The sequence below is a fragment of the Rhineura floridana genome, chromosome 8, assembly GCF_030035675.1.
Source record: "Rhineura floridana isolate rRhiFlo1 chromosome 8, rRhiFlo1.hap2, whole genome shotgun sequence".
NCBI lineage: Eukaryota > Metazoa > Chordata > Lepidosauria > Squamata > Rhineuridae > Rhineura > Rhineura floridana.
Window position 1 is genome coordinate 86,798,534 of NC_084487.1, and position 72,089 is coordinate 86,870,622.

Consider the following 72,089-nt stretch of genomic DNA (forward strand, 5'->3'; position numbering starts at 1 on the left):
TTTAAAGCCGTCCAAGCTGGTGGCCATTACTGCATCTTGTGGGAGCAAATTCCATAGTTTAACTATGCGCTGAGTAAAGAAGTACTTCCTTTTGTCTGTCCTGAATCTTCCAACATTCAGCTTCTTTGAATGTCCACGAGTTCTAGTATTATGAGAGAGGGAGAAGAACTTTTCTCTATCCACTTTCTCAATGCCATGCATAATTTTATACACTTCTATCATGCCTCCTCTGACCCGCCTTTTCTCTAAACTAAAAATCCCCAAATGCTGCAACCTAATTTTTATAATGTGCTATTTGCAAAATTATAAACTGATTAATTGGAAACAATGCCCATTTTATAGTCCCAAACTATACAATCAAAATATTTGGTTACTGTTTATTTAGAATGCTTATATATTGCTTTATAATTCCAAGAGGTTCTCAAAGCAGTTTATAAAATATTTTCAGAATAAAAATCCATCACAAAATTTGATTGAGAAGAAGAAGCAAGTCTGAAATTCCTGGCCTTTGAGACATCAGCATCTGCACATCTACTATAAGAATTCCAATTTCACCTATGTTCATTTTTGTGATAGTAGGTGCATATTCTGAAGGTAACTATTTTATAGAAGTCAGTCACCGATATATCCAGGCAATCTTAATAGAATAACTTTTAAACATATTCTTCATATAAGAAATAAAACATTGCTTTACTATCCTATAGCTGAATTCCTGCTTGAGTATTTGGTTGATTTAGGCCTAGGGATTGGGGAGAATTCAATTTTGTTTGCATTTTAACAAGAAACTATCAAATCGACACTTCTCAAATCAATATGTAAACCAAAACACAATTATCCTTTGAAACTGAAATTCTTCCAAATTTTGCAATGCAGTTCTCCCAAAGAGCAAAAATACATACAGGGCACAGGGTACAAAAATACATACAGTGCCTTGCAAAAGTAATCAGACCCCTGAGCAATGCTCTCATATTACTGAATTACAAATAGTACATTGCAATTTCATTCTGTATGATATTTTATTTTGAAACACTGAAACTCAAAATCAATTATTGTAAGGTGACATTGGTTTTAAGGTTTGTAAGAAACATAAAAAACTGAAACATGTTGCTTGTATAAGTATTCAACCTCCACACATTAATATTTGGTAGAGCCACCTTTTACTGCAATAACAGCTTTAAGCCTTTTGGGGTAGATATGTTTCAGCTCTTCACACAGTGTCGGAGGGATTTTGTCCCATTTTTCTTGGCAGATTTGGTCTAGGTCATTCAGGGTGGTTGGACGTTGCTTGTGGACTGCAATTTCAAAAAGAGCCACAGATTCTCAATGGGATTGAGATCAGGATTTTGACTGGGCCACTGTAGGACTTTCACCTTTTTGTTCTTGAGCCATTCCAATGTTGCTTTGGCCTTGTGCTTGGGATCACTGTCCTGTTGAAAAGTGAATTTCCTCCCAAGCTTCAGTTTTTGAGTGGACTGAAGCAGGTTCTCTTGCAGTATTTCCCTGTATTTTGTGCAATCCATTCTTCCTTCAATTTTAAAAAGATGCCCAGTCCCTGCTAATGAGAAGCATCCCCACAGCATGATGCTGCCATCACCATATTTCACTGTAGGGATGGTGTGTCTTGAGGCATGGGCAGTGTTAGTGTTGCGCCACACATAGCACTTTGAGTTTTGGCCAAAAATCTCTATTTTGGTCTCATATGACCACAAAATCCCACATCACAGCTGGGGCACTCTTATGCCTTCTGGCAAACTCCAGATGTGTTTTCAGATGGTACTTTTTGAGTAACAGCTTCTTTCTTGCCACCCTCCCATACAGGCCAGTGTTATGCACAGCTCTTGATATGGTTGACTGGTGCACCATTACTCCACTGCCAGCCACTAAACTCTGTAGCTCCTTCAAAGTGATTGTTGGCCTCTCTGTGGCTTCTCTTGCAAATCTCCTTGTTTGAGCACTGAGTTTTGAGGGACAACCTTTTCTTGGCAGTGCCTGGGTGGTGTGATGCAGCTTCCACTTTCTGATTATTGATCGAACTGTGCTCATTGGGATATCCAAACACTTGGTTATTATTTTGTGTCCCTCTCCTAATCTATGCATTTTTATTACATTAGCTCTCACTTTTGTAGAATGCTCTGTGGTCTTCATTTTCCTTCAGATCTACAGCCTGACCAATGATCCTTCAAGAGTGGAGTTTTTATCCTGACAACTATTATTGTTATTATTATTATTATTATTAAAATTTCTATACCGCCCCATAGCCGAAGCTCTCTAGGCAGTTTACAACATAAAAAACAAATATAATATATAATATACAATTCATATTCAGTACAATTAAAAGGAAAAATACATCACATTTTAAATAAACATAACTAAACAATAAATCTCAACAATGTACATAACATAACAAAATAAATAAACCGAACATAACAGTTATAAAACTATCTAAAACTATTCTCCAATGTCCCATTCTGCTTCTCCCCCCCAACCCCATCTTCTGTTACCAATAACACTATAAACATTTCTTCCATTGTCTTCTTTCTCCAAGACAACCCCAAGACAACTCCAAGTGCGATGTGCGGCGCACTTAGTGCGATGCTGAGGCACGCACCAAGGTGCTGCCTCAGGCAGCTCTTCCCCTTCATATACCTGGAGCAGAAGACAAAAAATGGTGATAGCAATGTGATAGTAACGTTCATGGTTCACAGGTAGAGGTAAGGTAATTGTGTCCTCGATGGTAAGGTAATTGTGTCCTCGATAGGGCAGTTTCTTTCATCTGTGTAAACTGGGAGCTTTCACACCACGGCCAGCAACATGTTTCAGTTTTTTATGTTTCTTACAAACATTCCCCAACATAAAACCAATGTCACCTTTCAATAATTGATTTTGAGTTTCAGTGTTTCAAAATAAAATATCATACAGAACAAAATTGCAATGTACCATTTGTGATTCAGTAATATGAGAGCATTGGTCAGGGGTCTGATTAATTTCGCAAGGCACTGTATATTTGGGGGAAGTGTGCGTAAAACTACAAATATTTGTGAAAATAACATACAAAAATGTATTCTATTAGAGGAAGTGCTTGCAAAAATGTTATTAATCAAACCTGCATACAAAATGTGTGCATTAGGAGAAACTGGCACTAAAATGCTGATGAATTTTCATGATGAACTTTTTATTTATTTAAAAATGTGCAAATTGTTGTAGAAATATAGTTCCTCATTTAAGTTTGCAAAGAGGAGAAACGGAAATTAACAAAGTTGTCCATACCTACTTACAGGGCCGGCTCCAGCATCAGCTTGCCCTGGCCCCCCAGTGGGTGGGTGGGTGTGCGTGCGTGTGCCCCCTGCACCCCCATGGCCCCCTACCTGTCTAGTCTTTACCATTGCCCTTAATGAAGATGGCGACCGCGGTTTCCCTAAGGGGAATGAAGCCTCCGCCTCCATCTTTGTTGATGGCATACGTGCGTGCTACGTGCGCACATCTCTGCCATGAACTAAGATGGCGGCAGCGGCTTCAGTACCTTAGGGAAGCTGCGGCCACCATCTTCATTAAGGGCAATGCTAAAAAGCCGGCTGACAGGTAAGTGGGAGGTGTAGGGTGTGTGCATCACGGAAGGGGAGCGGAGGGCCCCTCAGGGGCTCCTGTAGCTCCGGGGCCCTTAGGCCAGTGCCCAACCTGGCCGCCATTTAGAACCGGCCCTGCCTACTTAAGCCTCTTTCCCTCTTTTTTTCTTAGTTAGATATGCTCAAATTCTCCCAATGCATAACCACAAGACAAATATGGGTGCAAGCATGATCTTTACAAATGGTGATATGGGGGGGGTAAGCCCAGGATTTTCATATAGCTGTGGGTGAGTGCGAAATGTAAGAAGAGGCGCTGCCTATCTAAGAATTATAATATTGATACTATTGATGTGGAACGAAATCAAACTCATTATTATTTATTAAATTTGTATCCCACCCTTCCTGCCAAATGAACCCTCATATGCAAGTACTACAGTTTTTTCTACAGTTTGTGGATCAGGCAGTAAGGCAAGGCTCTGTAACTTTAATTCATTTCAGGCCTTTGGGGGTTTATGACCTGAAACATTTTTGCATTCATTAAGATTGATTATTGCAGTGTTTCAACACCACATGCTAAATGTAATCTTTGAATGCATGAACATTAGCATGAAGTACATGAGGATAAAGTTAACAAGCTAGCCATTAGCACTGCTGGAATCAAAATTCCCCACCACACCCCCAATCTTTAACCAGGTTATTTTGATTCATATACAGAAACGACACTACTTTGGTTGTTAATAAGAACAGCAATTTATATATGCTTAAAACAGTTTCACTGCTATCTGCTTCCTGTGGGCGAAATCTAGTTGGTGCCAGTCCGCTGGCCAAAGGCATCCATCAGCAGAACAGGGAGGGAGACAATTTTCAGCCATTCCTCCTCCTTCCTGGCGCCCCCTACATCCCCATAAAATCTGCTCTGGAGGGTTTCCTAACCTTCTCGAGCAGCTTTGTTTGGGGGGCATCATGGGGGGCTATGGGGGGGGAGGAATCACTGAAAATTGCCTCCTCTTTAACTATGAAGCAACACAAATATTAGATTCCATCATTTGAAATTTTGGATGAGGGACTGCTGTAGAACTACAGTGAAATACAGAGCCCAGCAATATTAACTGGGAGCAAGTCATTCTCTTAGAAGTGAAGCTTCTTTTTTTTGTCAGACTCAGGATGATGTTCTTTAGCTACACACTGTGTTAAAAATTGTCCTGTGACGTGGATCTCAAATATCATGATCCCCAAATTAACAGTACCTCTAAGGAGATCTGACATATTCAAGTAGATATCGGGGTAATTATGATAAACTACACAACAGTGCTATTGTCGAGAATATCATTTATCAATCCTGTGGTCCCCATCATTCATGCATTTTACAGTTTGGGAATACAGTGACTTCAAAGAATCATAATCCATAACGGCTACATTCTCAAAAAGTCATGCTCACTAAACAAAATAATTAGTAATAATAATCATAATAAAAGGTTTGCTGTATAACTGGAAAAATGTAAAAATTTATTCCAAGAAAATTAACAGGCTACACAGGTAAATTTTGGCAAATGCAACTTTATATTGAAATCCACACATCTGTATCTAAAAGAAGGAAAGACTCACAGACTCTAATGTATTTTTTAAAATACCAGAAATCATATTATATGCTTTCACAAGTTAAAATTATAATAATTTGAAACAACCAATACACCAAAATGTGCAGAAAGTATAAACAAGACTGTGCCTTCAGTAGAATAAATGCTTCACAAATTGTGCAAGATATCTTACTAAGGCTGCGGTCTCCCCATGACAGCTGTCTTAAAATATAAACATACATTGACTGCCTGTGTTTCTCAGAACAAACTAGAATGGGCAATATACCTAGAGGGGAAAAATCATCCCAGTGACGAGCATACTGATTTGGGGAATCATGAGAATAAAAAGAAAAGAAGAGATTAAGTGATCTTTCATGCACTCCCATATGATAGACTGGAGTTGACCGATTCACTTTTCTTTGCTTATTTGTCAGAATGCTAAACAAAATGGAAGATACTAGATAACCCTTTAAGGCAACATGTGGTTTATTCTGTGTAATGATGACTCCTTTGTTACGATTTGGATAATCTCATTGATGTTGCCCAACAGACTGATATCTAGCTTTCAAAAATATAAAACGCATCCAATAAAAATTATAGCAAATCATGATAAGAAACAACAAAAATTAAACTAGACACAGAACACAATTATATGCCAGTAATACTTCACACTGGAAAACAAACAATCCAGTCTTTAGTTTCTTTTAAAAAAGGCGGGAGGGGAGAAAGAAGAAGAACGTATCCAGAAAAAAATAAAATCTAAGTTGAAAAACAAGAAGAAGAAAACCCCCAACAACAACTCCAAAACACAAAACTGCTTTGGAATGCTCCCCAGAACTCACAAGGCAAACGTGGGATGATAAACCAGTACTACATGGCACATTTCCCATCAGTTACAGGACTTAACACAGTCCCCAAATTTTTGTATTTGAAAAACATTAATTGTATGAAATGGTCTAAAGGTCATCCAGTGTCTTAAAATCGTTTCATCAACACATTAACCTCATGTCAAACTTAACTGATTCAGATGTCCAATGCTAATCTTTTTGTGATGGTCTTAACTTTATGTAGTGATGCATACAGCATTTAGCGCTGATATATTTAGCACCTGCTACTCTCTGAATCATGATCTAGATTTCCACCACATCAAAGCATTTTAGGGCAGTGGTTCAGTCCTTTACTCTTAATTTACAAACCTTCATGAGTGGTCAGCAGGAACGAGTTTAGGTTTTAAAATAGGATTAGAGATGAGCTATTGCAGAGATTGCAGAATGTTGTTGCCCAAATCCTTACAACTGCTGACATCCCATATTTGATTTTTCTTCCTCTTTCCTTTTCTTCCCAAGACATGGCAACAGGCCACAATTGCTTAGCAGAGAAGTGTAGTGTTTTCACAAGGCTAAAGATTTTACAGATGCTCCCTCATATAACACAGTAAGGTTCCCTTGGTAACCTGGATTTTCTGCAGTAAAGAAGGGTTGTGCTGAAACAGCGCCTCAGCTCCCGGTTGGAGAAAATGCAGACAAAAGGATTGATTCCAGCTTGGGCAAAACTCATCCAAACGGCAGCCGTTAGAAATCCACCTGGAACCACAGGCCCTCGTGCAAAAACTCTCCAGTAACAGGCGACCAAATATGGACCCCACAAGGTTAGAAAGAGGAATGTCATGATATAGAACATTCTGCTGATTCGTTTTTCCATTTTAAACTCGTCCAAGACGAGTAGCCTTCTCCGGCCTGTGGTGTTGGCATTTTGCCTGATCCCCAGCAAGGTTGGTGGCGTGGGACCCCTTCCAAATCCAGCCAGCCAATTTGCAGCTGCTTGACCACTGGCTCCAGGACCATGAAACGTCCAGTTCTGGCTCACCGCTGCAACAAACTGAACTGGCTTCATTTTCCTGCGATCGTGAACAAAAAAGATCAGCTTGAGGTAGACAAGCTGTGTGGCTAGAAGGATAAGAGCAAGAAGCAGCATAAATCCCAGAGAATCATTGGCTCTGAAGGAACGATGCTGAAAAGTGCATTGGTCTTCCTCCCTAATGAATGAATAGGTGCCCACATCCAACACCGGAGGGAAAGCCATAGCTACGGAGAGGGTCCACACCATGCAAATCACTGCCAAGCAAGTCCAGAAGGTCAGCCTTTTTGTATAAAAGCGGTGGTGGGCAATAGCTAAGTATCTAGTGACACTTATGCAGAACAGCATGAAAGCGGTGTGGAAACAAGACAGAACCCCCAAGAAGGCAATCACTTTGCAAGTGAGAGTCCCGTATGTCCAAGAAGAACCGTTTTTCACAGAAGTGAAGACAAATGGGAAGCAAATTGCAGATCTGAGGATGTCTGAGCAGCAAAGATCCAACAGGAAGTAATAGGGGGCTCTGTGCAAGGTCTTGTCTTTGACTAGCAAAATGGAGATCAGAAGGTTACCCACCACACTGACTCCTATGATGAAACCCAGTGAAGTCAATTTCAAAAATGCTGTTAAAGGGGAGAGATTTTGTAAAATGTTGTCAGCTGCATGGCTGTAGTTCGCCATAGATGGACGAATGATATGAATATTGCCTCAGTCAAGTCTCATGATCTAGATATATGAATAAGGAAAAATAGATCCATACATTTTATTGAGAATATATTCCAAAAGCAGATCTGGTCTGGTGTCTGTCTAGTCACACAGTACATCCTCTTTTCCACCTCTTGATTTATCATGCCATCAAAATATCTGAAAAAAAATATATCAAGCTTCAGTCCTTAAGTTAACATACAAATGGTGTCAGGAAGTGCTAACCAACATGTTAATTTATGGAGAGCCAAAGGAAGTTGCAAGTTGGAGTACTATTATTTGTTTGAAGGAATTCAGTGAGAACTGCACACTTACTATGCAATGCTTTATTTTATCCCTCAGATTGGTCATGTTTACAATCAAATTCCTTGGCAGAGTATAGAATTAAACAGTTCCTGCCTCTCAAGCTTCAGGGACAACCTTTTTCCTACCCCATCATTCCGGTACTGGCAAGAAAATCCGATGCCAGAGAAGATGGTAGAATACCGCCATAAATGCCCACCTTTCCTGTTTATATTATGTGTGTTTCAGAGGCAGATGCTGTGTTGATATGGACCACATCCAAAAGAAACCCTGCAGAATGTATGTTTTTAACCAACTCACCAAAGCATATTAAGCACACCCTGCTAGTTCATGCACACTGAAACGAGACAACAGGAATCCTGATTTTCCAATGAACCAGACTCCTCCCCCTCCCCCTTGCACTAGACTTTTAAATAAATACCTAAAGAGTTGACAACCTCCGGTTTATGTGCTTTTATGGGTTTTTAAATTGCAGTGGGAATGTGTGTATCTCTATCTAGCTATGTATATATATATATATATATATATATATAAAAGATGCACCGGGAAGAACGTCCACTCAGACGTTATTTGGACGGTTTTTTGACTAGCAGAGAATGCAAAGATCTGCGTCTGGATACTCCGAATTCCAGGATTCCTCCTCAACCTGCCTGTCAAAACGTAATTAGCAAAGGACAGAAGGACCACTCTGCCGCTTGCAGGGCTCTAGCGACGAGAGAGAGCCCCTCCGAGGCGCTGCTCGCCTACTCCCATGGAGGGTTTCTCCGGTGCTGTAAGCCCTTCCACCATTCTTAGCTTTTAGGAACTGCCTGCCTCCTCCTTGCTGGGTAAACAAGAGCCTGGTCAGGTCATGATGGCATTGTTTCACACACACACGTACCCCCCTCATGAAATCAGCTTCTCCCACACCCCATTACATGCACATACATACATCAGAGCTGCGAGGCAGGCTTCGGTGTTCTAAGCCACCTTTACAGCCCCGTTCCGTAGACTGGCCAGAGGCGCCCGATCGCAGAGCCAGCCCCGCCGGGCAGGCATTGTCTACCCTACGCTGCCGTTATGCAGCTTGTGATAAAATTTAAATCAAGAGCACGCAAACCAACCGAGAGGACGGGAGACCTCCCTCCCCCAGTCCCGCACCTACAACAGCCTACTCTCTCCCCACATCAAAGACATCCCCCTCCCCAGGAGATATATGCATACACCCCCGATACCTGTTGGTGCTGGGGAGAGAGGCAGACACACAGAGAGAGCGAGAGACACCTCCCCCCCCCTCACCAGATCTTCTTGCTGTTTGCTGGTATTTTCATCGCTTTATTTATTTCTTTATTTTCTGAGTACCTTGGCTGATGCTCTGTAGTCAGTGGGCTCAGCCGGCGCATGCTCAGTGAGCTTCCTTAAGCTCCTAGCCTCGTCTTCCCCTGTCGCAACGGCACAATCTCTTCCACTAACGCAGCAGCAGCAGCCGCCGGCGGCTCAATGAGGACAAGGGAGCCTCAATAGCAATAGTAGCAGCTATAACGGTGGCACGCCGCTGCCGCTTAGCTCACAGTCTCGTGTTGGCCCTTTTAGCCTGCTCTGGAGAGCGGGGCGCGGGTCTGGAATTAAGCGATACAGTCGCTGCCTTTGAACTCGCCTGTTTTCGACTGGGGGGGGGAGAGCGTCTCTCCCGACACCCCCCCATGTCTCTCTCACTCTCTCTCCTGATGATGACTGCATTGTTATTGCACTTGGCAGAATATGGGTGGGAGGAGGGACAAGTACTGGAGGCTCCCTCTTGCTTTTGAACTCTATTCAGCTGATTCTCCCTTTGGCAAACATTATTTAATTGCAACAAAATGGTACTTTATTATTTTTATTATTTTTTAAAAAATACACATTGCAGGAGACTGCAGGAACGGTTAAGACGACAGAACGATTATGCCACACTGCCAGTTGTGGCTAATTAATTAATTGGTCCAGACTGGATCTAATCGTTTTCTCATTTTGTGTAGTTATCGTGACATAAACTGAAACAAGTCTTACAAACTCATATAATTAATTGGTAGAATTCCAACTTCCAGTGGCAGCATCTCTATGTGTGTGTGTGTGTGTGTGTGTGTGTGTGTTTCTGAGTGTGTGTGTGTGTGTGTGTGTGAGAGAGAGAGAGAGAGAGAGAGAGCATACACATATATACTGTATGGGTTACAGAAGGCTCAAAGTGCATTTCTTGGAAAGGGGGGAGCTTTGTCCGCTGTTAGATTTCTGAAAGAGAAATAATAGCATAGTTCACTTCAACTCTTCCACCCTAAATATATTTTCTCAGAAGTACCTTCTATTGATTTTAATGACATGAACTTTCAGGTAAGCATGTGTAGGATGTAGTTTATGATTTAGATATAATTTGGATGTGAAAAGCAATGGTGGTAGTGGGAAATATGCTTTTTAGGAGGGCACCTCCCTCCCTTTCTCTCCTCTGGTGCCACCTATGCCGTAATTCTTGCTTTAAACAGCAGTTCTCTCCACTTTACTAGCAGATATTGAATTTAGGAATCCTAAACATTATCATTTGGGGAGGTAAAAGGGCATGGCCAGTTCCTGTCAGTGTAAAAATGAGTGGGGATTTTGAAGCATAGGGGAGATGTGCATTTTAAAGCTCAGATTTCCAAGATTCTTTAATCTTGTGGAAGCTGCTTGGCCTTATGCTTCCTCTCTAGCTTTGATGTTACACTATCAGTTGATTATAGTCTATTTAAGACCATAAAGCAACCATACACCTCTTTCTTATCTTGCAAGCAGCATGTATGTGTTCAATGTGATCTCCAGTCGGGTTGAGCAGACTTTAGGCTTAGATCTACTTCACTTCATTTTAACTAGAACTCCAGGATCTACCAACCAGAGCCAGGTGTAAAAGACTCACAGAGAGAATTCAAGAACAGGGTGTCTTGGAGCACATTCTGAATGCAGGAATTCATTTTCAGTGCCAGAACTGCTGAGGTCACAGTCCTTTTTCACTAAACTCCACTCCTTGTTAGTTTTCATCATTTCAGCAGCCTGATTAAAGTGAGAAAAGTTGTGTTCTTGCTTTTGTTAAAAAACTGGGTGTCAGAAACCCTTGCCAATCTACTGGAAATAACCCAGGGATCTGCCAGTAGAGGTCAATCTACCTTCTACACCCAGTAGTCTAATAGCAAATTCAGAAGGGTCCCTTTATGATAGTCACACCCCCTTCAAAGATTATACAGCCTTCTAAAATTATAGAATAATCTGGCCAAGTTTAAATACTGCTTTCTGCTTCTCTATCACTGTCACCATTTGACTGTCCTTTCTCACTGTCAAGAGATACTGCTTGAATGACTGAATTCATTGTCTACATGTTTATCTCCTGATGCTACCAACTGCTTGATGATGTAGATGGGATGCTAGTATCAGGATTTACGGTCTTTTCTGCACCTGCAGAATTATTGCTCTCCACAACTTTTCTTGGCTTTTTTAACTAATAAAGGCTTGCTTGCTGTTGACACTCACTGGGACTCTTCTCAGTGGCTAACACATTCCCCTTTCATGCATATTGGCTCATAGGACACTGGAGACATAGGGACCCTGTTGGGAACTGGCTCCCAAAAAAGTAAGGGGTCTAAGACCACCTGGAACCCTGGATGACTACACCTCTGTGCACACCTCTGATCTAGAATAACAGGGTGAGGGATTCCAAAGTTGCTAATACATTCCCAAAAAGTATTGGGTGATGAATACATTTATCAAGTTATTAACTTATCATGATGAGCCTTTAACCATTTGACAAGCTGGTCCTCAGTAATGCAGCAAGTGGTGAGGAGAGTTTTATCACTTCCCTATCACTCTAAACTGGTGGAAAAGTGACAAAATTCTTCTCTGCACTTGGCAGGATGAGGTAGATGACCAGCTTGCCAGCTGGTTACATTTGTGCTGCAGCAAGTTCTCATGGTAAATACAGCGTCTTAATTATTTTTCTGACAAACAGGATTTTGTTTATGGGCTTGCAATATTCCCATGCTCTTTCTCCTCCAGCTATTTTAGAAGAAAATAAGATGAGATGAAGAAGAAAAATTCTAATGGGACATATCAAAACAAAACATGATATAAAAATGTGGTGTAGTTATTAGACTGTTGGATTAAAACCTGGTATTCAGGCAGTATTCAAATACAACCCATAGTGTTCAAATCCTTGCTCAGCTATAAAGCTCATTGGCCAGTAACTGCCCCTAAGCCTAACCTACCTCACAGGGTTGCTGTGGGAATAAAATGTGGAAGGGCGAACAAGGTGTACCACCTTGAGCTCCTTGGAGGAAAGGTCAGATATAAATGTAATAATTTTATCAGCTTCAGCTGGTAAGACAGCTGCGGCCGTTTCTGGACTGGGATAGCCTGACCACTGTTGTCCATGCACTGGTATTCCAGGCTGGATTACTGTAATGCGCTCTATGTGGGGCTGCCCTTGAGGTTGGTTTGGAAGCTGCAGCTGGTGCAAAATGCGGTGGTGAGACTGCTCACTGGAGCAGGGTATCGCCAACATGTCACCCTGCTACTGAAAGAATTGCACTGGCTGCCCATTTGCTACCGTGCCAAGTTCAAGGTTCTAGTCTTGGTGTACAAAGCCCTATACAGCTCAGGACCAGGATACCTGAAAGTCCGTCTTATCCCTTACATACCCAGTCGATCACTGCGCTCTGCAGGCGAGGGCCTCCTGCAGAAACCATCTTATCAGGAGGTTCGTTCTGTACAATATAGGAAATGGACCTTTAGTGTGGCAGCACCTACCCCGTGGAATTCCCTCCCTTTGAATATTAGGTAGGCGCCATCTCTGCTATCTTTTCGGCGCCTTTTGAAGACTTCTTTTTCAACAAGCCTTTTAAGTTGAGAGCTATCCCAGTCTGTGTCTGTGTCAGAATTGCTTAATATGTTTTTTAATAATGTTTTTAACCCTTTAAAAAGTGTTTTAAATGTTTTTAACGCTGTTTTGTATTAATGTATTTTAAGATTTGTTTTTGTGATGTTTTAAAGTGTTTTTAGTGCCTTGTTTCCTGCCCTGGGCTCCTGCAGGGAGGAAGGGCGGGATACAAATTAATTAATTAATTAAATAAATAATAAATAATAATAATTCAAATAATTAATACACTCAAGTGACATTAACCGTAAGTCTACAAAGCAAACTAGGCATTTATGTCTTCACTATTAATTTAATTAATTTTGTCCTTTTAGATTCAAGATGGACAGCAAGTATTCATATAAAAATAGTCTAGCTAACCCCTTACTGCTAGATGTCTGATTAGGAAGTTTCCCATTACCTTTGGAAGATGCTCAGGTTTGGACTTTTGTGGAACTGTAAAGAAAAGGATTTCTGAAGCACAGAAGATATTTTCCCTTGTGCTTTCATAGTTCATATTTGATGGATGGAAGGCATTATCAAAAGGTCATCACTGGTTAAGTTGAGAGTTCACCAGATAAGACCTTTCCTGGGATCTGGAGGACTCAAGCTGTTTTAAGACTATATAGGTCAAAAGGTGCGTTTTGACTTGTATTTGAAAGGGAGTAAGAGGCCAGTGCAGATCCTAAGGTACTGGTGCAGTATACTCCCATATTGCCTTGATGGTAGAAAGCCTGGTTCTCACGTGCATATTATATATGTCATTTGGTTGCAATAAGCTGTGTGTGTGAACTGATTGCACTGAATAGAATTGCATTTAAGGTGATGTGAGGAGATGTGAAAGTTCTATCTGTGTTACCTGAGACTCTCCATTCACATATGCAAGCCACTTGTAAATATGGCAGCCATCCTGTGATTATTACACATGTGTGAACCAGGCTAAGTGTGTTCTGTAGATGTTTTGATCTCTCAAGGCAAGCAGTTGTACAACTTGTTACAGCAGGCCCTTCTTCAGGCTATGCAGGTCTAAATGATTGCATGGTCCCAGTTTGATATAGTTCTAGTTAATTTTCAATTCATCGGTTAACTGCTACGAAGCAGTTCCACATAGCCTATATAACGGTAATTCAGTGTGTTTATTTGCTTCCTTATCCAAGTCTGTTAAGGCAGAGTGTGTGCATTTAATATAACTTATTCCCATAGAAGTATATGGACTGGCTTTTGTATATAGGTGCTTAGCATTCCAGTCTAATCCAGCAAAGCACTTAAACACATGAGCCACGCACTCACAGTCTCACAATACTTGGTAAATCATTATCTTCCTCCTCAAAGTAGAATACTCAATAGTAGTACATTGCTGATACAAGCCTAGAATGATTAAGTGTCTTCAGTTAGTTAAAAGTACATTGCAAACGGTATCAAATTTACAGTGCATATTACAATGGAGTCTTGTGCTATTAGGGAACATTTTACTGGATGATTGCTCTAAGCTGGGGCTCTGTTGGGAGGAATGAAAATGTTCAGTCACCGAGAAGTGAGGTTTGGTCTGGCACATGTCATATTACTTCTGAAATGTATCTTTAGGAACAGGCTAGATCACTGATATATGCTGTGTAGATCTGTGTTTCCTTTAAAACAATTTCCATTATTACTGAATTTTTTTCTGAATGATTGATGTGAGTCATAGGAATAGGGAAGTCTAATAAAGGGTGGTCTTGGGTACAGCTGTGCCTAACAATTTGAGTGGAACAAATATTTGAGAAGGGAATAGGGTCCTCAAAAGACTCAAGTTTAGCTCTTCACTTGTTTCAGAAACGAATTCTGAGGCATTCAGCCTTCCTACCTGGACCAGCAACAGCTGGTATAGCACAGTGGGGAGGAGAGCCTGGCTGGGAGTCCAGAGTCTGTGAGTTCAAATCCCCACTAGTGTCTCCTGGGTGTCAAGGGCCAGCTAAAGATCACCCCCACAGGGAGTGGCTCAGGGGTTAGGTGCCCTGCCACCTGTGCAGCCATGGGCAAGCTCCATAGTCCCAAGGAGCCCAGTTGCCCCCCTGCTGGCAGTTGCGGACAAGGAAGGGGCTGGCTTGTGCAGCTGTGGCAAGCTGAGCAGGCCCTAGCCAGCTGGGGAGGACTAGCTTCAGAGGGAGGCAATGGTAAACCCCCTCTGAATACCGCTAACCATGAACACCCTATTCATAGGGTAGCCATAAGTTGGGATTGACTTGAAGGCAGTCAATTTCCATTTTCCATCTGGACCAGCAAGCATTAGCCAGGCTTGGAATGAGGATTGGTTCCAAAATGTGGGGTACAAGAGCACCTGCTAGGGAGAAATCTAGGAAGGGAGTTGGATGTTTTTTCAGACCAGCAAGGAAACCCATTAAAGCCTTTCCTGCCCTTTCTACTCCCCACTGAACCTGAGAATCTGTTCTGGCCCTCCCATAAGGCAGAGTGAGGCAGATGCCTCCGACAGCAGGTGCTGTGGGGTGGGGAATAGTGGTGAGGTGGAGAGCTGTGTGCGACATCTGACATTTGCTCTGCACCTCCCAAACTAGCCTACTGCCCTCTGGCGCAGTGGAGGACACTGTCCCATCGCCAGTGCTGAAGTAAGATTCCACTGCCAGCCTGGTAGGCTTCTGTGTGTGAAATGAGGGGAGGGGGATACACACCATCTTGCCCTTTGCCCCAGACAGCAAAATGTCTTAGGTCAGCCTGGCTGAAAATCGACATGCCAATTCAGTGCTGTACTCCTTTTGCACAACCACATGGGAACTGAGCAGCGCAATCTTGTGCAAAAGTAAATTCCACTATGCTCAGCAGGGATTACTCCCAGGTAAGGATGTATAGGATTTCAGTCTAAATCTCAAGATTACCTTGAAAAGAATGCCTTCACATCAAGACGAAAACAATACATTAGAAGACTGAATTTTATATTCTATTCCTCTAGCCCAACCACCCTGTTCAAGGCAAGAAATCCAGAGCATGCTCAACACATGGGAGCCCAGCATCTGCTTGGAGACAATTATGATTGACTGAACTGTAGATTATGTGGCAACATTTTTTTAAAAAAATCTAATTTTACTTTCAATAAATGATAAAATATCCAGATTTACTGAAGAACACCAAGTTGCAAATGGAAAATGGGCACTTATGTTGTTATGATATTTATACACCACAGCTATCTTGCATGGTGCTTTATAGAGAACAAGAGGATGGGTCCTGCTCCAAGGAGTTTATAACCTAAAATGTATGACACAGGGGAAATGAATACAGGGGAATTCTTGGCAGGTGTAAATATGAAAAGAATCTCTGATGGTCTTAGTTAAATGTGTTTAGCTTGGTTACTGGCTTAGTTGCAGTCAGCCATAGGATCTATGGGGTTGAGCAACAGGCCGTGCAGAAAGGTGACTCTAGATGAGAGATTAGAAAGAAGTAAAAGAGGTGGCATCACTGTTATGGAAATATGTATGCAGAGATACTCAGTGGTCTGAGCTGCGTGTGTGCCAGTGTGTATTTACCTACGTAGCAGGCTTTTACCCTGCATTTAGATCACTAAGACTTAAGACTCAGTAAAATAAGAAATGCTACTTTATTTATAGAAATACATAGTACAGTAGGGCCCCACTTTACAGTGATTCACTTTACAGCGATTCGCTAATACAGTGGTCTCAATTAGATGCAATTAGACTAAAGCCCCACTCATACGGCACTTGTTCCGCTTTTACAGTGGTTTTCGGGCATTGCGTGCCATTCTATTCAATGGGTTCCACTTTACAGTGGTTTTCGCTTTACAGTGGGGGTCCGGAACATAACCCACCACCATAAGAGTGGGTCCCTACTGTAGATAGGAAAGGCATACCTAATTCTAAGTTGGAGGCGCAATGCCCAGATGTGGGTATTGCCCTCATGGCTCAAGAGAGAGAGAGACCAAAGACAAAGATGTCTCCTCTCACCTTGGACAGTTGAAGAAGAAGAAGGAGGGGCAGGTCAGCTTCATTGAGCATATCAGTTTACAACGGAAGGAAGTTAGGTAGAGAACAGCACAGGTAAAGGTAGGCAAGCCAAGCCAGCTGGAGGACCCTAATTCTATCTTCCTTCTGGAATACAAACAAAAGAACCCAAATGGCCACCCTGGGCTCCTGCTGGGAGGACGGATGGAATATAAATAAATAAATAGGAGTTGCTCTTGCCCTGCTTCCAACAATCACCAAGGTATTTCATATGTTCCCCAGCAAAAGAAAGTAGGGTGATACGCTACCGATATGGCCCAAACATCCCCATTCTTACTTTTCTGGACTATAGGCAAGAACAAGGAGTTTGCTACTGTTTTTCCTAGCTTGATACTATAGAAACTTCCACATTTTGCAAGGCTGTTCATAGTGGGTTACCTTATTCCTGTGCTAGAATCATAACCAACAAATGATCAAGTCTGACAAAACACTTTGTTTTTGCCTTGACCTGTCTGACCCCTTGCTGTAAAATGTTGTTGTTGTTATTTGCCTTTAAGTCGATCACAACTTATGGCGACCCTATGAATCAGCGACTTCCAAGAGCATCTGTCATGAACCACCCTGCTCAGATCTTGTAACTTCAGGTCTGTGGCTTCCTTTATGGAATCAATCCATCTTTTGTTTGGCCTTCCTCTTTTTCTACTCCCTTCTGTTTTTCCCAGCATTATTGTCTTTTCTAGTGAATCATGTCCATGAATCCATGGTATGCGCAAAGCTCTCCTCCAGCACCACATTTCAAATGAGTTGTTTTTTTCTCTTATCCGCCTTTTTCACTGTCCAACTTTCACATCCATACATAGAGATCGGGAATACCATGGTCTGAATGATCCTGACTTTGGTGTTCAGTGATACATCTTTGCATTTGAGGATCTTTTCTAGTTCTCTCACAGCTGCCCTCCCCAGTCCTAGCCTTCTTCTGATTTCTTGACTACTGTCTCCATTTTGGTTAATGACTGTGCCGAGGTATTGATAATCCTTGACAAGTTCAATGTCCTCATTGTCAACTGTAAAGTTACATAAATCTTCTGTTATTACTTTAGTCTTCTTGACGTTCAGCTGTAGTCCTACTTTTGTGCTTTCCTCTTTAACTTTCATCAGCATTCGTTTCAAATCATTACTGGTTTCTGCTAAGAGTATGGTATCGTCTGCATATCTTAAATTATTGATGTTTCTCCCTCCAATTTTCACACCTCCTTCATCTTGGTCCAATCCTGCTTTCCGTATGATATGTTCTGCATACAGATTAAACAAATAGGGTGATAAAATACACCCCTGTCTCACACCCTTTCCGATGGGGAACCAATCGGTTTCTCCATATTCTGTCCTTACAGTAGCCTCTTGTCCAGAGTATAGGTAGCGCATCAGGACAATCAGATGCTGTGACACCCCCATTTCTTTTAAAGCATTCCATAGTTTTTCATGATCTACACAGTCAAAGACTTTGCTGTAGTCTATAAAGCACAGGGTGATTTTCTTCTGAAATTCCTTGCTCCGTTCCATTATCCAATGTGTGTTTGCAATATGATCTCTGGTGCCTCTTCCCTTTCTAAATCCAGCTTGGACGTCTGGCATTTCTCGATCCATATATGGTAAGAGCCTTTGTTGTAGAATCTTGAGCATTACTTTACTTGCATGGGATATTAAGGCAATAGTTCGGTAATTACTGCATTCTCTGGGATCCCCTTTCTTTGGAAGTGGGATATATATTGAACGCTTCCAGTCTGTGGGCCATTGTTTAGTTTTCCATATTTCTTGACAAATTCTTGTCAAAATTTGGACAGATTCAGTCTCAGTAGCTTGTAACAACTCTATTGGTATGCCGTCTATTCCTGGTGATTTGTTTCTTCCAAGAATTTTAAGAGCAGTTTTCACCTCACATTCTAAAATTTCTGGTTCTTCATCATATGGTTCCTCCATGAATAGTGCCAATCAATTAAAAATTAGACAATGTTTGTGTAGTGATCCTACTCTGGCAAAATGTGATTTGGAGGAATTCATATTCCATGGGTTTCATTGGGATGGGCAATTTGAATGCATAGAGCCACAGTGAGCCATGGAGACATCCTCCTAGTCTTGGCCAAGATAGCCAAGCTGTTTCAGCTTCACCTTCATGTGCTGGAAACATTCCCCTCACCCCTTCTTTTTCATCTGAGACCAGCACAGTTGTGCTGGCTTCATCTTGATTTAAGATGAAGCAGGTGAGGCTACCAGTGAGCACACATACACAGTCTGACACTGGTGTTTGGTTTACTGAAGTGGGGGCCTCCAGGCCTTTCTATTTGGCATGCAGGACTCTCATCAGGTCACACTGCTCACTGGCTCTGCTTTGCAGCCCAAGTGTTTTTTACCTAGCTGTAGTGTGTTCTTGAATAACGAATGCCTCTTGGTTGCCTGGCTGGAGGATAGCAAAGGGTGTGTGTAGTAACTCACCTACTGTACAAAGGAAAGATTTACCTCCGATGCTCTGCCCACTTTTGCCTCTGCCCTTCCACCCCCCACTGCCCAGAAAGGAATGCAGCCCTCAAGTTACCCCTAGTTTGATGGGAGCAACATGCAATGAATATTTCAATTACAGCTGCTGAATTATCCCAAAGTTTTTTCTTTTTAAAAAAATATTTCTATCCCGCCCTTCTATCCTACAACAGGGCACTCAGGGCTTCTTGGGGCAGGGAATTCCAAAGTCTGGGAGCCATAATTGAGAAGGCTCTCTCCCGTATGCCTGACAATCTAACTTCTTTCATTCCAGGCACGCAGAGGAGACAAGAGGTAGATGATCTTAAATCCAGGCTAGGAACATATGGGCGTATGCGGTCCCTTAAGTACACTGGTCCAAGGCCATTTAGGGCTTTAAAGGTCAAAACCAGCACTTTGAATTGGGCTTGGAAACAAATTGGGAGCCAGTGGAGTCGATAAAGTACAGGGGTGATATGCTCCTTGCGCCGTGCTCCAGTTAACATTCTGGCTGCTGCATTTTGGACCAACTGTAGTTTCCGAATCGTTTTCAAAGGCAGCCCCATGTAGAGTGTGTTACAATAATTGAGCCTCGATGTCACCAATGCATGTGTCACCATGGACAAGTCAGCTGCTTCCAGGAATGGACGCAGCTAGTAGACCATTTTGAGATGACCAAAAGCACCCCTGGCTACCGCAGCCACCTGATATTCCAGCAGCAGGGCAGGACCCAGAAGAACTCCCAGACTGCGGACCTGCTCTTTCAAGGGGAGTGCAACCCCATCCACAACAGGTTGCAACCCCATCCCTGGGGCAGTTCTTCCCTTGGCCAGCAACACTTCCATCTTGTCTGGATTAAGTTTCAGTTTGTTAGCCCACATCCAGCCCTTCACAGCCTCCAGGCACCGGTTTAGGATGAGCAGTCCCACCTTGCCAGAAGATGGAAGGGAGAGATAGAGTTGAGTGTCATCAGCATATTGATGACATTGCACTCCAAATCTCTGGATGACTTCTCCCAGTGGCTTCATATAAATGTTAAAGAGCATGGGAGACAGAATGGAACCCTGAGGTACCCCGTAGGCCAACGGCCAGGGGGTCAAGCAGAAGTCTCCTAGCACCACTTTCTGGGTCCTGTCCATTAGGTAGGACCAGAGCCACTGTAGAACAGTGCCTCCAAGGCCCATCCCAGCGAGACAGCTCAGAAGGATACCATGATCGATGGTATCAAAGGCCGCTGAGAGCTCCAGCAGCACCAACAGGGATGCGCTCCCCCTTTCCGATGCCAGGTGTAGGTCATCAAGCAGGGCAACCAGGGCAATCTCTGTCCCATGACCAGGCCAGAAGCCTGATTGAAAAGGGTCTAGATAATCCTATTCATCCAGGAAAACTTGGAGTTGAGCTGCCACCACCCTCTCAATCACCTTGCCAAAAAAGGGGAGATTAGAGACTGGCCGGAAGTTATTAAAATCCGCAGGATCTAGTGAAGGCTTTTTTTAACAAAGGTCTAATCACAGCCTCCTTCAACAATGTTGGCATACAGCCTTCCCTTAGGGAGGTGTTAATCAGATATTCTAACCAGCCAGCTACTCCCAATCTGGCGGATTTAATTAGCCAGGATGGGCAAGGATCAAGCGAGCAGGTAGTGGCCCTCATTTCTCCCATAATCCTGTCCACATCTTCAGGCTTTACAAGCTGAAAAGTATCCATGGAAAAATGACCAGGGAGCAACAGGGACATCTGGCACAACTGTAATTAACGAGGAGTCCAGGTCAATCTGAATGCAAGCAATTTTATCTGCGAAGTGCCTCGCAAACATTTCACAGCAAGCAACTGATGGTTCAGGGTCTGCTGTCGGGCCAGATCCCCAAAGAACCCGGACCACCTGAAAGAGCATTGCCGGACGGCACTGGGCAGACTCAATGCTGGCAGAGAAGTAAGCTTTTTTCGCCGCCAGCACCACCGCATGGTAGGCTCGAGAATGAGCTCTAACCAGTGTTAGGTAAAGACAGAGTTTTTCTCCATAGTCATTCTAGCCATCGTCCCTGCTGTTTCATCAGGCCCAAGGTTTGAGTAAACCAAGGTGTATTATGGGCCTTTCCTGGTGGGAGAGGGCGCTTAGGAGCTATAGTGTCCACTGCCCAGGTCACCTCTGTATTCCAGAGGTTGACCAGGGCTTCGGCAGTAGCACCAGCCATGCTGGGAACATCCCCTAGAGTGCTCAGGAAACCATCAGGATCCATAAGTCTCCGGGGGCGGACCATCTTAATCAGCCCATCACTCCTGCGGGGGTTATCCAGGGCACAAATTCTAATCCTAAACCTAATCAGGTGGTGGCAAAACCTGGGAAGCCCCTCTGGACTATTGCTGTAGCTCTGATCAGAAATGCAGAGTTACTACAGTTCTTCTAATATTTATCCCCTGTGGTTATGTCAATGAGCGGAGTACCACCTAGGCTCATTCAACAATCTAGCCCAGCAATCAGCCAAACCAGAAGAAAGGTTTCACCACCACCTTCAGATGTTCTAAGTGGACACTATTATGCCCCCTTATGGGTGTCCTGTGTTTTTTTTCTTTCTCTGAATTCCCTGTTCTTGGCACAAAATACATTCCTTATATCAAACAATTGAAGTAGGGTCATGTGTGTTGCTCTTGCTTACATGTGATGGCTGCTAAAGAACAAGATGGGATTATATACTGTATCATAGCTAACAGAAGCCCAGGACAGTAGGGTAGACTAGGGGTGCTGTCAGACTGTCACTATTGGGAGCATGGGGTAATTGCCACTACAGAGGCATCAGTGACTTCTGCTTCGTTGGCATTAATCCTGAAGGAGAGACCTTTTGCATTGGAGCCTGTGCAGTGCACCCATCCTGGCACAGTGACTCATAGCTGTAGAGTGAAAATCATCTTCAACCATAGTACCATGTTTAATTGGTTTCTTCCTCACATTATAAATGACATTACCATCAAATACACAAGACCTAATAAAAAGTATAGTAAAATATATCATTTGACCTTCCTTATCTCACTCTAGTAAACAGTGATCAACTCATAACAGAATACTATGGCAGACAGTCTTGGAAGATATGAAAATATCTTGTTTACACAGGAGATGTCTGTGGCCAGAACAAAAAGAACTGAGAAAGATTCCACAGGACTAAAAAAATGATAAAAGTGTAATGCTGATAAGAAACTTACTTGGAAAAAAATCGCCCAAATTTTTATTTATGTCCTGTTGGGTTCTTAATTAGCTGCTTCCATGCAAGGAAGGGTTATGGAATGATGGTGGCTAGCTCACCAAAATAAATAAATAAAAACAAATAAGGGAAGATTGTTAGAGAACATATTTTCTAACAAACATTTTAGTTTTTGTTTATTGCTGTTTTTATTTCTGCTGTATTGTCTTCTGTTATTTCCGTTTTTATTGTGCCAGTTGCTTTGAGACACCTTAGTGCAAAAATGTGATACAATGACAATAATAAATGAGAGAAAGAACACAGACATAGGAGATTACATAATACTCCTGCCTGATCAATGATACATCCACACCATCATAGATCTGTCACAAATGAAAGCATGTTTAAGCCTACCTTTTGCATTCTGGATCATAAGAATAGGCTAAGAAGAGTGCTCCACATGCAGCCTCATCCAAATCTAGTACCGTAGTTTAGATAGGCTGCCTCGAAGAGTAATTGCTCTAATCGATGATTATGTGGAGCTAGTTCCCTCTCTGTGACCTGGACAAGTTCTTCTTTAATCTATTCCTTCTCCAGGAATCCTGTATTCCAACATTCATCATGGCTAACATTCCTGTGTGAAGCCAGGACGGGCTCCAGGGGGTGGCAAGGATGGGTATTTGCAGGGACTCAGACTACCAATGCCCCAGGAGCAGCAGTGGCAGCAGGAGCACTGCTCGTGAGCACCAAAGGCGGCCAGAGGCAGCATGAGCAAATTCATGGTTAGCATCCCCTCCCGCATTCTGTTTAAGGGAGCCTGCCGAGGTTTCCCCCAGTGCCTCTCAAACCGTGGAATGCTGCACTCAATGGCAGTTAAAGGTGCTCAAATTCAGCTGGACTCAGTCTGTGTCCTTCATTTTCTATGACCTGCAGGGAAGTCATTGACCGGTTACCCTGTACAGACAATCATGCGGATTTCCTCTGCCTCCACAGCCCAAACCGCTATGAATTAGGCATAGCTATTTTATTTGTGGCCCTAGAAAGCCATTTTGTAATGAAGCTCCTACTAAAATATGCATGATTAATTGGATTCATTAAACTTCACGATAAAACAAATGAAACAAATGAGTCACTCTGCTATAAAGCCATCCTTTGATGTCCTTGTGAGCATGTTTCATAATGCTCTGTGTGTGTGTGTGTGTGTGCGTGCGTGCGCGTGCGCATTTACCCCCCCCCCATTATTATGAAGAGGCTGAAGGAATGAGCTAAGTCAACTAACAGGAATTGGGCTTGTTATACACTTTTTGTATTGTAATTGCCAACATCTTGAAAGACGCTCTACATAAAAGTGTTTGATTCACCCATCTATCAAGCCTTAATCCAAGGATGATGTAATGAATGAGGACATCTTTCTCTCCAAAGAGAACAATAATTACCCCCCTAAAAAGTATTGTTTTAATATAACCCAAGAACTCTTTTAAAATCTTTCACTATAAGGAACAAATCACATTCCAAAATAACATATAACATTTCCAGCATAAACATATCTAAAAAGTATAGCCATATGCATGATAACATCAAATCCCAGGTACAGGTGAGAAGGATTTCTATTACTGTTTGGATTTTTGTGTTTTTCTGACAGATGACTCCAGTGGATGGATAGAATTTTCCCCCATGCATTCATTGCAGTATAGGCACAGATCTGTTCAGGTGATAATATAGGTGTAGCACTGACAGGGTACAAGAGTAAAGGCACAGCAAGTGTCCTGATGTTGTAGCTTGCTGATCAAGAGGATATCATACATTGTGTTTAAAATCTGCCCTTCCTCTGAGGAACTGAAGGAGTTGCACATGGGGGTTATACCACTGTGTCCTCCCTGCCACCCTATAAAATAGTGTAAGATCACCAGGTCTAGCACCAGTATAGGTATGAGGCCTGGGAAGGGGGCATTGCTGTGGTCTATAGGAGTACCATCTTGCTCTCCAGGCTCTCTGTATGTCCAAGTACCAACCTGGAGTGTTTGTACCTTGCATTAGGCCAACAGGACAGATTGTAGATTCTGTTGGTGTACGGCCCACCCTGCTGGCCCAACAGTCTCCCTCCCTAAGCTGACAGATGTGGTCTCAGACATGCCATTGCGGCCCTAAGACTGTTAGTCTTGGAAGACTTCAGTGTTCATGCTGAGGCTGTCTTGTCCAGGGCGGCTCAGGATTTTGTGGTCGCCATGACAACTATGGGGCTGTCCCAACGTCATTGGGTCAACAAAGGTAGCTTGGCATTTGGTTTTCTCAATTGTGCAGGGAGAGTGTGATCTGAAGGAGGGCTCATTAAAACAGTCCCTGTGTCATGGTCAGATCACTTCCTGGTGAGTTTTACAGTGGCCTTTTCCCTCTGCAGCGGTGTGTGTGTGGGGGAGCTGTTAAGATGGTCTACCCCACCCCCAGAGACTAATGGATCAAACTGGTTTTCAGAAGGGTCTGGGGAATTTTCTGGATGGCATGGCGGCCTCTTCTGATGAAGCCCTGGTTGATCTATGGAATGTAGAGATGACCCCGGCACTTAACACAATTACACCTTAGCATCCTCTCCCAATAGGCAGAGTTCAGAACAATGAAGCGAGAAAGGAGATGACTTGAACGCAGGTGGAGAAAAACTCCCAGAGAATGCAACTGAACACAGGGTGCTCATGTCTGAGCCTATTCGGTGGTGGTGAAGGCAGTGAAGAAAACTTACTTCTCCACCTTCATTGCTTGCTGTCTAGCAGAGCTGTTTAGAGTAGGGATGGGACTCACCCACCGCCGATCTGATCTGCACCACTCTGCCTTGGGCATCATGGAGGAGGAAGAGGCAGGGGAGGATCCCTAAGGTGGAAGGATAGAGCGACAGCAGCAGCAAAAGCCTCAGATGGGTGAAAAATCTGCTAAATGCTGACTGCAAGGGGTTGGAATTAAGTGGATTTTCAACCATTGCAGCCTGCCACTGGCCCCACATTATGGTGCTTGTTCTTCCTCCTCCTCCATGGTCTGGCACTACTGCAGAGGCTTTTGCCACAGCTGCCACTCTATCCCACCCAGGGAGGGCTCCTTTTCTCCTACCCTCTCCTCCTCCATGATGTTGGGGGTGAGCAGATCGGTGGCGGGGTGGTGGTGCAAATCCCATCTCTAGTTTAGCATAGCAAAGATCCAGGGAAGTAATCAATGCCTCACTTCAAGGAGTTGTTGCAGGCCTGAAGGAGGTGGTACTAAGACTATTCCTAAAGAAGCTTTCCCTGGATTGTGAAGATCTTAACATTTTTACATCAGTGGCAAATGTCATGCCTGCATATAAAAACACACCTCTATATAACATTTCTTTCATACAGTTGGACGACTATGAAATAATCCTTCTGCTTAAGATTTTTAGCATGGGCAGTTGCATCTGTTCACCTTAAGCAGATCTTACAGATCTTTGAAGCCCTTTTGGTCTAGAAATATTGCAAATGATTGTTATGAGTGAATCATTGTAATTGCCAGTTACCATACAGTAGGAGCACATGAGTTCTTTATTTCTATGTCCTATCAAGTTAGGTTCCATTCCCACAAAACACCAAGCAAATCAACTTTGAGATACCAAAATTAGAGAGATGCAAGGCAGAATTTTAGCCTGAGGGCTGACATAAGGTAATGAGCTCCAAGTACATCTTCTGACAATGTTGTCAGGTGTGTATTTTAGACAGAAGGCAATATGAATGGGGTGGTACTGTACTTCAGCAACACTTGTCTTTACCACTCACGTCCAGAGAAAACAATGGGCACATTTCCGTTTTCCAGAGGGTATGTCTGCCCTCCTTATGTCTGCTGGCTGAAGCATTATGATTCTTCAGGTGGAAGAAATTGCTATAGAAAACAAAGTGTGCTAATGCAACATCCGAGTAGGACACAAAACTGTAGTGCAGACTAAATGCATTTAACAACAGAGACGCTAACTAGTGCTCTACTGCTATCTAATGAGATCTACCCAGCATTCAAGAGGTTTCTAGGTCAGGTAGTAGAGGATCGAACTTGTTATAATCACACAATAGTTGTTATAAACACACAATAGCAAAGGCCTTTCACCTGGATCTACTTGTTAAGCATTAGCTTTCTACCTTAACTAGAGTGACTATTACTTGTGCCTTTAAAGATGGTAGGTTTCTGGTTGCCAGTCTTTGAACAGTACTTAAATCAGGAATGCAGAACCTATAGGCCTCCAGCTACTGTTGGGACTCCCAACTCCCCAAACGGCAGGGGAGTTGGTGTTCAGCAGCATCTAGAGGGCAACATGTTCTCCACTCCTAGCTTAGGCTGCAATCCAATACACTTATCTGGGAGTAAGTCCCAATGAACGCAGTGGAGCTTACTTCTGAATAGACATGTACAGGATTGCAGCTTTAGGTGGTAGGTGCCATTTGCTAACAAGTGGGTTGTGTGATGCTTTTGTTGTTGTTACGAGGGGGACTCCCATTAATATTTGTTTGAGAGGTATTATGTGCTCACACATTTACTGTATTCCTGGACTTCACTAAGCATTTAGACCACAGTACTTAGCACAGCAAGCCTGCATTTTAAATAGCTTCCTTTGTGAAAGGGCATCATTATGCATTTTATAAAGCATGTTACTTAAATATTTTGGAATAATATGAATATATATGTATCTGGTCAGAAAACTTTCAAATGAACAGGTTTTGCCATTTAATGAAGTAATGATTTTGTCTTAGCATATGTTAACTTTATCGAAAGCCAGTCTTCATTGTGGCTAACAGCTAGAATCTGTATCCTTAAGCTTAATAGGATTTCTGTGGACATCTCAAAGGAGGGAGCATTCTCTAAAACAAGCAAACTTGTTATTATTATTATTATTATTATTACTATTTTATTACACTTTTAAACCGCCCTATAGCAACAGGCTCTCAGGGCGGTGTACAATATGATAAAACCACATTTAAAACCAGCGAATGTGGATAAAACATGTAAATATAAAAACACATTAAAACAGATTAAGACAAAAATAGAACATACAACTAATTAACGATAACATTAAAATTAAACACAAAACCAAAACTAAAACTAAAACTAAAATGCCAGGGCAAAGAGGTAGGTCTTAACCTGGCGCCGAAAAGATATCAAAGAAGGCGCCAGGCGTATCTCGTCAGGGAGGGCATTCCATAATTCGGGGGCCACCACCGAGAAGGCCCTAGATCTCGTTGTTGCTCTCCGGGCCTCCTTGTGAGTTGGAACCCGGAGAAGGGCCTTCGACGTCGAGCACAGCGAACGGGTAGGTTCGTAGTGGGAGAGGCACTCCATCAGGTATTGCGGTCCGGTGCTGTTAAGGGCTTTATAGGTAAGAACCAACACTTTGAATCTGGCCCGGAAACGTATTGGTAGCCACTGCAGTGTGGCCAGGACAGGTGTTATATGATCAGATCTTTTAGTCCGAGTGAGGACTCTGGCCGCAGCATTCTGCACCAGCTGAAGTTTCCGAACCGTCTTCAAAGGTAACCCTACGTAGAGTGCATTACAGTAATCCAGTCTAGAGGTTACCAGAGCATGGATAACTGAGGCAAGGTTCTCCCTGTCCAGATAGGGTCGTAGTTGGCCTACCAGCCGAAGCTGGTAGAACGCATTCTGTGCCACCGAGGCTACCTGAGCCTCCAGAGACAGGAGCGGATCTAATAAGATCCCCAAACTATGGACCTGCTCCTTTAGGGGGAGTGTAACCCCATCTAGAGTAGGTCAGACATCAACCATCTGGTTAGGGGACCCCCCCCACCAGCAGCATCTCAGTCTTGTCAGGATTGAGTCTCAGTTTATTAGCTCTCATCCAGACCATTATCGCGACCAGGCAGCGGTCTAGTACATCAACAGCCTCACCTGAAGAAGATGAAAAGGAGAAATAGAGCTGCGTATCATCAGCATATTGCTGAAAACGCACTCCAAAACTCCTAATGACCTCACCCAGCGGCTTCATATAGATATTAAAGAGCATGGGGACAGAACTGAGCCCTGCGGGACCCCATATTGGAGTACCCAGGGCCTCGAGTAATGCTCCCCAAGCACCACCTTCTGAAGATGGTTCTCGAGGTAGGAGTGCAGCCACTGCCAAGCAGTGCCTCCAACTCCCAAATCCGCAAGTCGCTTCAGAAGGATACCATGGTCGATGGTATCAAAAGCCGCTGAGAGATCAAGGAGAACCAACAGAGTTACACTCCCTCTGTCCCTCTCCTGACAGAGGTCATCATACAGGGCGACCAAGGCCGTTTCTGTACCAAACCCCGGCTGAAAGCCCGATTGAAATGGATCCAGATAATCAGTTTCATCCAAAAGAACCTGGAGCTGGCGAGCGACCACACGCTCTAGGACCTTGCCCAGAAAAGGAACATTAGCTACCGGTCTATAGTTGTCAAGATTATCAGGTTCCAAGGAGGGTTTTTTTAGGAGCGGTCAAACCACCGCCTGCTTTAGGCAGAGTGGGACCACTCCCTCTCATAAAGAGGCATTAATCACCTCCTTGGCCCAGCCGGCAGTTCCATTTCTGCTAGCTTTTATTAGCCACGAGGGGCAAGGATCCAGAGCAGAAGTGGTCGCCCGCACCTGTCCAAGCACTTTGTCCACATCCTCGAGCTGTACCAACTGAAACTCATCCAATAAAACAGGACAAGACTGTGCTCCGGACACCTCAATGGATTCAACTGCAGCAATATTGGAGTCAAGGTCCCGGCGGATGTTAATAATCTTGTCTTGGAAGTGTCTCGCAAACTCATTACAGTGGGCTATTGATGGTATCATTGCGTCCCGAGTACCAGAGTGTAAAAGTCCCTGGACAACTTTATAAAGTTCCGCTGTGCGGTTAGAAGATGACTGAATGGAGGCAGCAAAGTACTGCTTCTTTGCTGCTCTCACTGCCTTCACATAGAGTTTGGTAGAGGCCTTCACAAGTACAAGACTACAGGCGTCGGGAGTTCGTCTCCATTTGCACTCAAGCCGTCTCCTATCTTGCTTCATCACTCTTAACTCCGAGGTATACCAAGGAGCCAATTGAGTTCTGCAGAGGAGAGGGCGCACCGGGGCAATCGCGTCAACTGCCCGGGTCATTTCAGTATTCCACAGTGACCAGGGTTTCGACAGGAGCGTCAGTTTTATCAGCCGGAAAATTATCTATTGGATATCAAACTGCACATTTCCTGGCCCACTATTGTCAAATGTTCTCCTGCACTATTATCAGAGTCCCAAATTAGTGAAGATTCATGATCTGATGTCTTTTTCAAAAGCTTTAATGTAGCTACAGGGTCGCTGAATTAGAACAGGGCTGTAGGGTGTGTCTGTTAATCCTTTACCCCATTATTTCTCTGACAAAAATTGCCCCCACCCCAACTGCTAATAGCCAAGGAGGGGAGGTTCAATAGATGTACCAGCAAGGAGAAAGAATTAAGCCCACCTTCTCATGCACCACAACCTTGAGCCAAACCCCTGCCTCCCACCTCAGCATGGTGGTTCTCTTATAGTTTGAAAGATGACATGGCAGTCCTATCATGGATCTCTGGATGCCTTCATCTTCTAGCATGTCCAACCTTCTCCAACACTTAGAACAATGCTAGTATTTAATATTAAGTACTTGTTAATATTAAGTACAGTCAAGTTCCCAGCTGTACAATTTGCTGTACTATTTTCAGCACCTGCTAAAAACTTTTTTTTAAAAAAGTCTGCCCATATATGTACAGTTGACATGCATTTCAATGGGCATTTTTAATAATTTATATTTTTAACTGCTAGTTTTATTTATATTTTGAAATGTTTTAGGTCTGCCTGTTTTTAAACTTGACTTTTTATACCTTTACTGCATATTTTATATAAACTGCCTAGAGATTTTTACAATTAAAGGGTACACAAATTCTGTTAAATAAAAATGGTACATGTACATACCCTTGTGAGCCAAGGCTGTAGACATGCAATTCAAGTGGTACTTAAAAATAAAACATTTGCAGTCATTCTGTTTTTAAAGATTGTATGTGAAGCATACACTCTGAAGCATTTCTTTTTAAAAAATGAAAAAGCAGCCGCCTCTTGATTTCAGCAGCAGGGGGCCAATGGGAAGCTTTTAGATAGCAGAAGTGAAGAGATTCCTAATAAATTTACAGCTATCCTTTTAATACACACTTTTTAAACATACAAGGAAATACATTTGTATTCTTCAATAAATCAACTTAGAATACTCTTGCAACAGTGGGTCCTTTTTAAAAAATCTTGCCTCTTCATTAGTTTAACATATGCACAATTACAGAGCACATTTTCAGTTTGAGTTGCTGGTTTTGACTTATAAAGCCTTCAGTGGCCCAGGGTGTAAAAGGGTCAATGGGCTCCAGTTTGGATTACAGTTGGGAGGGGCAGAGCATACGAATCACTGGCTAAGCAGGAGAGATTTCTGAATTGGAGCATGCAGTCATTTCAGTGGAGCGGGGGAGAAGAGTGTCATGTCCAAAGTGGTAAAAGGCTTGTGTGCACACTTCAAAATGTTTATTTCCCAATGTGTCTAGCATCAACTAAGAACCCAAGTATACCATCTGTGCAAAATGACAATGTGATAAAAGATGTGCAGAGAGGGCTTCTCTGTGTCTGCCCACAACTACAAAATTCCCTCCACTGGAGATGTGCCAGAGTTCGAGCACCCTGCAGACACAGTTATACAACTTTTCATTTAGACTGACTTTCAATAACCAGGGTTAAGCTAGTATTGAAGTGAAAGGAATGGAATTTAATCTTATGATCTCAGGAAGATCTACATATCACTAATGAAAGCATTTGCAAATTAATCTAATCACCACAACCACATATATTTTAATGCACTGCCATATAAAGGCAAAATGTCTTATATTTCGCAGAGGCCCTAATCCTGAAAAATTCCAGAGCCTAAGCCTGTTGCATCATTTATCCCAAAGGGATTAAGAATGTGCCCAGAGTCAGGTTTTATGTGCATTAGAGGAGTTGCTAAAAAGAAATTATTTCACATCCCGGAACCTATTATGAGAAAAGTAGCATTTTCAGATATTTCTTTTTGAAATCAATTACCCTGCTTTTGTCACAACTGAATCATTAAAGAGAATGAAAATATTTTTTATTAAAAATATGAGGGGAAACAAAAAAAGGGAAGTCATAGGCTGACTAGCACAATTTCTAAGATTTTGTTCCATAGCTCGCAAGACCCCAAGGTATTGTGCCATAGCATGACGGTACCCAATTGCCTTGTTAGATACACACAATCCCATTCCCCATATCGCCAAATGAAGGTGGAGAAAATCTTGTTTACATCAAAGGCCTGTACTGAAAATGGGCATCATTTGAAGGGGTTACCAAGCGTGTATAAGGAAAACTAACTCAGCAATGCATAAAACAAAACATGGAGAGGAAAGCAACACACCTTGTCTTTGGCTTCATATTCCACACTAAGCTTTGAACAAAGACAGCTGCCTTCTGGTTAACTTTAGAAAGGATTATCGTATAGAAGACTCCTATGAAGTGATACTAATATTAGGGGAACGTAACGAGAAGCATCCAAGCATCCAAGGTGGATCCTGCATGGGGGCCTACAACATCTAAGCTGTACTGATAAAGCTGTATTGAACCACAGCTGGGAAAATGTTTCGGTTGGATCCACTTGTGTTGCTCTGCTCACGGAAGGCTCTTTGCTCTGGCAGAGACCCCCATGAAGGGGAGGAAGCAGACAGTTTCTGTCAATTCCTCCTTCCTCCTGCAGCCTCCTCTGCCAGTTCCCACACAGGATTCCCCAGTTCCTTTTTTTTTTTTTTCAATAATTTTTATTCAGATTTTCATAAAACATACAAGACAAAATCATAAAACATTCAAAGACAAAAAACAAAATCAAAAATAGTTAAACAAAAAGAAAAAAAGAAAAAAAAAAAACAAAAATAAAAAATAAAGAGTAAAATATTGACTTCCCATTTGTCAAAGATCAAATCAGTTATAAGTCTATAATATATAACAATCCTGTCTCTTAAGTCATATTATAAAATCACTTTCCTCCAGTAGTTATCTTACTTAATCATCAAATCTCATAAACATTACTTTATTCTTTCCACAAAAAGTCAAAGAGAGGTTTCAATTCTTTAAGAAATATATCTATCAATTTTTTTTTCCAGATAAGCATATCGATTAATCCATCTCATTACTAATTATGATAATCTTATTGTCATAACCATAGTCAAAATAAACATTTCAATTAATCCATCACATCAGAATCTGTTAGGTTCAATAATTTCAGTAGCCATTGTTCTATTATCTCTATTAGTTCCATTTTCCATCTTCCATCTTCAGTAGTCTTGTTAAGTCCAGTAATTTCAATATCCAATCTTCCATTATCAGTATTCCATAATAATCTTGCTGTCAAAGCCATAGTCATATAGTAAGAGTCTGATGGGGATTACCTCTATCCCAAATATTTTCTTGCCATCCATTCTGAATAGGTTGCTGAAATACTGCTGTAAAATCATATCTCTGTTCTTTTTTTCAAAATACACTGGGTCATCTCTTAAAAGTTTTTCCATTGTCACATGGCTGCAGTTAATTCCATAGATTTTCTCTATATTGGGCTCCATCACATCATTCCAGTCCAGAAGATTATCCATGCCATTGATAACTTTATCTCTAGAATCTTCATTCATTTCTTCAGAGATAACATTGAGTTCCAAACAATAGATTTTATTTCTAAAGTCCATAGACTCCAAATCTTGTTCCTGTTCCATGTTGGTTCCAATCTCCGGGATCTCCTCTCTCACAGGGACCCCTATTCCAGTCTCCAGGGTCACCTCTCTCACAGGGACCCCTGTTCCAATCTCCGGGATCTCCTCTCTCACAGGGACCCCTTCCAGGGTCACCTCTCTCACAGGGACCCTTATATCTTTAATCTCCTGCTTCATTTTACTCAATTCAATTTTCATTATCTCAATCTCATCCATTATTTTCTGAAACATAGTTATTTCCAGATTTTCAGCCACTTTCTTAATTGCCATTTTAAAAGAAAAATATAGGAAAACCACTTCTTATTTCAGCAACAATTGGGTTAATACTCCAAACTTGGTGACATCACAGTATAAACAGAGCAGACAGCCTTATCTCTCCAATAGTTAAGTAAACAAAATGCAGTTCCCAGGATCGAAACAATTAATGGCAATCGTCAAGAAACAGATTCGTCAAAATAAAATAGACCAAAAAGAGAGTAGTCTCAAAACAGTATAATATTTTTCAAAATAAAAATCTGGAATAGAAATCCCTCTTCTGTGTATATCTTTAGAATGCAAATCCAGGACAGCTTTTTGCAACAAAAACAGAGATAAGCTATTAATTAGTGCGTAGCAGAGAGAAGTTATGGCTCCCCAGTGAGATGTCAAAAACTGATCAATCTGGCAAATCTCTTTTAAACAGCAACAATTTAAGTCAAGTAAAAGAAAAATATAGAAAGAAGGGTGCTTGCCTGTTAGTGCGTTCTCTCTTAGAAGATAAGGTGAACGTTCGCTTTATCAGATAGAGCTTGCTGTTAAAAATCCGTCCCACCTTCGTCGGCTGGACCTCGTCCCATAAATTAATGAGATCTGGTCGTCCCAACAAAAATAGGCTTTGAGGTTAATCTCTTCGTTTCTCCCTACCCGGGAGAAGTTTAATCAGTCAAAAAAAAAAGAAAAAACTGACTGATATATCTGAATAAGCTTCTTTTGAGGCAGGAGCCCGTCTCAAAAGCAGGCACAGGCTAAGTCACCCTTCCCGGAAGTCCCAGGATTCCCCAGTTCCTGAAGCTGATTTGCGGTAGGGAGTACAGGGCAATAAATGAAAATCACATCTCCCCACTTCCATTCACAAAAGCCTCCAACAAATCCATGAGTAGAGGGACACAACTGGATACAACCCAGAATTTCCTGAATGCATGCAAAGGGTTCAGAGTTGATTTCAAAAGTTAAGACTGACATTTTTGGAAGATTCCCTGCACCACACCTCTCGGTGATGCTAGATGTTGCACAATCTCTTGCCTTGCAATCATTTACTGGAAGAAAAATGTCCTAGGCTGAGGTCATAAAAATAAGAACAAAAACAAACTGGCAAATATCTGTAGCAGGAAGGTCTGCCCTTGATGGGCATTTATATTTTCCTGTGTGCATCAGGCCTGCACGAGACCAATTAAATAAGAAAGGCAGGAAAGAGCACAGCTTTGTAATGCCTGTAACAAGCTGATGCTATCAATATCTTGAAACATTACCAGAAAGAAACCAACACACAGCCCAGAGGGTTTGTTGTTATTGCTTAAATCCTATTGCTGATTCTCTTTTGCAAATCAGACTTACAACAATCCTGAAGAGGCAAACATCTTAGTTAAGTTTGCCATATAGTGCTACCACACACAACTGCTCCTAAAGGCAGACAAAATGACAAGCACCCTCTGCCTCTGTGGTTTCAGTCTTATATATTACACCCTTTGGCCCATTTTTAGTGGCCACCTGCAAGTTCTAGAGACACTCATGAAGAGAAAGACCACGATCAGGTATTGTCAGCCTGTAAATCTGCTTGTACTTATTCAGCCCTGCTCTCTGATATTGACATCACTGTGACAGCCATGTGGGTAGACCTTGCCTTTGCAAATGCTTCATGCAAATTTACAGCAAACACACCTCTTGAGTTTTGGGAGCAAGGACTGCAGGTCCTTCCTCTAAAAGAGATGTGAGGAACCTGTGGCCCTCCAGATGTTGTTCAAACTCCCAACTCCCATCAGCCCCAGCCAGCATGGACAATGGACAAGGATGATGAAAACTGTTGTTGAGCTACATCTGAAGGGTCACAGGTTCTCCACCCATGCTCTAGAACACATTACTTGTTTCTGACTAAAGTATATTGTGCTATGTTCAAACTCTTCCAGTCATGCAACAAAAAGCAATAATAGCACTCTAGGTTCTGGCTAAGCATGCCTATTCCAACATTCCTATGGCAATTCAATTTGTTGTTTTCAGTTGAGATCTTGAACAAGCTTAGACAGTGAAACAATGAAGCCTTAAGCAGAAACTAAGGAGGCCTGCATGCTGTCATTTAAACCATATAACCTGTGGAGTTTATTGATTTAGTTACACTGGAAGACCCAGGATAATCATCTGATTAGGTTGTCAGCGACTCTTCACCTCATTTAATTCCTTTGAAATACTGAGAATTCCCACCCCATTTAATACCGATAAAATACTGACAGGGATGCTGCAAACAATACAAAGCAAGAATAAAAAAATGCACAGAAAACATTTGGTCAGTTAAACATCTTCCCTTGGAACTATTTTGAAGAGCCTAACCTATCAGGAATTCACATGCATGCTCTATTGAAATTAAGATTAAGAAGCATACCAGAAAAAAGCCATACTAGGTGTGCTTCCTATCCATTTCAACAAAGCTTGTGTAAGATATGCTCCCAATAATTGTACCCATTAGAGACCATTTGCCAAGCACTTAAGGAGAAAATTATCCAACTCTTAAAAATTAATTATACCAGGAACTTTGGGGGGGGGTACACAGTAGCTTGACCTTACCACAAACAAACATTGTTTGGGGGGGGCGGAGAGTTAAAAAGAGAGATACATTTAATCACAGGAAAGCTAATCAAAGTAATCCCTAAATGAACTACTTAGGAGGGTTTTTATATTCTCCAAGACTATAAATAGTCTGGAGTTTCTTCACATTAACCTCCATCCAGCTTTTCATTCCCCCCAAAGAATCCCCCATTGCACCTGTTAATGGTTATGTGAATTTATACTGTTTCCCCCCCATCCAACCAAAACAAGCTGTTTTGCTCTTAAAGCAGCATGTTAATCCCAAGAAATATTAAATAATTATCCTCCTATAAGCATGAGGCTCAATTCTCCAAAGTGTTCCAGTCAGGCACAGACCCTACTCCTGAACAGAGCATGTCAATAAGGATTTGATGAGCAGCACTCCAATACTGGAAACCTCCAGAAGCTCATCATACAAGGTAGCTATGCTTGACCTGGACATCTTTTGCTTAAGTCATAGCTCTCTGTTGCGTTTTCTTGCGTATAAGCCCAGGCAGGCACAGAATCCAATGCAACTGAGAAACATAGCCAGCAGGAGGGCTAATGCATCGCCTGTATCCAAAGCTTCCACAACAGGCAGCCCAATCAGGAGTGAGAAAAACACCAAGTAGAGCTGGAAAGCATTCCTTGTGGCAGCCATGTTCCCAATTGTTGCTGATCAGATGATCCTGAACAAAAGGCTAAATTCAGAGAAGAATGTGTATTTCAAGTGTACCTAAAACACAAAGAGAGAGAAGGGGGGGGAGAGAGAGGGAGAGAGAGGTTTTGATCAATTTCACAATATATATGACTAGAGTAATACTAAAGACTGAGTGCAACATACCGCATGAACCAGTGTAGTGCCCCAGACCTTTTGGGATGTTAGCAAGGAATTGCTTGTGGTTGACAGGATCATTCCAAGCCATCAGAAAGAAACCAGTGGGACTTGCAACAAATGTTTATTTATTAAATTTATATTCCGGTCTTCTTCCCTCCTCCCAGGGCAGCAAATGTTGCAGTGTAGAGTATCCCAGTTCACTATTCCAGTCAGCCATGTCCTCTTCCAGGATAATATTCTATTCCTCTTCCCGCATGATTTGCTTTTCTTTTTTTTAAGGGTCCACCCTATTTTGTGATTTTATCTCATTTTCAAATAATACAGAGAACAGCCATAATATTTCCCCAATCCCCCCTCCCTAATCCTGGACGACCCCACCTGATTCTGTAAGACAGCTATCGTAAGATTTATGATCAGAAACCAAAAACCTGTCAAGCCAACCATACTCTGGTAAAGGGTTTGGGTACTTAATGCTGATTTTCCTCTTTAGATGTAAATTCAATAAAAGGCATCCAATGGTTCATGAAGGTATCTTTTTTTCTTAATACCTGTGGCTAATTTCAAATTTTGTGTCAGTTTTTCCAACAAGGCAAATTCCCCTAATTTTCTGTACCAGCAGTCCAAAGAATCGATCTAGACAAGTGGTTCCCAACCTTTATGAGTACGGGACCCCCTTTATAAGCTTAAAATGTTTTGTGACCCCCTCCCCCCAGGGAGGCAGGCTGGCTGCCAGGAAGGAAGGGGGAAAGCAGCCTTTCTTTGCAGCCTTGCTTCTTTTTGCTTCACAAAAACCCCTCTCCTCTCATTCTAAGTAAGGGTGTTGTCAGTAGCGGCAGTGCAAGGAGACGGGAATCAGTGATAGTAACCCCCTCTTCTTCCTGGTAGCCCCACCCTCAGCCTCCTTTGGCATCTGCCATGTATTTTATAGGCAGATGCCTACCCTTAGTGTGCCTGAAAGATGCTCTGGTGCTTCAGCAAAAGGCCTCCCCTCTCGTTTGGAGCAAGGGGGAGATGTCATCTGCAGCGGCAGTAGGGACCAGATAGCATCCAGGGAGTGCAGATCTTTTTAAAAAAATTAATAAATAACTCATTTCTTTACTGTTCACGGCCCCCTCTGGATTACTTCGTGGGCCCCCTGGGGGTCCCGGCCCCCAGGTTGGGAACCACTGATCTAGATGTTTCTAGCATCGAGCAATTAAATAGCGAGCAGCTATGAACATAATTCCTATTAATTTTTTTGTACAATCAATCAGAGTTCTTCTTAATAAAAAGGTTTAATAAAGCAAGTTCCGATGCGAGTTGCACTGTTTGTTTAGTTATTTTACTTATTTCTGTTTGCACAACATCCCAGAATTTCTTATCATTCCCACAATCCACATGTGGCTGTAGGAGCCAAGAGCCCCACAGCCTGTCCAGCATAGCCGAGATGATGATCCTGAGATTTGTGCTATTTTGATTGGAGTCAAGTACCATCTGTGTATAATTTTAAGTGCCATTTCCCTTATTGAACTAGACACTGTTAAGTATTGAAATTTGCCCCAGATGGCTTTCCAGTATTCCTCCTTTATTTTCACTTTCAAAGCATCCTCCCAGTACATTTTCAAAACTAAGCATGTCCTTACTTAATAAGAGTATATTGTGGAGACTAGGCCCCTGTCATTGCTTTCCATGTTCATAATTAGCCTTTCTCCTGTTGTTGGTGCTCAAGTTCTCTGTATTCTTATATGGGGTTTATGTATAAAGGAGCTCAGTTGATACCAGACTAACCAGGGGGCTCCTTTTTCCTGTAGTTTGTTTCTCCAAACGTCTCTAGGAAGTGGATTGGAGCCATTATAGAAATCCCTTAGCTGAAACATATCCAACTTTATAAATGCTGAACTGTCCACCAACCTATCCGGTCTGTAGAAGTCAGGATGTTTGCATATTGGAATGAGTGGGGATAGTCCGGGTAGCAAAATTTCTTTTCTGTATTTCCAGACTTCAAAAACCAATACCATCATGGACCTATGGTTTTTACTAGCTTTTTTTATATTGCTTTTTGTATATATGGGATGCCCTTGCTGTTTTCGTGGCCGAGTAAGTAGGCTTCAATTTGTACCCAATGCTTTTCAATTTTAACATCCATAAATGAAATAATGTCTAATTTGAAATGCTTTGTAATATAATCACATATTGGGTACTCGCCATCCCCCCTCTTTAGCCCCCCTATATCAAATATTTTTTAGTTAGTCTGGATCTTTTTGAATTGTATGTGAATGCTTCCAGCTTATATTGCCACATTTTTATTTGTCGCCAAGGAACCATTATCAGCAACACATAAAAAAGGTAAGTAAATCTGGGGAACACCATCATTTTTATTAATGCAATTCTACCAGAGAGACCATGTCCAGTTTAGACAATTTTTAAAGATGTGCTGCTATTTTTTTCATATTTGTATATAATTAAACTGAAATAACTTCTTCTGATTTTTAGAAATGTTGACTCCCAAATATCTAAATTTAGAACATACCAATGGGATCCCTAGAGCTTGTGAGATATTCAGTTGCATATTGGGGGAATACTAAGGCAAAGGGGGTCCAATTTCATAAAATTTACAGTAAGACCAGAGACAATTCCAAATTGTCTAAGTCCTCTTTCAACCGTGGTAGTGCCTCTTCTGCATCTGATAACATCAATAGCAAATTATCAGCATATAAATTGAGCAAATGTTGTTTGGTGTACACTCCTTGTATAGCCACATTAGTTCTCAATCTGTCTGCTAAGAATTCCATAACTAAGGTAAACAGGAGGGGGGGATAATGGGCAGCCCTGCTTAGTTCTAGCATTCAATTTCAGATTCCTTGTTGCTATGCCATTAAATAATTTTTTTGCTGTGCATTGTGCATATATAGATCTTAATACTCGTATAAATTTAGGGCCAAAATTATAGTTTTCCAATGTTTGCATTAAAAATTGCCAATTAATTTTGTCAAAGGCTTTATAAATATCCAGTGAAAAGATGGCTAGATGGGAGCAATTCAGTTGACTAAATTTAATTATGCTGAACAACCTCCTTATTGGGTCCACTATGAACCTTCCTGGAATAAATCCATACTGATAGGGATGGACTAATTTAGTGATTACCAATTTCAACCTATTAACCAAAATTGTTGTAAAATTTTTATAATCTCTATTTATTAATGAAATTGGTTGATATGAATCTGGAGATGTGGGGTTTTTAACTGGTTTCAATAAGAGAACAATATGTGAAACCTTCCAAGTAGGAGGCAACTGAGCCCGTTAAAACAGAGTTAAATAAGGACAGTAAATGGGGCGTTAATAGATCTTTGTATGTCTTATAAAAATTTCTTGTGAACCCGTCAGACCCTGGAACCTTGTTGGGTTTTAATGATTTGATGGCATCTAAAATTTCTTCAGCCATGATAGGGTTTTCCAATATTTCTTGTTCTTCCCTAGATAACTTGGGGATAGTAGAGTTACACTGGTAATTCTGAGTAAGTATGGGGACTTTTGGTTCATGCCTATATAACTGTTCATAAAAATTAGCTAGAACCTCTCCTATCTCTAAACTATCATTTACCAGGGGAGAGGTGGCGTTCCTTGTATGCAACGTCCAAATCAGATTTTGTCTTCTTTTTTCACCGTTTGCTAACAATTTAGAACCTTTTCCATTGAATGCATAATACTGCTGTTTTAAATATAACATATTAACCATGGTGTCATCTATGTCTGCCAATTTTCTGTTTTTTTGTTCCATTTCTCTCCTTATTTTGGCAGACCCTGTTCTTTTATATTCCTGTTAACTTTGTCAATTCTTTTTCTAGAGCTTCCAAATGCTGTTTTTTGACCTTTCTTTTGTGAGACCATTCACTGACTTACATATTCCCCTTACTACTGATTTCATTGCCTCCCATCTAATTTCCTCCGATATTTCCTCACTTGCATTGTCTGTGAAATAATTGGTAAGATCCTCTCTTATTTTCTCCCTGCTGTGACTTGAAGCAAGTAGATTTGGATTAACCCTCCAATTATAACTCCTCTTGGCACAGATTTGCTGTTTCATTGTTAAGATTGACAGCAGCGTGGTCTGGGACTTTTATTTTGCCTGTTTGTACATCTGTGACTTGAGGCCATATAGATTCAGATAGAAATATGGCATCCAGTTGTAAAAAAGAGCCATGCACTCGAGAGAAAAATGAATGACTAAAATCTTCTGGATGCAATTCTGACCATGCTTCTCTCAGTCCTCTTATGTATATTGTTTAAAAGAGTTTTTTGCTTGCAAACTTCTTGTAGCAATGGTCCCTTGTCCAGGTAATCCTTGTAAATTAATACTGGTATCTTCTCCCATAATTATGTTGTTTTTTGAAACCTATACAATTTATTGAATAACATATAAAAGAAATTTAATTCTCAACTATTTAGGGCATAAAAAGTGGCAATCCTAATCCAGCCAATTTCCCTTCTACAAAGAGGAATCTTCCTTGTTTAGCAGCAAAACTTAAGAGGCTTGAAATCTAGGTTGGCCCTAATTAGCAGCACTATTCCCTTCACTTTATTTGACCCTTTTGCTAAGAATTTATTTGAGAGTCCATCAGTTAACTTAGTGCCATGAGTTTCCTGCAGCATTAAAATCTTGGGTTGCACATTTTTGGTCAATTTATACAACCTATTTCTCTTTATTGCAGAACCCAGCCACTTTACATTTAATGTAACAACCATCAAATAAGTATTTGTATTCATCTAAACACACTGTCAACTCAAACTGTCTATAAGCTCCCCTTTTAGTTGTCAGGCGGTCATCTTTTTCCTTTCCCTCCCCCCTTTCCCCTCTTTCCCCTTTAAAAGATAACAAAACAGAGAACAAGTGATCAACACTGAATCAAATTAATTTGCTAAAAACCCTAGGTGAAACAAAAATGTTTTCAGTAGGTGATGAAATATAAGAATTATAGGTGCCTGCTTGATTTCAATAGAGATAGCATCCCAAATAACTGGCGCTACTACAGTAAAAGCTTTAGGGTGGTATTAAATGCAACTCCTATGCAAAGTAAACCCATTGAAGTCAACAGACATGACTGACATTAATTGTAATGGGTCTATTCCAAGTAGGACTTACCCTTAGTTTACATACAAACCACATAAACAGTTAATATGTTATAGAAATTCCTGCTTACTGAAAGAACGTCTATTTATCATTACATTTTTCAGGAATGATTGACAAGCTTCTTCATGACCATATATCTATCTCTTCTATGTCCTGGTTCAGTAATAAAAATGTCAGGCCAATACTCCACTGGGGGTGGGGTGGGGTGAGAAATGGAATGGAGTATTATGGAGAAGGGCACAGCAGACTGACTCAAATAGTGAATAAGCGCACTCCACACTGCAACATTGTATTGCAGGTCCTATTTGTGGTGTATTAAAGCAGCTGTCCCCAACCTTGAGTCCCCAGCTGCTGTTGCACTGAGTGCACTGTAGAACATAACACCACAAGGTAGAGATGCCAAGACTTCCTTGTACAACTGCCACAGGTTTCTTAACAGATCTATATCTTTTGTCACACATTTTACTGCTACTGCCAATAAATAGAGTGTGCATATGAGTAAAGGTAAAGTGAAGCAAAATAGGCACTGAATTTTTAAAAGGAAACTATGATAGCTCATAGCTGGTATAGCACAATGGGGAGGAGAGCCTGGCTGGGAGTCCAGAGTCTGTGAGTTCAAATCCCCGCTCAAATCTCCTGGCTCTAAAGGGCCAGCTAAAGATCACCCCCACAGGGAGTGGCTCAGGGGTTACGTGCCCTGCCACCTGTGCAGCCGTGGGCAAGCTGCATAGTCCCAAGGAGCCCAGTTGCCCCCCAGCTGGCAGTTGTGGATGAGGAAGGGGCTGGCTTGTGCAGCTGTGGCAAGCTGAGCAGGCCCTAGCCAGCTGGGGAGGACTAGTCTCAGAGGGAGGCAATGGTAAACCCCCTCTGAATGCCGCTTACCATGAAAACCCTATTCGTAGGATAGCCATAAGTCGGGATTGACTTGAATGCAGTCAATTTCCATGATAGCTCAATTATTAATAATATTTAGGTTTTTTTAAACTCAACAAATTAAACTGTATGCTTTTAATTTTCACTCCACTGCTCTGCTCAAACACTCAAATTTGTCTGTGTGCATGTTTGGATAATCTTGCACTCTCATAGTCAATGAAATAAAGAGATATTATCATGAGAATATTGTTGTGGGGACGGTAAAGTATGGGCAAAATACAGTCTACTAACTAAGGAGCATTTCTCCCTGTCTTAATAGAGGGGCAGGACTTGCATTGCCGAGGCCAACCTTCAAAACTAAATGCATTTGAGGGAGATGCTGCATAAGATAAACAATACAGGAGACCACAGTGCTTCACGACAAGGGGCACCCCTTTAAAATAAGGGGACTCAACCACACCCACTGTGTGCAGCCTTCAGCTATTAGCATGCCTTGTATTTAAGCACTAGGCCAGCAGCCACAGGCAACATGGAACTGCATGCAGGCTGGTGGAGGAGGGATGGAGTTCCCCATCACCCCTCTGTGCCCAGCAGCGAAAACAAAAGGGGTAGAGCACATGTTTTTAATTCAGAAGGTCCCAGTTTCAATCCACACTTTCTCCAGGTAGGGCTGAGAAATATTCCCTGCCTGAAACCCTGGAGAGCTGCAGCCACTCAGTTTGGACAATACTGACCCTTGAGAGAACAAAGTATAAGGTAGCTTCTTAAGCTAGAGGAGGAAATCCACTACCTCCACATCCAAAATATAAATACTGCAGGCTACTGTAACAGGGACAGAACTCTATCCTTTCCCTACCAGCCCCCAGAATAGTAAATATTTTTGCAGCCATAATATATTAGCAGAGAAGTGGGGGTTTTTTTGTAACAAGGCAAACACTAAGGAATAAGTGACAGACTAAGGCTCCAATCCTAATCCTACTTATTTAGATGTAAACCCCACTGAATTCAATAGGATTTACTTCCAAGTGGTTAGCATTGCACTGTAATTTTCTTGGAGCCCTCAACCTTTACTTAACATAAGAGGCGAATCAATAAGGAATCCTGTACCACTCTAACAAATCACTAACAAATGCATTGTGACATAACCTTTCAGGAACCAGAGTCCAATTCATCAGGTGTTCTAGACCATGAAAACTTATGCCACAATAACTGTATTAGCCTGTAAGGTACCACAGGACTACAGATTTCACTACAGCCGAATAACATGACTAACCAAATAAAAAGAGCGAAATGACACTCCTAGATAAAACCGCAGTCCCATAAACATCCCTTTTCCGCTCAAACAGTATCTTACCGGTGGGAAGGTGTATATTTGGGATATTTCCTTGAATGGTTAGCGCTAGGATTTTGGAAACAATAATCTAGGACACCTACTAAAGGAAGGAGTAAACACACACACAAAATGAAGCTGGCTCAGTTATAAAAGCCCAATTAAATCTTTGTTAGATCTATCAAATGCTAAACGGAGACTATGGTCAGATTATATGGGTGTGTTAAAAAAAATCCTCTGATCAGGAGTTTAAGAGTCATGGGCAGCAACATACGACACGTTAATTGTCCTAGAAGCAACTTGGTCTAAATATATCAGCTTTTGTTCTAACGGACAAGGGGTATTTTAAAACATAACGTGATTATACGGGAGTTCCGGAACTAAATCATTCAGTCACTACCCACGAGTAGTAATATAGCAAACTAGTATTACCTTCCAGGAAGCGGCCATTACAAGAAGAAAGAGGAAGAGCGTGTGATTGGCTTGCGCTCCTCGGGATCGCCAGCGCCTACAATTCCCATCACGCATTCTAGAACTTCTCTGTTAACCCTTGACGTGATTATTTTAGGAGAACCCTCGTGGGGGTTTTACCATAAATCCTGAACGGATGTAGCTATTCCGTCAGGTGAGTTGCTGCCTTTCTCTCCACGTATGCTGCCAGCTTTCAGTTGCGCTTGTTTGAGACTAGGATAAAAAGGGACGGTTGCATGATTGAGTTTCTACGCTGCTTTCACGCGCGGGGAATTCTTCTAACCATCACGGCGATTAGTTTCATTCATTATCTTCACAGTGGCGTGGGAGCCGAATCCAGTCTCCTTAACAGTTCTGTACAAAAGAAAACGTTAAAAATCAGCTAGCAAATGGAGGGTGTGTGTGATAGCTGGCTATCAAAGCCCAATCTGACAAACTCCATAAAGAGACACTCCAGTCTTGCATATGGGAAACAGGTTTAATGAAAAGCTCAAAGCATACATTTAAATAAGGAATGCTACACAAACCACTTGGCTGATTGAATACTTCTCACCTGTGCTTAGCATGCAATTCAAGTACCTTAAAAAGACATTACACCACATCTTTTCATAACAAAACACATAAAAACAATAAAATGATATTTAACATATCAAAACACAAAAATAAAAGAATCAAGAAGATTATTATAATGGGGCCAGAGGTCACCAGTACTTAGCCCACCGCTGAGGATGGTCTTTACCACCATCCTTTCTCAAGGGGCATAGTCCCTACATCTCGCTGGTAAAATGACAGGTCTGCCTCGAGATGTTACATGTACAGGAAGCCTTTCTTGAACATGGGAAGCACGTGTCTCCTGAGGTACAATGTTGTCCTCATTAGCGTCTTTGATGTCACTTACAGAAGGAGTGGCATTGTCAAAAGGATTGTTCAGTTGAGTATTCTGTTCCATGGCAAGAAATTCATCCTGCCCTGAACACATATCATCACACTTTTCAGATGTCTGCTGTTGAAGCTTTAAATGGCGTCTATTGCACCAATACCTATGACCGTCTGGTGTCATTACTTGACATGAACGAGGCTGCTCACATTTCTCTGTAACAGTAGCAGGGAGCCAACCTTCATTAGACTCTATCAATACCGAATCTCCTGCTCCTAGGGCCTTAAGATGCTTTGCTGTACGATCATAGAAGTGTTTTTGTCTATCCTGTATTTTCTGAAGACCCCTGTGTACACCAATGGGTATCTTGGGATATAATAAATTAGTCGTTACTGGAAGTTTACTCCTAAGCATCCTGCCCATCAACATTTGAGCAGGTGAATATAACATTCCAGTGACTGGTGTACTGCGATATTCCAACAATGCCAAATGTGGGTCCACCTGAGCATCCTCTGCCTTTTTAATAAGCTGTTTAATAGACTTGATTGCTCTTTCAACCATTCCATTGGATTGTGGATACCCTGGGCTGCTAAAACATTGTTCAAACCCCCAATCATAAGCAAACTGTTGAAACTCTTTACTAGCAAATGGCATATTATCACTCACAACTATCCTTGGAATTCCACGATGAGCAAACACAGTTTTAAGCTTAACAATCACAGTTCTTGCTGTCTTGTCAGGCAAGCTCAATACTTCTGGATACTTTGAACAATAATCAATCACAAGAAGAAAAGGAGAAGAACCATATTCAAAAATGTCCACACCCAACTTCTGCCATGGTTATTCAGGAATCTCATGTGGTTTAAGTGGCTCCTTTTGATTATGTGGAGCATACCGTACACAAACAGAACAATTTCCAACCACCTTCTCAATATCATTAGACATACCGGGCCAGTACATCAATCCTCTTGCCCTAGCTTTAGTTCTCTGAATACCTTGATGGGAATCATGAAGTTGCGAGAGGACACCTTGTCTTTGAGACACAGGAATAACTACCCTGTCCCCCAAATAAACAATATCATCTTGACCATGTAAAGAGTCTTTTATAGGCCAAAAAGGCTTTGCAACAGGAGTAACATCTCTCAGATACTGTGGCCATCCATTCTTTATGAGGGCTGCCACTACTTGAAGTTGAGGATCTTGTTTTGTGGCTTCCTGTATAGTAGCCACCCCCCTTGGATGCATGGGCAGCGTACCCAATCCATGTATCACTCTCTCACCGACCATGGAATCCTCATCACTTACAGGAAGATCCACACTAGCTCGAGACAATGTATCAGCAAGATGCATAAGCTTACCTGGGGTGTACACTACATTAAGTTGATACCTCTGAAACTGTAAAAGCATACACTGCAAATGAGCAGGAGCACTACTAATTGGTTTTTAAAAAATTGCTTCTAAGGGTTTATGATCAGTCTGAACTAAAACAACTTTACCAAACACATACTGATGGAATTTTCTCATTGCATACAAAACTGCAAGCAATTCTTTCTCTATCTGAGCATAATTTTGCTCTGATGAGCTGCGTGATCTCGAAGCATAAGACACTGGTCTATTCTCCTGAAACAAACATGCTCCAAGACCGTCTTTTGACGCATCAGCTTGTACAGTAACTGGTTTGGTAATATCAAAGTATCGGAGTACAGGTGCCTGACACAGTTGCTGTTTAATCAGTTCAAAAGCTTTCTGATGTTCTGGCATCCATTGAAACAATATATTCTTTCTTAACAAGTTTCGCAAGGGTGCTGTCAATTCTGCCTCCCATGGAATATATTTTGACAGATATTGCACGGATCCCAAAAATCTGAGCACACCTTGTCTATCTTGCAGATGTATCATATCTTGGATAGCCTTGACTTTGTCATCATCTGGTCAAACTCCCTGAGCAGTCACTATTTGACCCATATATTTCACTGAGTCGACCTTAAACTGAATCTTATCCTTATTAAACTTGATATTCTTAGCACGCACTGTCTCCTTAACTTGATTAAGAATCTGATCATGCTGTTCTGATGTCTCTGCTGCAATGATCATATCATCTGCTATCATGTACACCCCTCTTATATGGCTGAAGGTTTCCTGATTTTTCTGTTGGAACACCTCACTAGAAGATTTAAGTCCAAATGGCAAATGATGGAAACAATACCTTCCCCATGGTGTATTAAACATACATAAGCATGATGAAGGTTCATCCAATTTCACCTGCCAATATCCATCTTTCTCATCTAAGATGGTAAAAAATTTCATTCCAGCTAAATGGCTCAAAACATCCTCTGTTGTAGGAATGGTATAATGCTGTCTATGAACTGCTTTATTCAAATCACGAGGGTCAAGACATATATGCAATTTCCCATTCTTCTTTTCTGTAATAACCAAACTACTGACCCACTCTGTAGGACCCATAACTCTAGATATTACTCCAGCACTCTCCATCTGTCCCAAAGTCTCCTTTAACTTGTCCAATATTGCAAAAGGCACCTTCCGACATCCATGAATAACAGGAGCCACTGCTGGATCAATATGGATGTGGTGAGCACCCTCAAATTCGCCAAGACCTTCGAAAACATCAGAATATATGGCAAGTAACCACTCTTGTGTTAAAAGTTCAACTGTGTGCACACTATTAACCTGACGAACCAAATCCAGAGTCTCACAGGCAGCCCTGCCCAATAATGGAAGAGAAGAGCTATCTATTACATAAAACAGTAATCGAGCTGCTCCTCTTGGACCATGACAATCAAGGACAATAGTTCCCAAAGGCTTTATATGTGCTCCACCATAAGCCACAAGCCTTATGTCACTTTTAGTTAGCACTTTCTTGCCTGGGAACTCACAAAATACGTGCAGTGGCAAAACATTCACCTCAGCTCCTATATCCAGTTTGAATTTTACTGAAAGTCCTCGCAGTATTATGTCAACATACCATCCACCCACTTGGCTTGCAGCTAAGCCAGTAGTCTCATGAGCTAATTCTCCTATAAACAAACTGTTTAAATCAAGCTCATGGATATGATGTCCCTGTTCTTTGTTGAAACTTGATGGTTTTACTTTACATACTCTGACATAATGATTTTTTATGCCACATTTATGACAAATCTTTCCAAATGCTGAACAATTTTGAGGCTTATGCACTGTACCACAACAAGAGCACTTATTATTTCTAGTTTGTTCATATCTGCATTTAGATTGTGCCCTCTCAGGTCCAAGGGCCTGTACTAGAATCTCCTCACAATCCTTATCATTTACATGTACTACATGCAACTCCTTGCCATATATTGAGGAAGTTGACATAGTCTGTAGTTCAGTTCTCGTTATTTCTTCTAGATGACATATTTCAGTTGCTTTCTCCAGAGTAAGATTAGGGTCCCTCAGCAATCTTTCCTTTAATTTTTCCTCCTTCACACTAAACACGATCTTATCCCTTACCATATCATTAAATGCCGAACCAAATTCACAGTGACTGGCTTTAAGTTAAAGTTCAGTAACAAACTATTCAATGGTTTCTCCATGTGTCTGTGAATGATTCCAGAAAGAATATCGTTCAAACACCACATTCTTACGAGGAGTACAATATATCCTAAATTGTTCAAGAACTTCTGCTACATCTTTTGGCCCCTCTTCAGAGAAAGTAAAAGTATTATAAACTGCAGGCACTTCTCCCACACAGTGCAACAATATAGCTACTTCCTGTTTCTTAGAAACATTATCAACGCCAGCAGCAGTAAGATATAGCTGAAAAGCTTGCTCCCAGCGTTTCCAGTTCTCAACCAAATTGCCTTGCAAAGCAAGTGGAGGTGAAGGCCGAAATGAGTCCATGTTTACAGCTACTTAAGCTGATAATTGTGTGCAAAAATACACCAACAATCCCTCACTCAAAAAAAAAGAGAGGGAAAAGAAATCCAAATCAACCTCTGACACCATGTGATAGCTGGCTATCAAAGCCCAATCTGACAAACTCCATAAAGAGACACTCCAGTCTTGCATATGGGAAACAGGTTTAATGAAAAGCTCAAAACATACATTTAAATAAGGAATGCTAGACAAAGCACTTGGCTGATTGAATACTTCTCACCTGTGCTTAGCAAGCAATTCAAGTACCTTAAAAAGACATTACACCACGGGGGGGGGGGGAAGTCGCCTTAACACAATACTAGATTCAGAGATCTAGCACGGTGATTATTCACTGTAAGGAAATATAGTTTTGCTGTATGATAAACTGATGCCTCTTCATTTTCTGCACTCCTATTTTGTAGCCAGGCTGTAAAGGTTTTAGGTAACAGTAATGGAACTCTTAGGGTTGCCAACTCTCCCCCCCTTCATAGACAGAGCTTCTAACCCTTTAACAGGTGTCTACCTCACAAGGTTGTTATGAGGATAAAATGGGGGAAGTGTGTATGCCACCTTGAATTTCTTAGAGGAAAGGTGGGAAATAAATGTAATAAATAAATAAATGACCAGTAGCAATTTAGCTAGCAAATTGTTTTTCCTGGCACACATGTGCAGATGCAGTAGTGGTTAGAACTTCAGCTATTGATTTTTCTCCTTGTCAAACTCTAAAAAAATTAGCCCTGCTACAAAGTAAGTTGATCATCCTAAAACTGATTCTCATTCACACATTCCTGGGTTTCACAGAGGAATTTTATAACATCTGCTTGCCCCCAAAACACAAAAACAAACTTTAAAAAAAAATGTCTACATAACAGCACCCCTAAGTTTCAGATACTGATTCTTGAACTCAGGCAACATCTGCATTATACATTTAACACACTATTATACTGTTTTAAACAGTCATGGCTTTCTCCGAACGAGTCTTGGAACTGTCATTTAAAGGTGCAGAGACTTGTTAGGAGACCCCTATTCCCCTCACAGAGCTCCAATTAATGATCAGGGATGATAGTCTAGCAGCATCTGGAGGACATCACATTGGTGACCCCTGCAAACACCCTCACGGCTCTAGAAAAATTGTGTCTAGTACTGAATTTCAGGAGAAGTTGTTGAAGGCGCGTCCATTCCATGTGGTCAAAACCAGGAAAAAAGTTGCAAAAACAGCCTTTGATTGCATGAATAAAAGAAAAAATTCTGTAGATACTGTCTGGCATGTTATGTCAGATGTAAACTCTGATTGATCTGGGTGTTCATAGTGATACACTTTTTTAAAAAAAGTTTCAGGCAGGGCTAGAAGAACAGTAAAAACCTTTGACTCCTGATCAGTTGGGAAGAAGGGTTAATATGAGGCAATCAAAGTAGTAGTATGTTTATTGGTTAACCAAAAGGTCATTTTGCTTGACAACATTTAGATGGCAAACAATGAATGCAGGCAGACAAATGAGAAGTCTAGTTCAAATGTGTGTGTTTACAGTCTAATTCTGCAACATAAATATAAGCTGTGAGCACAGTATGGTTGGATTGTAGAACATACTTTTTTCACAGACAGGAGTTAAGGTGGGCTCCTTAGCTTACAATTTCTATGCTTTTTGATGCATTTGAGAATTTTCAAAAACCTTAACTCTTCTGTAAAAACCAAACTAGACATTACACTACTAAACATTATTAGCAAGACTTATTATTGTTGATTAAATAGTATATAAATCTTGTTAAATAAAACAAATAATACCAGTGTGTGTTCTTCAAAAACACATTAATTGCAGCTACACCCACCTTCCCCCCATTTTCATAGTGCACAGGAAAGAGGTTTCTTCCCCACTGTGCTCCTTATGAAAATTAGCCCTGGAGTACTAGAGTGTCTTCCTATTAGCACAGAAGATAGTTCACCTGAAGGACAAGCTTGACTGATGAGTTGATCTGTAATAAGGACTGGGCTGGACTGATTTCAACCTCTGGTCTTCTCAGCTCTTAGATATGGAGAATGTCTATGGGAGAGTAACTGTTCTAAGCAGCCAAACATAATTTCCAGGGTTAAGCCTTGGCCTTGGATCCTGCCAAAGGGTCACTTCCCTTTGGCAGTGGCATCAAGAAGCTGACTTCATGTCAGCAGGTACTTGAAAAGGTTCCTAAGGCCCAGCACGTGGAAATGCCCAGCCTCATCTGTCCCATGCAGTTGATATTATAAAGCTTTGTGAATTCTGGTTCTGCTTAAAATCTACCCACTAATACTTGGGCATTTAAGTTTTTAAGATTTTTAATAATATTGTCCATCTGTCCAGTACTTCCTTATGTGCTGTTTCTAGATTCGGTAAGGAATACTAGGACATGCTGTCCTGGTCTCCTTTGGGAGGAAAGGTGGAATAGACATTTAAAAAATAAATAATGTATGAACTAACATTTTCTAAGGCTGGCTTGTCTGATTGATAGAGATGTTTATATAATTCAGCAAATCATACATATGTATCCTCTGATTTAGTAGCTGTTTTTTAATTGTTATGAAATGTGCTATTTTGCACAGCTGCTGAAACCTGTATTGTTCAGCTAATAGTAGGCATGGCCTACCGCCATGGTCTCAATATATACTCCGTAAATGAAATTACTTTTTCTGTTTTATTAATTTCCAAAAGATAATGCATATTACTAGCTGCAAGAGGTCTAGTGGAAACCCTTTCAACATAGTACCAAGCCTATTTTCTAAATATTGACTATCCTGCAGAAATATTTCTTTGGTTGATTCTTTGCCTGTTTCAATGAGTGAGGTGGCACTTATAAATCACCTTTAGATAACACATTTAAAGGTGTCCCAGATGGTGGTGAGATCTATTCCAGGGGTGTTATTTTCTTTTAAGAATTGAGGGATGTCTTTGTAAAATTGCTCCTGCAAGAAGCAAAGAATATAAGCTTCTATCACAGGTGGTGATATCATTGCTTTCTATGTTTGTACTTTCTATGGATTCAGATTTTATCCCTTCAACACCTGAGATGTATATTTTTATGATTCACCCAACTTTTGTGATGTTGTGATTTTAAGTTGTTTTAAATTGTTTTTAGAAATATATTTTAAACTGTTGTAACCCAGCCTGCAACCTCAGGGTGAAAAGCGGATAAATAATAACAATAACAACAACAACAATAATAAATTTCACATCATTTCAAAATGGTATGTATATGTTTGTATTACGATATGTACACAAACTTGTTAGTGTTTCCCCCCCCCCCGGAACATTAATTACTTGTATAATTTAGATATTGTCAACTCAACACTTTAACTATTTCTTTATACCATAGTGCTATGCATCTTAAGCAAACCCTTCCTAATATATTGAATTGTTTCCCCTAATTGGCATATTAAATATGTTGCCATTGTCTATTGTCCCCTGTAATTCTGATCTATAGTTCAATAACAGAACTGATTAGAATTGCTTTAGATATGAGAATTCCAATTTTGTCCTATTTGAAGTATGGTCAAAGTTCATTTCTGCATAGAACCCTTTTTTTAGACAGGAAAATTTTAGGGGTATACACAAATATGCTTTGCTGCTGAATGAGGTTCATTGCAAAAGCTAGCATTCCGGATGCAAGCATTTTTGATGCAAGATTGGAATCTCTCTCCCCCCCGCCCGTTTCTATGAATAGTAAAGTAGTAAATGGACGTGTCATGGATTAAAAAAAATATCTGTTCTGTTTTGCAGATGATAAACTGTTGAGCAACGAGCTTAGTCTGGATATAGCAGCCAGGCATGGCGCCGGCATCTGGCATGCTTGGGAAGCTCCTGAGGGCCCAGCATCCTAGCAGAGCCCTCTGGCATTGATGTTGCTCTGGTTCTCTGTGCTGTGCCTCACTATTTAAAATACCAGACTGCCTCTACATAAGAGGTATGGTAGGAACATTTTAAATGGTGATTTAGAACTGCTACTGCCAGATAAGCCCTTGGCAAGGGGTCCACTGACATTGACTAGTTTTGAAGTCACTTTGCCAAGGTCCCGCAAACCTGGAGTTGGCCTGGACACAAGTGGATAAGTTTACTGAATCAAATATAAATGATATCATTTGGGGGGGGGCTACTATGCCAACCAATTATATAGCTAACCAGCTTACTAAGTAATTACAAGCACACTTTGGAAAGCTATAGCTTGGTAAATGGTAGGGATGGGGTTCAATGGCTGGTTCCTATCCGTTTGAATTCTGACGTCCAGCTTTCAGTATCAATCCACCATTTTTTGTTCCCGATTGTTTTCACAATTGCCAATTCGCGTTTTTTTCCAGCAGAAAAAATAATGTAATTGCTAACGAAAATGCTAATGAAAATGCTTATGCTGTAGGCACGTGTTCTGCCAATTTTTTTCTATTTAAATTTCAATTAGGTAGCTAAGCGCCCATTAATGTCTGCTGCCTCAGGCTAGCTGCTGTGCTGTTTAACAAGGACTTTTCCATTTTGCTGTTCTGGTTGTTTTGCAGTACTTTTGATTGTTAATGGTGATTGTTATCACCTAGACAGAAGTTAAGAATGCATCAGCTTAGAGGAAAGCTGATTATGAAGACAATAATGTAAAATTTGGAGCAGATTTTTTTTTTAAAAAAACCACCAGGTGCTGCCTGCCGCAGGAAATCAATGCTAGTCCAACAACAGTGTGGATTATCGGATTATGTCAAAATCTGGTAATAAATCCGATTTAGCAAATATTCTCCCCCATTCCTAGTAAATGGTTGTCTGAATTTACCCAGTCTTTTGTAAAATACTTAGCACCTGATAAGATACCTATGTAACAATGCTAGAAAACATTGCCATAGTTTAAGAAGCACAGCATCTTTTCAGATTTATTCCCACATTTCTAGCCTAAGTTCAAAGGAACTTACTTCCTAGGATGGATGCTTTGGATTGCTAACTTGAAGTTCCAAAAATAATATTTATGTTTTCAGTCTTCTACCTTTTTACCCAAAAGTAGCCAACAAAGTCCTCTGTAATTTTTAAAAACAATCCTACAGTGTAGTTCAAAGTAGCCATTAATGGTACTCTGCGATAGTCTCTGTCTTTAATTGAAAGCAATGCTGATCACGGAATTCAATTCTCAGGCAGAAAAGGTATACCAAGAGAATCACCTAATTTTAACTTTCATTCTTACCTCATCACTGTATTTAGTATAATATAGTTTGATATCACTTCTGTCCAGGCTCCTGTGTCAAGAGTGTCAAGGAAATTGCTAAATGTCCTGCTATTTTCCTGTTGTTGTTGTTAATATTAATATTAATATTATTAATAATAATAATTAGAATAATTAGAAGAAGAAGAATTAGAATAAAAATGCTCAATACAGAAGTATTAAAATTTGTTGATAACTCATTCTGATAACAGACTGTAGCAAAGGCAGAACAGAGAATAAGAAATATTAATTCTCCTGACAGATATGAAATCATATCAAGAGTAATTTGCTCTTATGATAAAGTTCTTAAGATGGCAGCAAGCTTATGTCTTTGTTTCAGCAAGTGTACTAATGTTATATCTAAAATAAAAGTAATAATTGATCCAGATTTATAGCTAATATTATGGAAACATAACTAATATTGGTAGCTGGATCATAAAAAATAAACTGATCTGTTTATCATTTCTTTATGTTCAGGGCAAAATAGTCACCAATCTGCATGCCTATATACTGTATGATGGCTCTGATCCATCTGTAGTAGCACACAACTCACACTCCTGGATAACGATGTCCATCCCTTTCCACATTAAAAAAAAAAATCAAGCCAGTAAAATGGAGTTGGGCTGAGCAATGCATTGTAGATGCTTGCTTATAGATGCGTTTCAGCATTGCATACACATGGAAACCTGCTTGTGTCAGAGGGATGCCTTTGCTGGATTATGCTACAGAATTTATTTGATTAAAGAATGTTAAAAGTCAGTTGTGTGTCTGGAGCACTGAAGATGATGTGAACGGATCTTGCTTGCACAGAATGCTGTGTTCATCATAGCCCTCCAACACACACTCCAGAACTTCTAGAGTGTTAATTGCTTGTTACCTGAAGATCTCTATGCACGTTATGTTTAGATATGAAGGAGCATATGAAGATCCCTTATACTCGGGTAGACTATTAGTCCATCTAGCCCAGGTGTGGAGAACTTCTGCCCTCCAGATATTGCTGAACTACAACTCCCATCAGCCTCAGCAAGCATGGCTAGTGGCCAAGGTTGATGGGAGCTGTAGTTCAGCAAAATCTAGAGGGTCAAAAGTTCCCCACACCTGATCTAACCTGATATTGTCTAAACTGCCTGACAACAGCTCTCCAGCATCTCAGGCAGAGGTCATTTAACTGGAAGGCCACTGACTGTACTTGGGATCTTCTGCCTGCAAAGCATGTGTGTACCATTAAGCGATGGTCCCACCCCTAGAAAGGGATATCAAAGAGTTATGAGTACATTGAGAGCAGAAGCTTTACTACCCTCCTTTTCCAGACATTCTGCCTATTCCTCACTCCATGTTTCTGTTCCCATCATGGCACTTACCTTTATCACATACCAAAATCCTTCTTAAAGTCATATTGCCGCCCTGGGCTCCTACCAGGAGAAAGGGCGGGATATAAATCTAATAAATAAATAAATAAATATTCCCATGGCCAGCAACATCCTCAAGTGACCATGTCTCATGTTTTGTATCCCAATGTTGGAACCAGGCTCAGCGCTAAAAAATAAACAAAAAACAAAAGAGCAAGGGGAACTCGCGATGTCTACAACCAGAGGTCTGACTGCTTCCCATTTTACTGCAAAAGAGATATGTTAGGCTTCTGTCTGAAACCCTGAACAAAGCTGTGCATTGGCAAAGAACAGACGTCCTCCTGACCTTTTTGTTGTGTTATAGGAGGAGGTGTGTACCTTCTCCGGTGATCTTGAGTGGGTCTTTCTTCCAACTTCAGGAAAATAAGCAACTACCTAAGGAGCTCTATGTAGAAAATGGCTGGATTGATTGCCAGTTCACCACTCTGAGGTTCTATTGTTGAAATAGGCAACTGGAGGCCATAGGCCAAAGCCAACTTCCAAAGGCTCCTTATCTGAGCTCTCAAAGATCCAGTTTCCCCACCCCAAGTGCATATGGAGCATAGAACTGAAAGATGTGATGAGTCCAGCAGAGATCCTGTGGCAATTTGGCTCCCCACCCATCCCAGCTGCCAGGAATTAAGCAAAGGTATACTGAAGGAGTACAGGGGTGGAAAAACAGGTGTGAATAGGGCTGTTTCTGCTAGGGTTGATACCACTGTGGAGGAACAATTTCCACAGGCCTATATCTTGCCCTGACATATGTGTGACAAGGTAGAGGGGCACGGAAGGATATACACCACAAGATGTTCTGAGCTAGGTACAGCAGCCTGCCCTTTACTGCAGTAACCACAAACATCCTGCAGAAAGAAACAAAACGTGCACTGGTAATGGTAATTTCCCACTGTTCAGATAAAAGACGAAATGAAATTAAGCTTGCGAAAGCTCATTGCTAAAAGTTATAAAACACTGGTAGAGATCCTATGAGGTCAGAACCTTCTATGCAGCAGCTTCACGCTGCTGTCGTTTGGAGGCTTCTCCGTGCACGTGTGTTTTCTAATTGACTTGATCTTCAGTATTAGTTTCTTGCATGACCTGGACTCCAAAGGTCTATGGTGGATTTCCGCGACAGCACCAACACCAGGGCCACTTTTTTTCCCCAGTCACAGGCCAGCAGCATAAACAGGATGTTTATTGAACCCTAGCTGAGATTTTGTACTTGGCCAGTGGGCTGCATTGAGCTTACTGGGACAGAAGTTGCTCACTCCAGGCTTCCTTTAAGAACAAGGTACCAAGAGGTATACCATCTTCTTCTAGTGCCATTGGACTAGACACAGTGGGGCTGGCAGGGGAATTGCATGGCAAGTGTTTTGGCCTGAATTCATTCAAATGAGAAGTGCTTGGGGGGAAAGATAACTATGCTCTTTCATCTATGCTGGTCATTGACCGTAACAATAAAGATTTGATTTGAATGCTCTTTCACCATCTCCATTCATTTCAATGAGATTTAGACAGAAGAACTTCCAGGTAGATTGCGCTTTTAATCTGTTGCTCACAGGACACATGGGAACAAACAAATGACTGCATAGTACAGATTCTAAATCATATACAAGGGCTTTCAGTTGTGAAAATCCATGTCCTTAATGTGTTTTCCCCCTATTTATTTTGCTGTGGGGAAAAATATTTCAAAGCTTACAAAATCCTTAACAATATCCTCACAACAAAATACTGGGAAGAAAAATCTATATTCCTTCAACTGCATTGTCAATTACAATAAAAAAGTTTATGTTGATTTGTGTGAAATTGGGTAATGCTTCTCAGTGTGTCTGCATATAAATGGCTAGCTTTCCCCCACCCTGGTAGGCTGTCAAAACCATAACCCGACAGTATGTTCCTTTTGTTGGAGAAGAAACAATGATGCTGCCAGTAAGAACATGTCAAGTTGGTACATTTTAGCCTGTCTCAAAGCGGACATCCTGATCATCACACTTTAATTGTGACATTTCAAAAGATTACTGTCAACTTTGTTTCCTCTGATTACAGAAGAAGAACAAAGGTATGTCAGCTTGAATAATCATTTAAATAATTTAAAGATGCTGAGTCAAGTGTGTGTGTGTGTGTGTGTGTTAACTCGAGAAAGACAAATTGCATGTCAACATATCACTAAGTGCTAAAAATCTATGCTGTGGCTGTTTATTAGTTTGCTCTAATCTGGTTCCCATAAAACCTTCATCCTCAAAAAATGGTTGGTAGTTCCTTTGTATATTTCGTTATTAGAAGAAACATTACAATTTCAGGAAATTCTAACCAGATTTCCATTAGAGACATTTCAGAGCTCCTGTACTAAAAACCTCTTATCTGTCAGGGTTCAACCATGCCCAGACCTTATACCTGAGGTCTCCTCAGATGAGGAGCAAGGGGAGCTGGACCCTCCAGCAGATCTTCACACTGCTGATGATCCTGAGAAGCCAGCAGTCCTGGACATCCCTGTCCAAGCACCGGAGGTCATCTCACCAGCTGCCTGGATTCCTGGCCATCTCTCAGACTCCCTTTCCCCTCATTTCCTCCACGGCCTCAAGAGCAGAGTAGATGGAGAACCAGACAAGAACTTCAGAGCTACCCCTATAGTGTCCAGCTGTCCTACCTCAAGTAGCACAAAAACAGAAGAGATAAGAATTAACAAGGGTCAGTACTAGGAGCACAGTCTGAAGGCAATCAGGTAAAAAGCACAGGATCAACACAAAAAGTAGGGTCTGAAACACAGCCTTGGTGAATAGCTAGGCAGTCAAGATATGTACAAGTCAGTACATGCACAAGACTGCCACCTGGAAGTCTTCAGAGCCTCACCAGAACACAACTGCAGGCCATCAGTGTCACCTGAGGAACTGGTCTACTCATGAGGAGTGGCTTATTCCTCAGGCAAGCCATTCTGCATCTGGTGGTCAACTGAGCTAGCATCTTTATTTTATTTATTTATTTATTATTTTATTTATACCCCACCCTTCCCTCCAGCAGGAGCCCAGGGCGGCAAGCAGAAACACTAAAAACACTTTAAAACATCATAAAAAGACCTGAAAATACATTAAAACAAAACAACATTAAAAACATTAAAAAAAACTTTAAAAACATCTTTAAAAAAGGGTTAAAGATATTAAAAGACATATTAAAAGCAATTCTAACACAGACGCAGTCTGGGATAGGTCTCAGCTTAAGGCACTTGTGTTGCTCAATATCCCTTTGCCAGTCAGAGAGGAGGCTATCCACATCTTGAGGGGGTTAGGATCAGCTTCCATCTCCCCTGAGGATCCAGTATCCCCCTGATTGGTCTCAAGGTCCTTCAATGTGGGCTGTTCTGTAACATTTGGCTCCAGATCATCCTCCAAAGAGGAATCCTCCAGTGCAGACATGACACTGGCCACCTGCCCATGAGGCTACTCAAGAGAAGTGCACAGAAACACCTGCATGGATCAGGGATCAATTCAGAGCCAGGAAGGGCAGGAGCCTTCAGATCCTTCATAAATTTCTTCTCTGATCTGGTTCCTTGCTGAAGCTCTAGTTTTCCTGGCCTAGGGGAATGGTTGTGATCATTGACAAAGCTATGCTCTTGTAGGCACCAATAAATGTGTTCAAAAGCTGCGGGCATGATTTTGGCTGTCTTTTTTTAAGGTGGAAATATATATTCTTCATAAATATTTATATATCTATGTTTCTAGAGGAGTCAATCTGGAAGTCCACCAAGAATGAGCTGAAACTTATCATAGGGCATTGTTCTGAGAAAATGTCATAGATTTTTCTTTTTCCCATCCCCTAGAAAAAGAAGGCCCCTTGGCAGAACTTTCTCTGGCTATTCTCCACCATTTCTTTGGTGGTGATCATCATTTTCCTCTTGAAACAATGCTAGGTCCAGGGTACGGTGGAGGATGCCAGCCTGGCAGCACACTTGTTCCTTCCACTTGCAGCGGCGGCAACACCCCCCACCCCAGGAACACAGAAAGAAGCTGTGCTACTGCCACTGCTAATGATGAGCTCCATTCCTAAGAAACTGTTGGAGAATTTCAGTGAAATGGTCTCCCCAATTTTTCTGCCCCAAACAGGTTGAAGAATGTTGAGAGATCATTTGCACAGAGCTCCGACCAAATGGTGGCAATCTGTGGAAAAATATGGCCATAAATGTTGGATGTAACTGAGTGGGAGGTTGAGTGTTATCTTCAGCTTCATTTTGTGGCTCCCGTCTCATTCTCCTGCCCCATTTGCCCTTCTCTTTCCCCTAGTTTCTTCCACTTCTCCTTACTGCCTAAAGCACAGCTTCTCCAGTTTCTGAGGCCTGAAACAGACATAGTTCCCTCCAAGACTTGGTGCAGCTTCTCCTTGCCTTTGCTCCATCATCCTCAATTTGATTTATATACCGCTTATATGGCAAAATGGCTTACAAGCAGTTTACAACCTAAAATCAATTATAAAATATATACAGTAGGGCCACGCTTACTGGTGCTTCGCATTCCGGCATTCCGCTAATGCAGCGGCTTTCAATTAGGGGAAATTCCCCGTTTTAAAGCCATTTTTGCGCTTTTGCGGCATTTTGCGGCATTTTTGCGTGACGTACCCCATTATACTCAATGGGTTCTGCTTTATGGCGATTTCCACTTTACGGCGGCAGTCTGGAACGGAACCTGCTGTATAAGTGGGGCCCGCCTGTACATAATTAAAACGCCAATTGTTTCTACTGAGAAACAGATCTCCTCCAATTCCAGGGTGGATTTTTGCCCTGTCTCTCTTGACTGTCCTCCATCTATTACCAAGCCAGTCTGTGTTTCTAAGAGCACGTCCAAATGACTGTATAATGTGTATTCGTTAATTTTCCATGGTCCATACGACGTCACCCATTTTCACGGATTTTCTCACGGTTAAATCTGCATCTGCAGTAATGCAAAAAATGCGATTTGCTTTTTTAAACTGGGAATCATCTGCTTTACCTTAAGGTGCTCGGATGCAATACTGTGGACTTTAGAGCTGTGGGCGGTCCGTGGGCATTTCCCCATACCCCTTCCCTCATTCCCATCCAATCATGTTTTTTCACTTTTGCGCATGTGCGCGAATGTCTGGGGAAAAGCCCGGGAAAACTGAACCAATCAGAGCAATGGGGTGGTGTTGGGGGTGCTCTGCAACTTCTACTGTACAGATGCAAAAATGTGCATTTTTGCAGAAGCAGCTGTAGCTGTTTATTTTTAGCCAGCCTGCGAACTGGACGGCCGCTCCGTGTGAGATCTGCAATTGCGGTTGTTTGTAAAGCCCCCCTTTTCCTGGCTGGTCTCGCTCAAGTGCGGCTGGTTGGTGCAGAGAGCTCGCTTTGCTGTTTCCTCCTCACTCGGAGACAGACAGGCACACACAGAGGAAAAATGCGAGAGCCTGGCGGTTTGCAAAGGTCCACGGGAAGGAAAGGGAGAAGGAGGGGGGTGAAGGCAGCGGAGCAAGTTTTGCCTGAAGTGGTTGGGAAGCTGCTGGGGAGGGTGGCTCTTCCCTGATGGTGCCACCACCGCTGCCGCCACTCCTGCAGCAGAGCTGCTGTGCATGGGCAGAGCGAGAGCGAGAGAATGGGGAGGAGTTGGGAGCCGCCGCCAAGCGCTGCACTCTAGAAAAGCTCTCAGTTCTGAAGAAATATTTGGAATTGCCAGCAGTGTGTATCTCCTCCCTTTTCCAGCCTCTCGCTTCACACACGGCTGAATGTAGTGGTAAAAGTTTTAAAGCAAGGCTTTAAATCGTGAAAAGAGCTGAGCAGAGCCCCCCTTGCCTTTGTCCATCTTCCTAAAGTAGAACAGCCTGTTTGGGATTTTTTTTTTTTTAAAGAGGTAATTGTGGCATTCTGGTTAATTCCTGCCCCCTCTCCCATTGGTCAGGTTCATTCTGTGTCTCTTTGGCACCATAAAATGGACAAGGCAGGCTATATTATTAGACTCTGTATCTCAGTTGCACACATTAGCGAAATATTGCAAATACAAGCAAACAGCAATACAGGAATTAATGGCATATAAGTGGTTTGCTAGAGCGTCTCGGCCACCCACAACCATAGAGACTGGTGGTCTACCTTCCTAGACATGACACTTTGTTATTTGCAGTTCTGGAGAAATAAGTGAAATTGTCAGCGCTGTGTATCTCCAGAAACTTTAATATGCATAAAGGCAGAAAAGCATACAGTCGGTTTTGCAAAATATCGCAAATACAAGCAAACAAAAATACAGGAATTATTGGCATATAAGTGGTTTGCATGTTTCTTTTATCAGAGGGAGCACCGCAAAGCCTGTGCTGGGTGCTTCAGTGCAGATTGACACTGCAGCACGTGGGGATGTTTGCCTGCATTCACTACCCAAACCCAGAGCGGCCACCCGCTGGGGGGCCCTGTTTGCTTCCCTCAGGGGCAGCATTCCTGTGTCCGAGCTGCACGACGCTCCGGGCTGAACCCCGGTGATTACAAGCGCTGATCCCTTGCACAATCCCCCTGGATGGTCAGGGGCACCTACAGACACCCCCCCGGCCGGCCCTGCTCCGGAGTGGCAAGCGGCAAGGAAGGCAGCAGCAGCTTCCACAGGGACTCCCTGGGCTTTGCTGGAGGCTCAGTGGGTGGGAAATTGTGGTGTTCGATGGTGTGAGAGGCATCTGCATCCCCCAGCAGTTCAGGGCAACCTGCTGGCGGCCCGCTCACAGGGGCGAGAGTGAGGTGGGGCTTTGGGAAAAACTGAAAATAATGTTTAATGTGTGGGCGCAAAAACAGCGGATTTCTTTATATTGAAAAAAGCAAAAAAAACAGCAGAAGTGGGGACTATCCAAGCACAACGTGAATAGGGAAAATGTGGATTATCCAGGTGAGTTCACCACTACTACTGATCACAACCACCAAGCTCTGGGTGAGAACAGTAAGTGGTTTCATTTGCCACAAGAGCCTGTCAATCAGTTCTGAATAACTGGATGGGGAAGTGGAAAGAAGGCCTCTCTGTCATTGTCAGGAGAGCCAGCCAATCAGCATTGTACACATCAGGCTTGGTCTTGAAACCGGAGAAATCAGCTGTTCCCAGGCTCAATGCACTATGAAAATTTGTTCATCTATCCAAAAAGTGCTAACAGCAGCTCCACATTGGGCTGATATTCCCCAGTCCATCAAGAAAGAGATACCAGAAGAGAAGATGCGCAGATGTGCAGAACATTATACAGATAATTTCCCCTGGCAGTAATGGTATACTATTCTATCCACTACAGCAAGGTTTGTGCTGTAGTTCTTGATTGTGTGTATACTTCTGAAAGGAAGGCATCTCTTTCTATGAGCAGGTTGCTTCTGGGCTTATTTTTTATACTGTGAAATTATTCTGCATGCGTGCCATGAAACATGTTACCATATGTGCTTGTGTCACTATTAGAGATTTTCTTCTTTTCCTTTCCTTTGGCTTTCTCCCATAGTTTGTCTAATGCTGCTGATCTCCTCTGGACATCTGTTGTCCCTGGAGCAGGCTTCTTTAGGCGTCCCATTTTAGCACTTATAGACTGTAATATGGCTGTTTTTGCAAACAGGCCACATCTGTTTTTTAGCTAGTGCATTTTAAACCTCTCTCCCTCTATTTTTCCTTCTTTATTTCTAAAGAAGAGAGGGACAGATGACAACTTAGCTGGAAGTTGACCTATTTAGGTATATCACCATATGTAAGAGACAGTTTGCATAGATAGTAGCTTTATTTTCTGAACAACACAGATTTGAATTAAAATTACCGAGGAAAGAAGTACCAAGATCCATATCTGGTGTGTTCACACGTGTATGAATTCAGAGTTTGGGTTGTCTGAGCATTGTTCAAAGGATGATATGGTTCTGTGGTCTTGCAAGGTTTGGGCCACTTTGAGTGAAATCACAAATGATTAGAAGTGTGCCCAGGGTTCTGCTTCTATGTGTATATTAAACACTCAATGAGGTTTATTCAGTTATAGAAAATCTATAGGCAAAGTTTCATTCAGGTTAGAACATAAGCAATGATTTGCTGGATCAGAGCAAGCTCCATCAAATCTAGCATTCTGACATCTAAAGAACTGGGTGGTCGTGGTGGTTTTAATAGTTCTAAATTTTGATGGTAATGGTGGTGGGGGAGTCAGTTTTGTGTGTCACTTTCATGGAGAGCAACCCTACACAACCAGTGATTTCCCATGGCGTCCCAGCTTGTCATGGGCTTGGTCTCACACTCTCCACTATCAGAGAGGAGTTTGATGACGCATAGGATGGTACAAACTGAGTTCAGGAACACTTCCAGGAGAGAACCACTGTTCTGCCAGAGACTTATATAGAAGAGGAGCTCGAGGGGCATGCAGTGCCTCCAACCTCTGTGCCTGCAGACGAAATATTGCCCTTCCCTTTTCCTCTGACTTAGAATACCCGTCCCTAGAACTACCTGCAGTTTATAGGGGCACCTTTTCTCTGCTAGTGCTTTCCATGGCAAAGCAGGCACATTCAGAATATGGCATGGCCTATATAAGCCCCAGCAGTTTCCCCGTGTTTTAGCTTTAAGATGTTTTGCTTTTAAGATGTTCTGTAGTGTTTTATCCCTTGTTTGCCGCCCTGGGCTCCTTCTGGGAGAAAGGGTGGGATAGAAATTTGTTTGTTTGTTTATAACAACAACAATAAGAAGAAAGCAGAGCTTGAGACACCCACTTGGCTGCAGAACTACTTGATCTTGCAGTTGGGTCCAGTTTATCGTTGGAGTAACACTCCAGGCTCTCTGCTTATTGATTTAACTTCATAACCAGCTCACATACACTCCACTGCCTTAAGCTACCCATGGTGCTGACCACCTGCAATCTGTCTTGCCATGTTCAGCCAGTACTCCCCTGTGGGTTTCAGCCTAGAACATAACGCTTTTGAATGCATACATAGCAAGTTGCACAGGTGCTAGATTGTCATATTCAGGAATTAGACAATTTCCTAAGGAACTACCGTGTACAAATATTACAGTGTGATGGATCTGTCAGTCTTCCCAATGCCGTATATTAACAAAAACATAATGGATACAGTGTTATCTGACACTATGCAGCAATTTTAATGTGTAACTTGCTTTATCAGTCTTTCAACAGTCAGGTTTAGTAATAAGTATTGCTGTTTTGCAGATTGGGACATGGGCCTCAGTCCACCTTCTTGTCTTAGAGTGGGAGGAAAAGGAATAATTCAGAATATCTGTAGGACTGTCACGTAGAAGATTGAGCAGGCTTGTTCTCTGCTGCTCCAGAGAGCAGAACTAAAACTAATTGGTGAAAATGGCAAGGAAACAGATTTTGGCTAAACGTTGGGAGGAACATCCTAAGAGTAAGAGCTGGTGGTGCAGCTGTCAGAGTTCAGCCCTTCCCAATCCTCAAATCTGAAGTCTCCCCATAGGAGGAATGAGGAGAGGAGGACCCTTCAGCAGAGCTCCACACTGTCTGTGACCCTGAAGAACTATTGCATCCGGGTATCCCTGCCCCAGGACTGAAGGTCCCTGCACCAGGTGCCTAAGTTCCTAGCTGGCTCTCAGATCCTCCCTCACCCCTGGAACCAGTAGCTGTTTCCCAGACCTTCTTCTGGCTGAGTCACTGCTGCATTACTGGGAGGGAGAGGAGGGAGAGGAGAGGCCTGTGTAGTGTAAATGCACCGGCAGAGCCAATCCAGCACTCCTACCAATCTATTTGCACCACAATGACCTTGTACAAGGGTGAACCAAGCAGGACTTTCAGAGCTGGTGGAATGCCCAGTTAGCTGCATGTGAGGCTACGCAAGAGGTGGGAAACTGCATGAAAGCACCTGCCTGGATCAGGGTCTCGCTGAGAGCCAGGAAGGGGTAGATCCTCCAGCTCCTAAATAAGCTCCCCGCCTCAGCTGCCTCATTGCTGAAGCAGTAGGTCTCTTCCAAGCTCCCTGAATTGGGGAAACGGACAGGAACAGACTGCCTTGGATGTGGTGGGCTCTCCTTTGCTGGTGATATTTGAGCAGACCCTGGATGGCCATCTGTTAGGGATGCTGTAATTGCAAGATTTCTGCATTTGAGCAGGGGGCTGGACAAGATGACTTCCAAGTTCCCTTCCAGTTCTAAGATTTGATCATTCTGCTTGACTGTGCAAATAGCTGAAGGCCACAATCCAAAGGGCCATGTGGAAATCTCTGTCTATGCACTGGAGCTTTTGACATCCTCTTCCCCAAACCCTCCCTCACGTCTTTCCAGAATCTACTTCTGAAAATGGAAGGGAGTTTAGGGGTAGTTTCAGAGCCATAATGAGGAACTGCAATAACATGCAAGAGAGAGTACAGGGCCATTTGGATTAGGCTAAAGGTGGTCTTGAGTGGGGCTCTGTAGAGCTATGTGACAAAACATCAGCACATATTTCTTAGCTAAGATGTAGAGGAACAAGCCCATTTGGTTTCTGTGGAAGTTGTGAAGGTTTCCTGAGTAGGCAGTGTTGTTCAAGAAGCAGTATGAATATGCTCTTGTGCAGCAAATTATTGAATTCAGGAGGGTCAGGGAAAAGAGTTTTTGTCATATCATTAGTATCCAGCCACAAAGAGCGTATAATAGCCTTTAACATCCAAGCATCTTCTGCCTTTACAAAATCCACAAGTACCAACAGCTGAGTGCATAACCAAACCCGGCATCTTTGCTCTGAAGTGCTGGAACCCATAAGTTAATTAGTGGTGGTCTTATTGATTACTCATCCCCCAGAATGAGAAATCTTGCAAATGCATGCCATTAGATAACATATGTTTATTTGGCCTTTTGTATGCATATTATCTACTACTGCTTTTACAGCTGAGACCAACTGAAGCTGTAAAATAAGCAATCATCTCTGGTTGCCATAGCAAAAGTGCCCCCCCATTAGTTGCTGAGGAAACCAAACAGTAGACATAAACAATCAATTACCCAGTAATAATTTGGAAATATAGTTTTAAAGCCACCAGAATCCAAAATGTAGCTATACCCAGCATGTTTTTATGCATTAAAGGTTAAACCTCTCTCAAAAGCCTTTACTGCTGAGTGCAAGACAAAGCATTTATGCCCATGGGATTTTGTATATTTACAAAACTGAACTGTTTCTCCTGCCCATATGAGAGTTTTGGGTGGGGCTGCTGTTCTCCCAAAGGAGCAGATACATAGCTTGGGGACTCTCCTGATTCCTGGATACATCACCGATATTTGAGGGACAGGCAGCGTCAGGGTCATGATCTAGATGTACCAATGGTCTGATTCAATATATGGTAGCTTCCTGTGTTTCTAAGCATGTACGTGTGATGCACCCACAAGATAAATTGTCCATGTACACAGGGATACTCAAAGTTGTTAATGTGACCAAAGATGTATTGGATAAACCATCAGCCCTCTATTCTTACCCTTTTTCCTTGACCAAGGCTGAACAGCCAATCACAGGACAACAAGGGCCTGATCTTCTCGTTCCTTCTTGAGAGGCTTCTGTTTCTGTGTTATTTTCCTTTCAGATGTACAGTGCTTTCATGTGGGTTTCTAGAAAATGTTCAATAGCTTGTTTGGCCAACCTATATACACAGGTACACATTTATCAAGAAAACAAGCTATAGCTGTATGTGCAGATTTGTTCATTAAAAGGCCTCTACAGGCACCCTGCATAGCCTCAAGGTGGGCCTGTTCTGTGTCTACAAATGGAAATAAAGAAATATAAAAGACATACTGACCTGAAAGGCTCCTTTAAAATGATTCTGAATTATTGAATCTCTGATTCAGAAATAATAGGTCTCTGGGGCACTTTACAACTTTGACTTTTACTTCAGGTGGCTGCAGCATGGAAGCCCTAAAATTGCCATGGCTAGGCACACATCAGCTCTCTTTGAAGTGGTTTAAAAGATTCTGAACTATCTCAACAGCTTCCATAAATCTATAATGACTTCAAATCGGAATCACTCAAAAAACCCAAGGCAATTTTAATCAGCCAGTTCCTATTATGATTCTGAGCAATTCAAGAACCAATTCGAGTCCCACATTGTACTGCCAGAAATAAACCAGCTTTCTATGCACAAAATACACTTAAAAACAAGTAAGAAAACAGAAATTAATTAAAAGTATTAAGAAAACAAAAGTTATATTTGTGTGGCTTCTGAATGTCAAAGATCCTCTTGATAAATGATAAAATCCCTGACTTTCTTATTTGTCTTTATCATGGGAACTTTGTTTATTTATTAGATTTATATCCCACCCTTCCTCCCAGTAGGAGCCCAGCGTGGCAATCAAACTTGAATCAACAGACAGAAATCTGAATGACACAGCCTAGTTGACTGTAACATGGGGAGAAAACACAACTTTGAAAAACATATTTCACAAGTATTGGAACTAGTTGCTTCACTCATAAGAATACTGATTTCAGGGAGAACTTTTCTCTTTGTCAGACTTGGCATTTCCCATAATTATGCAGGATATAATATTGTTATGGAAATGCTTTCTTTCTGAACTTTATTTGCCTGGGTCCTGCTGAATTCTTATGAAGGACAAAACCAATAACAATTGAGTTAATGAAAAAAATGTAAATAAATGAAAACAAATACATATATTACCTACCCAACCCTCCTTGCTTTTCTTAAACTTGGCTGCATTTACTGCGAGTAAATATTGGCATTATGAAGACATCAAAGGTCAGAGCTTGTCCTTTCCAAGAAAAGATGTGTTTAAAATGCAAATTTTGTGTTATCTTCATGTGCTTCTACCAGCTCCTTCCTTTCATAAATATGAATGAATCTCAGTGTACAATCTAGAATGTCAGATGGCCATTCAGTTCTGTCTTTGGCCACAATCCTATACAAAAATTCCTCAGGAGTAAATCCCATTGAAGAGGATGGGACTTACTTCTGAGTGTCTTGCATACAAACTGGGTGGCGTAAATTATGGAGAAGTGTCTCTGGTTCTTTTCTTATTCTTTTTTTAATAGAAAAAATATGTTGTTTATATTTGTATTTATGTATTTGATTTATATCCAGTCTTCTCCACAGGGTTTTGGGGACAGTTCAAAACTTTATTAACATTGTTTATGCTCAGCTGTTTATAAATGTTGTTTGTGAAGTTATGTAAAACTTTATAAATGTTGTTCTGTTTTGCATAATAACATTGTGATACAAAATACAATCATGTTATATGAAAATATTTGACTGTATAAATACTAGGGCTGTGCTAAAATGTCATGATTTTTGTTGTTTGAAATTTGGGGTTTGAAAGTGATTTTTTTGCCCACTGAATTTGTTGCACATTTTATGAGATATGACCTCATCCACAGTAGCCTTTTTCATATTATTGACACTATTCATATGCTCACTTAATCAGCATAATCTATTTGAGTGTGAACTGCAGTACTATCGTCTGATGGTGTAGAAAAATGACAAGTGTGTGATTGCATCTCTCTGGTTCCAGCATCTCCTGCCCTGTCCACTGCTGCTGGAAGTTATATGGGATAGTGTATATTCATTGAGGGATTAATGTGTATAACAACTGGCTGTTGTGCACATTCACTAGGCCTCATAGAGAATGTGCGCATAATCTGTCCATGAAGAGGGAATCATGTAAATTTCTCAGTCAATATACATAATCTCCAACAGGCCTTGGGGAGTACGTATGTCTCAACTGCATTTTGTACATTCTCTGGCCAATATACATAATCCCCAAAAGGCTTTGGGGGATGCATATAACTTGACTGAATTTTGTACATTTTCCAGCTGATATTTTTTGTTTTAATTTTTTGTTTTGTGTGATTTTTAAAAGTGTAGTATAATTGTTGTAAACTGCTTTGATTTTTCTTTTGAAATTGTGATATACAAATACTTTTATAGAATAAATACATTTGCATAATCTTCAATAAGTCTTAGGGAATGTGCATACCTTGATTGCATTTTGTATAATCTCTGGGCAATATGCACATTCTCCAATCATTATGTATAGTCTCCAAGAAAGAGGTCCTTGTTTTTTTATCTCTTGCTTAGAGGTGTGTAGTCTCTGCACCCCTCCCCCCAACCTGGCTGCTTCTGTCCCACTGCCTAATCTTACAGGACCCTTAACATGCCCTCCCATTTATCAGCCAAGCAGTGGGAAGTAGGGTTGGGGCTTCAGATGTTTATCTGTTTATTTATTTAATAAAATGCATATGCTGCTTGATGGTCATTACAAAATTAAAATAAAACATTAAAATTATAATTAAAAAGACAGTTAAAATAGGTATTTAAAAACATTCAAAAGACAATTAAAATCTGCAATAGGCTAAATAGACATGTGTTTTAATCTCAACTTCTAAATGTCTGTATGGGCTCGCCTAATCAAAAATGTTTTAAGCAGCATTGAAAAGACAACAAAGAGAACAGCCTAATGTCAATAGGCAGGGAGTTCCAAACTGTAGGTGTGGCCAAACTAAGAGGTCAGTTTCTTACCAGTATGAAATTCCTGTTTTGCAGATTGAAGAGGTTGAGTGGGCACATACGGGATAAAGTGATCCTGCAAGTAAAGATTAAATCCTGCAGATTTTTTCCTGCCATTTCCTTCCTTGCTTGAAGTTGTGAGAACCAGATAATGCTCAGTTAGTGATGAGCAACTAAAGAGCTAGAATAGCATTCACAACCACACACACAGATTTTTTTGTTGTCATTTGGAAGCATGACATGCACTGTTTGGACTTGCATGGGTAACAAACTTTTGATATGAATTACAAAGTTAGGGACAATTTTTGACACCCATCCAATGTGGGATATATATCTGTATTGTTAAATGTAGGGGGTTGTATCCAATGAAGTCACCCTGTCTGTGCAAGAACTTCTACTTGTGCCATGAGACTTCCTCTCCTCTCCCTGTGCAACTCCCTCACATCCCCCAAATGTGCTCCAGAGGGTTAGGGATGGGGGAGAAAGCTAAAACAGATTTGGGGGGTATATGGGGGAAGAGAGAGAGAAGTTCCATTGTGCAAATGGAAGTCCTGGGATAAATGGTGAGCCTACTGGACATCCTGTACAACAGCATCTCTAAGAATGCTGAGGCCAAAGATGTACAGAGACTCACTTGCACAACCTCCCAGCTCACATACCAGGCTGAGTGCAGAACTGCTTGGATTCTGTGATCAGCATATGTCACTCCCAGACTGGCTTGACATACCTATAGGTGCAATACACTGTGGATTTGATGTTTTGGACTGGAAACTGTGGGTTGTAGCCAACAAAGGCCTACCCATTGAAGTGGACCCACTGAAATTAATGTCCATTAATTTCAATGGGTTTATGCTAGAGATGGAAATAATTGTCAATTTTGATTCTCTCAGTTTCTCAGTTTTCCAGTCTTAAATTCAGTTCTCTACATTTCTGCAGCAATTTGCATTTTTTTTAAAAAAACTCCTCATGAAAATTCTCCAGCACTTTAGTGTGAATTTCTACTAATAAACACATTATTGTAGGCAGTTTTGACCAATGCACACATTTTAGCAAGCAATTTCTCATTATACAATGCATTTTTGTATGTTATTTTCACTCACATACTCATTTTTATGTACACTTTCCCCTAATGCATGCATTTTTGTAAATATTGTATGGTTGGCGAACCATAAGTGGCATTTCAAAGAATGGCAATGTTTTGGTTTTCATATTGTTTTGGAAAGCACAAATCTGATAGATTGAGCTTGAAATGCGAAACTGAATTGAATTTCTCACCCATCTCTAGTCTACGCTGAGTAGGACTAGTATGAATAGCGTGTTCTAATGACCGGGGGGGGGGTAACGCTTGGATGCGTGATGTTTGAGGACAAAGATAATAACACTTTTGGGCTTTTCTGAATGGGCTGACAGACCAGACAGGTTAGTTGGCCCTCAGAGACACATGAAGATGATTGGATCCCAGAAACCTCTGGGAGATATAAGCGCTGATCTTAGTGGTTGTTCACCTTGACCACACTGAGGCATTTTCTTCAGATAGTGGTCTTGGTGACTGACAGTCCTCTTATTGCTGTACCATGAGAACAGGTAAATAGTGACAACTGCCC

The 72,089-nt window shown here is 41.6% G+C and overlaps 1 protein-coding gene and 1 long non-coding RNA gene across 5 annotated transcripts; both read right to left on the minus strand.

Annotated features, from left to right (window-relative positions):
• Positions 1-5,260: 5,260 nt before the first annotated feature.
• On the minus strand, positions 5,261-9,678 carry GPR85 (G protein-coupled receptor 85). Of its 2 annotated transcripts, none has more exons than XM_061637841.1 (2): positions 9,344-9,678; positions 5,261-7,858 (listed from the first exon to the last, which is right to left on the minus strand). In XM_061637841.1, exon 2 carries the CDS (start codon positions 7,673-7,675, stop codon positions 6,563-6,565), a length of 1,113 nt encoding a protein of 370 aa, XP_061493825.1. In that variant the 5' UTR covers positions 7,676-7,858; positions 9,344-9,678; the 3' UTR covers positions 5,261-6,562. The 2 variants fall into 2 exon arrangements, with proteins under 2 accessions (XP_061493825.1, XP_061493826.1); XM_061637842.1 differs by lacking the exon at positions 9,344-9,678 and adding an exon at positions 9,217-9,287.
• A 27,004-nt stretch (positions 9,679-36,682) lies between these two features.
• Positions 36,683-51,500, minus strand: LOC133390759 (uncharacterized). Of its 3 annotated transcripts, XR_009764463.1 has the most exons (4): positions 49,570-49,641; positions 48,046-48,215; positions 44,685-45,077; positions 36,683-36,840 (listed from the first exon to the last, which is right to left on the minus strand). It is a non-coding gene; the product is annotated as an uncharacterized LOC133390759 (long non-coding RNA). The 3 variants fall into 3 exon arrangements; XR_009764465.1 differs by lacking the exons at positions 48,046-48,215; positions 49,570-49,641 and adding an exon at positions 51,433-51,500; XR_009764464.1 differs by lacking the exon at positions 48,046-48,215 and having other exon boundaries at positions 49,570-49,647.
• Positions 51,501-72,089: the final 20,589 nt, after the last annotated feature.

What these genes read in the sequence shown, in the direction of transcription:
- GPR85 (XM_061637841.1), bottom strand. Translation starts at nt 7,675, where the DNA reads ATGGCGAACTACAGCCATGCAGCTGACAACATTTTACAAAATCTCTCC.